General features: G+C 42.0%; 4 protein-coding genes across 7 annotated transcripts in view; all 4 read right to left on the bottom strand.

The window, feature by feature from the left end:
• Window positions 1-23,841: 23,841 nt before the first annotated feature.
• On the bottom strand, window positions 23,842-32,182 carry LOC106564167 (uncharacterized). Its single transcript, XM_014130196.3, has 3 exons — window positions 31,017-32,182; window positions 27,208-27,805; window positions 23,842-27,061 (listed from the first exon to the last, which is right to left on the bottom strand). The coding sequence occupies exons 2-3, from the start codon at window positions 27,797-27,799 to the stop codon at window positions 25,734-25,736; spliced, it is 1,920 nt and encodes a 639-aa protein (XP_013985671.1). The 5' UTR covers window positions 27,800-27,805; window positions 31,017-32,182; the 3' UTR covers window positions 23,842-25,733.
• A 2,646-nt stretch (window positions 32,183-34,828) lies between these two features.
• Window positions 34,829-47,330, bottom strand: LOC106593458 (uncharacterized). 3 transcript variants are annotated; one of them, XR_006762590.2, is made up of 5 exons: window positions 47,229-47,330; window positions 46,212-46,326; window positions 45,541-45,677; window positions 44,994-45,050; window positions 44,593-44,700 (listed from the first exon to the last, which is right to left on the bottom strand). XR_006762590.2 is itself a non-coding variant. In XM_045710281.2 (3 exons), the coding sequence occupies exons 2-3, from the start codon at window positions 40,097-40,099 to the stop codon at window positions 38,342-38,344; spliced, it is 1,596 nt and encodes a 531-aa protein (XP_045566237.2). In that variant the 5' UTR covers window positions 40,100-40,105; window positions 47,229-47,330; the 3' UTR covers window positions 34,829-38,341. The 3 variants fall into 3 exon arrangements, 1 of the variants encoding a protein (XP_045566237.2); XR_006762589.2 differs by having other exon boundaries at window positions 44,593-45,050; XM_045710281.2 differs by lacking the exons at window positions 44,593-44,700; window positions 44,994-45,050; window positions 45,541-45,677; window positions 46,212-46,326 and adding exons at window positions 34,829-39,519; window positions 39,682-40,105.
• A 2,752-nt stretch (window positions 47,331-50,082) lies between these two features.
• On the bottom strand, window positions 50,083-57,212 carry LOC106593366 (uncharacterized). Of its 2 annotated transcripts, none has more exons than XM_045710277.2 (3): window positions 56,941-57,212; window positions 54,770-55,148; window positions 50,083-53,078 (listed from the first exon to the last, which is right to left on the bottom strand). In XM_045710277.2, exons 2-3 carry the CDS (start codon window positions 55,140-55,142, stop codon window positions 51,760-51,762), a joined length of 1,692 nt encoding a protein of 563 aa, XP_045566233.1. In that variant the 5' UTR covers window positions 55,143-55,148; window positions 56,941-57,212; the 3' UTR covers window positions 50,083-51,759. The 2 variants fall into 2 exon arrangements, with proteins under 2 accessions (XP_045566233.1, XP_045566232.1); XM_045710276.2 differs by lacking the exon at window positions 56,941-57,212 and adding an exon at window positions 56,395-56,916.
• A 2,644-nt stretch (window positions 57,213-59,856) lies between these two features.
• The window catches only part of LOC106593417 (zinc finger BED domain-containing protein 4), an 18,890-nt gene continuing 6,657 nt past the window's right edge, over window positions 59,857-72,089 (bottom strand). Inside the window, exons 2-4 of the mRNA XM_045710234.2 lie at window positions 69,130-69,448; window positions 68,102-68,637; window positions 59,857-63,417 (exon numbers count right to left, since the gene is read on the bottom strand). Coding sequence (XP_045566190.1) covers window positions 61,543-63,417; window positions 68,102-68,637; window positions 69,130-69,442 — 2,724 coding nt within the window. The 5' untranslated portion in view covers window positions 69,443-69,448 and the 3' untranslated portion in view covers window positions 59,857-61,542. The remainder of the gene's footprint in view (window positions 63,418-68,101; window positions 68,638-69,129; window positions 69,449-72,089) is intronic.

Raw genomic sequence — 72,089 nt, forward strand, 5'->3', positions numbered from 1 at the left:
ACAGAAACATTTAGGCTTTCAATAACAGCTTATAAAACTGTTCAATCTAATGTGTTATTTATCTACAGTATGACATATTGAAGATTCTGGAGGCGCTTTTATTAGTCTCACATTTCAGTTGGCTAAAACGGTCCAGTAGGATTCTTCCGACTTATATTACACCATACCAGTATTTAAATCATCTTATCCACTCATATTGCTGACAGCGATATAGCTGCCTCAAACTGTTCTCACAGTCTGAAGTAAACAGCTTAGAAGCTGAGCTGGCTGATTCAAATTATATATATTAACTGTGTATATATATTCATATATATACAGTGGGGGAAAAAAGTATTTGATCCCCTGCTGATTTTGTACGTTTGCCCACTTACAAAGAAATGATCAGTCTATAATTTTAATAGTAGGTTTTTTTGAACAGTGAGAGACAGAATAACAACAACAAAAAATCCAGAAAAACGCATGTCAAAAATGTTATAAAATGATTTGCATTTTAATGAGAGAAATAAGTATTTGACCCCTCTGCAAAACATGACTTAGTACTTGGTGGCAAAACCCTTGGTGGCAATCACAGAGGTCAGACGTTTCTTGTAGTTGGCCACCAGGTTTGCACACATCTCAGGAGGGATTTTGTCCCACTCCTCTTTGCAGATCTTCTACAAGTCATTAAGGTTTCGAGGCTGACGTTTGGCAACTCGAACCTTCAGCTCCCTCCACAGATTTTCTATGTGATTAAGGTCTGGAGACTGGCTAGGCCACTCCAGGACCTTAATGTGCTTCTTCTTGAGCCACTCCTTTGTTGCCTTGGCCGTGTGTTTTGGGTCATTGTCATACTGGAATACCCATCCACGACCCATTTTCAATGCCCTGGCTGAGGGAAGGAGGTTCTCACCCAAGATTTGACGGTACATGGCCCCGTCCATCGTCCCTTTGATGCAGTGAAGTTGTCCTGTCCCCTTAGCAGAAAAACACTCCCAAAGCATAATGTTGCTTGACGGTGGAGATGGTGTTCTTGGGGTCATAGGCAGCATTCCTCCTCCTCCAAACACGGTGAGTTGAGTTGATGTCAAAGAGCTCCATTTTGGTCTCATCTGACCACAACACTTTCACCAGTTGTCCTCTGAGTCATTCAGATGTTCACTGGCAAACTTCAGACGGGCATGTATATGTATTCTTGAGCAGGGGGACCTTGCGGGCGCTGCAGGATTTCAGTCCTTCACGGCGTAGTGTGTTACCAATTGTTTTCTTGGTGACTATGGTCCCAGCTGCCTTGAGATCATTGACAAGATCCTCCCGTGTCGTTCTGGGCTGATTCCTCACCGTTCTCATGATCATTGCAACTCCACGAGGTGAGATCTTGCATGGAGCCCCAGGCCGAGGGATATTGACAGTTCTTTTGTGTTTCTTCCATTTGCGAATAATCGCACCAAATGTTGTCACCTTCTCACCAAGCTGCTTGGCGATGGTCTTGTAGCCCATTCCAGCCTTGTGTAGGTCTACAATCTTGTCCCTGACGTCCTTGGAGAGCTCTTTGGTCTTGGCCATGGTGGAGAGTTTGGAATCTGATTGATTGATTGCTTCTGTGGACAGGTGTCTTTTTTACAGGTAACAAGCTGTGGTTAGGAGCACTCCCTTTAAGAGTGTGCTCCTAATCTCATCTCGTTACCTATATAAAAGACACCTGGGAGCCAGAAATCTTTCTGATTGAGAGGGGGTCTGTTGCAGGAGATTTCTGCTTGAGTGTAAATGATTAAATAATTCTACCCTGAATTTAGGGATATGGTCTATATAGCCTGGAGAATGAGTAACTAAAGGCTTAAGCATAAGTCTCATGAGATTGAGGAAGGATAGGAGAGAAATGGCGGTCTGTGTGCTTGAGTAAACATTAAGAACTGTTAAACTGTGGTTGATCTGACCTAGCTTGAACCCTCCAGGTTTCCCTGATCTCAGAGTACTAAAAATGTCGGCAGGATCAGGAGTTACGGTGTTGAGAGTTCTGAGGATGAGGACAATTAACTCTTGATGTTAGTGTGTAATGTGTGTGCGTAAATGAGGAGCCTGGTATATAATGATGTTCTGTAAAATGGACGGCAGAACGTTCTCTGAATAAACTGTACAGATCTTTTGCAGAAAGCTGAGTCATTGACTAATTATTATTAACCCAGGGTCTTACAAACCTTGGGGATTAGTCATGGCTTATTGATTGGTAATTAATAGCATTGGGATTCGAAAATTTCAGTATCAGGGTCAAATACTTATTTCCCTCATTAAAATGCAAATCAATTTATAACATTTCTGACATGCGTTTTTCTGGATATTTTTGTTGTTATTCTGTCTGTCACTGTTCAAATAAACCTACCATTAAAATTATAGACTGATCCTTTCTTTGTCAGTGGGAAAACATACAAAATCAGCAGGGGATCAAATACTTTCCCCCCCCACTGTATACACACACACACACACACACTACCGGTCAAAAGTTTTAGAACACCTACTCATTCAAGGGTTTTTCTTTATTTTGATGATTTTCTACATTGCAGAAAATAGTAAAAAATAAAGAAAAACCCTTGAATGAGTAGGTGTTCTAAAACTTTTAACCAGTTGTATGTATGATGTTGTAACGGCTGTCTGAAGAGAGAGTAGACCAAGGTGCAGCGGAGTTAGTGTTCATCTTCAGGAATTATTTAATGACGAAAGAACACTATACAAAAAACAAGAAAACCGACAGCCAAACAGTACTGTCAGGTGCAAACACGAACGAGACAGAAAACAATCACCCACAAAACCCAAAGGAAAAATAGGCTACTTATGTGTGACTCCCAATCAGCAACAACAAACTTCAGCTGTGCCTAATTGGGAGCCACACACGGCCCAAAAAAAAGAAATACAAAAACATAGAAAAATGAACATAGAACGCCCACCCAATGTAACACCCTGGCCTAACCAAAAATAAAGAACAAAAACCCCTCTCTATGGCCAGGGCGTTACAGTACCCCCCCCCCCCCCCCAAAGGTGCGGACTCCGGCCGCAAAACCTGACTCTGAAGGGGAGGGTCCGGGTGGGCTTTCTTACGGCGGCGGCTCAGGTGCGGGACGTGGCCTCCGCTACACCCTCGGCGTCGCCCACTTAGGTAGCGCCCCTGGCCGCGCGGAGGACTGGCGGGCGACCCTGACTGCGCCCGGCTGGCGGGCGTCCCTGGCTGCGCCCGGCTGGCGGGCGGCTCTGGCGACTCTGGCCCAGGATTCACCAGGCTGGGGAGACATGAAGGAGGCCTGGCCCTGGGCGCAGGCACAGGACTCACCAAGCTGGCGGGCGGCTCTGGTGGCTCCGGGCCGGCGGGCGGTTCTGGCGGCTCTGGACAGGCGGGCGGCTCTGGCGGCTCCAGGCCGGTGGGCGGCTCTGGCGGCTCCGGACAGGCGGGCGGCTCTGGCGGCTCCGGACAGGCGGGCGGCTCTGGCGGCTCCGGACAGGCGGGCGGCTCTGGCGGCTCCGGACAGGCGGGCGGCTCTGGCGGCTCCGGACTGGCGGGTGGCTCTGACGGCTCCGGACTGGCGGGCGGCTCTGACGGCTCCGGACTGGCGAGCAGCTCTGGCCCAGGATTCACCAGGCTGGGGAGACATGAAGGAGGCCTGGCTCTGGGCGCAGGCACTGGACTCACCAGGCTGGGGAGACCCACTGGAGGCCTGGTCCTAGGAGGAGGCACAGGACGGACCAGGATGGGGAGACCCACAGGAGGCCTGGACAGAGGAGGAGGCACAGGATAAACCGGGCTGTGGGGGAGCACTGGAGTTCTGGTACTTAGGCTATTTACCCACACTCCAGGCTGAATGCCCACTTTGGCCCGGCACGGGCGGAGCGCAGGCATTGGGCGAACTGGACCCTCCCAGCGCCCTGGAGACACAGTGCGCAGAGCCGGTGCAGGATAACCTGGACCGAAAAGGCTCACTGGAGACCAGACGCGCTGAGCCGGCACAATCTGTCCTGGCTCGATGTCTGCACTCGCATGGCACTTGCGGGGGCCTGGCCTATAGCGCACCGGGCTATGCACGCGCACTGGAGACACCGTGCGCTTCACAGCATAACACGGTGCCTTACCAGTACCACGCTGCCTGCCGTAAGCACGGGGAGTTGGCCCAGAATTCCTTCCTGGTTCCGCCACACTCCCCGTGTGCCCCCCCCCCAAAAAAAAACATTGGGGGGCTGCCTCTCGTGCCTGCTCCCTCGCTTCATACTAGCGCCGCTCAGCTATCGCCGCCTCGATCTCCCACTGCGGGCGGCGATACTCCCCAGCCTGAGCCCACGGTCCACCTCCGTCAAGCAATTCCTCCCATCTCCAGGAATCCTGAACGCACCTTTCCATCTCCTCCAATGTCCATGAGTCCATATTACCCCTCTCCTGGTGCTTCTCCTTCCTCCGCTGCTTGGTACGTTTTTGGTGGGTGATTCTGTAACGGCTGTTCGAAGAGAGAGTAGACCAAGGTGCAGCGGAGTTAGTGTTCATCTTCAGGAATTATTTAATGACAAAAGAACACTATACAAAAAAACAAGAAAACCAACAGCCAAACAGTACTGTCAGGTGCAAACACGAACGAGACAGAAAACAATCACCCACAAAACCCAAAGGAAAAATAGGCTACTTATGTGTGACTCCCAATCAGCATCAACAAACTTCAGCTGTGCCTGATTGGGAGCCACACACGGCCCAAAACAAAGAAATACAAAAACATAGAAAAATGAACATAGAACGCCCACCCAAAGTAATACTCTGGCCTAACCAAAAATAAAGAACAAAAACCCCTCTCTATGGCCAGGGCGTTACAGATGTATATACAGTACCAGTCAAAAGTTTGGACACACCTACTCATTCAAGGGTTTTTCTTTATTTTTACTATTTTCTACATTGTAGAATAATAGTGAAGACATCAAAACTATGAAATAACACTTGTGGAATCATGTAGAAACCAAAAAATGGTATATTTTAGCTTCTTCGAAGTAGCAGCTTTGCACACTCTTGGCATTCTCTTCCAACATTCTTGAAGGAGTTCCCACATATGCTGAGCACTTGTTGGCTGCTTTTCCTTCACTCTGCAGTCCAACTCATCCCAAACCATCTCACTTGGGTTGAGGTCAGGTGATTGTGGAGGCCAGGTCATCTGATGCAGCAATCCATCACTCTCCTTCTTGGTAAAATAGCCCTTAGACAGCAGATGTGTGGTTGGGTCATTGTTCTGTTGAAAAACAAATGATAGTCCCACTAAGTCGAAACCAGATGGGATGGCGTATCGCTGCAGAATGCTGTGGTAGCCATGCTGGTTAAATGTGCCTTGAATTCTAAATAAATCACTGACAGTGTCACCAGCAAAGCACCCCCACACCATCACACCTCCTCCTCCATGCTTCACGGTGGGAACCGCACATGCGGAGATCATCCGTTCACCTACTCTGTGTCTCACAAACTTCTGTATGGAGGAATGGTCTAAGATCCCACCCAATGTGTTGTCCCATCTCATAAAACATTATAGTAAAAGGCTAAGTGCCCTTATCCTCGCAAGGGGAGAGTGAACAAAGTAGTGAAAACAGGGGTGCCAATTATTTTGACATGTATAATTTTGAAATAAAAAAAATATGACTTGTTAAACAAAATCTATTTCTCTTAACAATTGTATTAGTTTAAAATAACATAATTTCCCAAGTTCTTTGAGCACTGGACAGAGGAACTCTGCCTAAAAGGCCAGCATCCCGGAGTCTCGTCTTCACTGTATACAATATAGCTCAGTGTTTGTATTATTTATTATATACAGTCTTTATTGCTCAACTTTATCAAGGTTGTCAATAAAGGTGACTGTATATAGGATTTCCTTACTTCTTCTATAATAATATATAGGCACCTCCTTTCTCATTTCACACACAAAGGAAGGAAGTAGTCAGGCCACCCCATGGCATCACCAACCATGATTTATTACTCAGGTAGAAGCATACTGCTTATTTGGGAAATAAAAGGGGTGAAAAAGGCAAAGAAGGCGCCTCCCGAGTGGCGCAGCGGTCTAAGGCACTGCATCGCAGCGGTCTAAAGCACTGCATCGCAGCGGTCTAAAGCACTGCATCGCAGCAGTCTAAAGCACTGCATCGCAGCAGCCTAAAGCACTGCATCGCAGCGGTCTAAAGCACTGCATCGCAGCAGTCTAAGGCACTGCATCACAGCAGTCTAAGGCACTGCATCACAGCAGTCTAAAGCACTGCATCGGCTGTAACACAGCCGGCCGTGATTGGGAGTCCCATAGGCCGGCACACAATTGGCCCAGGGTCGTCAGGGTTAGGGGAGGGTTTGGCGGGGGAGGCTTTACCTGGCTCATCACACTCTAGCGACTCCTTGTGGTGGGCCGGGCTCCTGCAGGTTGACCTTGATCATCAGGTGAAGAGTGTTTCCTCTGACACATTGGTGCGGCTGGCTTCCGGGTTAAGCGGGCGGGTGTTAAGAAGCACGGTTTGGTGAGTCATGTTTCGGAGGACGCATGACTCGACCTTCGCCTCCCGATCCTGTTGGGGAGTTGCAGCGATGAGATAAGATCGAAACTGAGAGAGAAGAGGTGATTAGAGGGAGAGAATAGGGGCATATTCATTAGTCAAATTCAGTTGCAAAACGTTCGGTCTGTTGCAAAACGGATTTGCAACAATAACAAGAGTTTATATTGGACAAATGAAGGTAGGTCCATCCCTGTTTAATTTCTGTTTGCTTCCGTTTGGTTCCTAGAGTAAACGGTAAACAATTTCCAACTAATAAATACACCCCTGGTGTGGTGGGAAGGGGCATGGGTAGGCAACTAGATTCAGCTGTGGGACGATTTTTGTCAGAGCGTATGGTCAGGGGGCAGGCACATAATTATAATATTTTCGTACTCTACAAATTGACCATAACTAAGCCCAAAAAGAGATTGTATTTGAAAATAACAATAATTCATACCTTGATTACATTGATCATATATCTATTTTTTATTCGTGGGAATAGATTACCAAAATAAAAAATCCTGAATTCCTGGTGATTTCACTTGTTTTTTGTAGTTTTTTGTCGTTAAAAAAAAAAAAACATTACTAAAAAATTCACTAACAATTTTGGAAGGCCAAAAAACAAAACATTGCCGGAGCAATTGGGAGTCCTATAGGAGTGAGTCGACTCGATTTAAGATGGCCCGACCAAAAGTTTGGGTTTTGGAACCAAGCTGCCTCGCAAGACCTTGCTCTGGTCGACGGCAAAGTCAGCTCAAAACAAAGGTGACGTAGGTTAAGCAGGTGCAGTAATGAGTACGATTCTGTATTGTCACATGCAAAAGTGATTGCTTTTGATACAAACACTTTATCTGCCTTCCCAATAAAAACTGGTTAGAAAATTCGATCAAATGCAGTATTTTATGTTAAAGAGATATCATATGTTTCTGAACCATGCATCATGCTGCGTTGTTGACAATATGACTAAGCGCCACAAATTGCTGTTCAATTTCAGCAGGGTGAGCTTCCTCACCTGCTTCACTTGGTCACGTGACGGGCCATAGCTCGGTGCAACCAAGGCCAGAATAATCAAATCCCCTCATTGGCATGACCCTTCACAACAAGTTGATTCAGCTGAAGCCACTGTGCTAGTGCTGGGGCAGAATAAAAGCATGCACACCATGTGGATGGGCTGTCCAGATCAGGAGTTGCAGGCCCCTGATATACTGTTATTAACTGTCAAATGTCATTAAGCAGTTGAGTAAACTGTCATTATAAAACTGGTATTGTACCTATTTGAAGTATTTTAGCAGGGCTTTGGGAGGATTGGATAGTAACTCTTGATCCAATACATGTTAAGGGTGCTTTAAATGACTGTCTGTGCTCGCAAAGTAGTTTATCACCACAGACAGGAGTTTGGCTGAGACACCCCACCGCCAGTTCACATCTAAATCTGTATATGAAATGTCACAAGTTGTGGCATGGATCCAAAAAACAACCAAGCTTGGGTCAGGTAATTCCGATTTTATTTCCCAGATCACATGCCTCTCTGTAAAGCTATTACGGTGTCAGCAATGTGAGGACCTCATGGTCGACTAATAAGGTCAACATAACGTGCTGGCCTGTATCAGATCTCTCTGTGGTCTACAGTATAGGTATGAGGTCTTCACCTTTCAGCATGCAGTGTGAAGTTAATGGAGGGCTAAATGTAATATTAATCTAATACATTTACAAGGAGAAACACTTGGATCAAATGGGGAGCTGTTGTGTTTTTGAGCAAGATTTACAGATCTTTAGACAGACAAGTCTAAAAGTATTACTTCCTGTCAGTAACCTTCTCCAAACATGGCCATGATCCAAAACTGGGTGTCAGAAATACATGCAGCCTAAAGTAGTTTGGGATTGATTCATGACCCTGCGTCATAGAGATGGTATCAAACCACATCTGCTGAACTGTTCTTGAAACTAACATTTGATCCCATACAGTCGATGGCAAAGTTACAAGAAGTGTACCAAAGCAACAGATCATTTACAAGCCCAATATGGACATGTTCAGAAACAGGTGTGTCAGAAATCGCTGAACTCCCCTTCAGCTGCAGCTGTTGGATCACAAGCGTCTCTGGGGGAGCAGGGACTCGTCCTAGCCAAGCCTTCTGGAAGAGTCAGGACAAGTGACAGCCCAATCCACTAGATGACCCCACCAAAGATCACTGTTTAGAAGTTAAACCCTTCACATTCAGTCTCACAATTGGAAGACTGATTTAAATCATGGGGAAAATGGGAAGTGATCCTGTCTACCGGTGAATGAGTTGAATAGAAGGTGTTGAATAGAAGTTGTCCAGTTTAACTGCTGCTTTGGTAATAGTCTTGACCTCTATGGCAGCTGTTATATCTGATGACCTGATGATAGCAGCCTCTGCTTTATAGTCCTGCAATTTATCCCACTTAAGAGTTGGCTCAACTTTAATATCGCAATCATCTCAATAATGTTGTACGCAATTTGTTGGATCGGAACCAGTGTTGTGTTCATTAGGCACAGTGTAGCAAAACATTCCAAAACATATTACACCATACCAGTATTTCAATAATCTTATCCACTCATATTGCTGACAGCGATATAGCTACCTCAAACTTTTATTACACTCTGAAGTTAACCGCTTAGCAGATGAGCTGGCTAATAAAATTATATATATCTCGGGAGACTGCTGAGGGGAGGACGGCTCATAATAATGGCTCGAACGGAGCAAATGGAATGTCACCAAACACATGGAAACCATGTGTTTGGTGTCTTTGATAGCATTCCACAGATTCCGCCCCAGCCATTACCATGAGCAAATCCCCAATCAAGGTGCCAACCTCCTGTCATTTTATAATATATATGTATATATATACACACATATATATATATATATACACACACACACACACACACACACACACACACACACACACACACACACACATATATATACAAAGCAAAAATACGTTTTTATTGTTGCTAATTTATATAAAAATGTAAAAATACTGAAATATTATATTTACATAAGTATTCAGACCCTTTACCAAGTACTTTGTTGAAGCACCTTTGGCAGCGATTACAGCCTTGAGTCTTCTTGGGTATGATGCTACAAGCTTGGCACACCTGTATTTGGGGAGTTTCTCCCATTCTTCTCTGCAGATCCTCTCAAGCTCTGTCAAGTTGGATGGGGAGCACTGTTGCACAGCTATTTTCAGGTTTCTCCAGCGATGTTCGATCAGGTTTAAGTCCGGGCTCTGGCTGGGCCACTCAAGGACATTCAAAGACTTGTCCCAAAGCCACTCCTGCGTTGTCTTGGCAGTGTGCTTAGGGCCATTGTCCTGTTGGAAGGTGAACCTTCGCCCCAGTCTGAGGTCCTGTTCGCTCTGGAGCATGTTTTCATTAAGGATCTCTTTGTACTTTGCCTCGATCCTGACCAGTCTCCTAGTCCCTGTCGCTGAAAAACATCCCCACAGCATGGTGCTGCTATATAATTAAAATATATATATATATATTGCTCAAAAAAATAAAGGGAACACTTAAACAACACAATGTAACTCCAAGTCAATCACACTTCTGTGAAATCAAACTGTCCACTTAGGAAGCAACACTGATTGACAATACATTTCACATGCTGTTGTGCAAATGGAATAGACAACAGGTGGAAATTATAGGCAATTAGCAAGACACCCCCAATAAAGGAGTGGTTCTGCAGGTGGGGACCTATGCTTCCTGGCTGAAGTTTTGGTCACTTTTGAATGTGGCTCAGGTAGTGCAGCTCATCCAGGATGGCACATCAATGCGAGCTGTGGCAAGAAGGTTTGCTGTGTCTGTCAGCGTAGTGTCCAGAGAAAGGAGGCGCTACCAGGAGACAGGCCAGTACATCCGGAGACGTGGAGGAGGCCGTAGGAGGGCAACAACCCAGCAGCAGGACCGCTACCTCCGCCTTTGTGCAAGGAGGAGCAGGAGAAGCACTGCCAGAGCCCTGCAAAATGACCTCCAGCAGGCCACAAATGTGCATGTGTCTGCTCAAACGGTCAGAAACAGACTCCATGAGGGTGGTATGAGGGCCCGACGTCCACAGGTGGGGGTTGTGCTTACAGCCCAACACCGTGCAGGACGTTTGGCATTTGCCAGAGAACACCAAGATTGGCAAATTCGTCACTGGCGCCCTGTGCTCTTCACAGATGAAAGGAGGTTCACACTGAGCACGTGACAGATGTAACAGAGTCTGGAGATGCCATGGAGAATGTTCTGCTGCCTGCAACATCCTCCAGCATGACCGGTTTGGCGGTGGGTCAGTCATGGTGTGGGGTGGCATTTCTTTGGGGGGCCGCACAGCCCTCCATGTGCTCGCTAGAGGTAGCCTAACTGCCATTAGGTACCGAGATGAGATCCTCAGACCCCTTGTGAGACCATATGCTGGTGCGGTTGGCCCTGGGTTCCTCCTAATGCAAGACAATGCTAGACCTCATGTGGCTGGAGTGTGTCAGCAGTTCCTGCAAGAAGAAGGCATTGATGCTATGGACTGGCCCGCCCGTTCCCCAGACCTGAATCCAATTGAGCACATCTGGGACATCATGTCTCGCTCCATCCACCAATGCCACATTGCACCACAGACTGTCCAGGAGATGGCGGATGCTTTAGTCCAGGTCTGGGAGGAGATCCCTCAGGAGACCATCCGCCACCTCATCAGGAGCATGCCCAGGCATTGTAGGGAGGTCATACAGGCACGTGGAGGCCACACACACTACTGAGCCTCATTTTGACTTGTTTTAAGGACATTACATCAAAGTTGGATCAGCCTGTAGTGTGGTTTTCCACTTTCATTTTGAGTGTGACTCCAAATCCAGACCTCCATGCGTTGATAAATTGGATTTGGATTGATTATTTTTGTGGGATTTTGTTGTCAGCACATTCAACTATGTAAAGAAAAAAGTATTTAATAAGATTATTTCTTTCATTCAGATCTAGGATGTGTTGTTTAAGTGTTCCCTTTATTTTTTTGAGCAGTATATATATAGCAGCACCATGCTGTGGGGATGTTTTTCAGCGACAGGGACTAGAAGACTGGTCAGGATCGAGGCAAAGTACAGAGAGATCCTTAATGAAAACATGCTCCAGAGCCCGGACTTAAACCTGATCGAACATCGCTGGAGAAACCTGAAAATAGCTGTGCAACAGTGCTCCCCATCCAACTTGACATGTATAAATATATATATAAATATATACACTGAACAAAAATATAAACACAACAATTTCAAAGATTTTACTGAGTTACAGTTAATAGAAGGATATAAGTCAATTGAAATAAATTCATTAGGCCCTAATCTGTGGATTTCACATGACTGGGCAGAGGCGCAGCCATGGGCAGGCCTGGAAGGGCATAGGCCCCCCACTGGGGAGCCAGGCCAAGCCAATCAGAATGAGTTTTTCACCACAAAAGGGCTTTATTACAGACAGAAATACTCCTCAGCACCCCCTCACCCTCCTCAGACGATCCCGCAGGTGAAGAAGCTGGATATGAAGGTCCTGGGCTAGCTGGGTTACACCTGGTCTGCTGTGGTGAGGCCAACTTTCAAAGTCTCTAAAACAATGTTGGAGGCGGCTTATGGTAGAGAAATTAACATTTAATTCTCTGGCAGCAGCTCTGTTGGGCATTCCTGCAGTCAGCATGTCAGTTTTACGCCCCCTCAAAACTTCAGACATCTGTGGCATTGTTTGGTGTGACTTAACTGCCTATTTTAGAGTGGCCTTTTATTGTCCCCAGCACAAGGTACACCGGTGTAATGACCATGCCGTTTAATCAGCTTCTTGATATGCCACACCTGTCAGGTGGATGGATTACCTAGGCAAAGGAGAAATGCTCACTAACAGGGATTTGTTATGCACAAATTGCACAAATTTGTGCATAACATTTGAGAAATAAGCTTTTTTTTGTGCATATCTCAATATAAAACTGAACATTAATTAGATATCTAAAAACTGTAATGTAAAGGTATTTCTAAAAGACAACTAGCATCTTTTAGAGACACAGAGAAATTGGTTGACATGTTGTGAAGCAAGTTCTTCTTTCCAGTCAGGCATTTCACATTCTTCAATGTCGATCATATCTCTTCTGTTTTCAAACTTCTGCATTCAAATAGTAGTTTAAATGTTCTTTGTGTCTCATATGTTGCAGCTACTGTCTGTCAGGTAGAACAGGAAATCATGTCTCTATTCAAGACATTTCTATCAGCAATATTCAGAACATTTCACCTCATTGAATTAACCCTGTTTGTTCAGGTTCGGTGTCCTCCCAGCACGTCAGTACAAGAAGCCCCATATCTGCTGGATACACTAGTTGAGCAGGGTGACCATCTGGAAGGATCCCATCAAGGCCTTTTCATTTCTTGGACTGCGCTCTCATCTTCAGTGCAGCCAATATTTATTGTTTGGTATATCTGCCAACACAGTCAAATTCTGGCACCGATGCCACTGTTATTAGACAAGATATTTACTCGCCGTGTTTGTGGTGGGAAAGAACTTTAGCACCATGCAAGGCTAAGAGTTTGACGTTCAAGTTCTTTTAATGTGCAAAGATCTTGCAAGACATATGACCTGTGTGTTTCTTAGCTTTGCCTCAGGACTAAGGAAGGATTGTATTATGATGTTTTCTATAGAACTGACTGGTTAAGGATTTCTGCTGCCAACATGGCGCATCGGTCAAAATGCAATGAGGGGAGGGAGATTAGGAATCTAGGTTTAGGGTATTTAATACACAGTGGAACAGGAACACAGAATTCATAGGGAAGGGTTTGGAATGGATGTTGATTAAGGTTTAGGAGTTGGAGCTTGAAAGGCAGGTAGGAAGGTTAGGTTGTGGAAGGATGTGGTGGTCTGGAAGAGAAACAAGAGGGAAACATATTAGGAACACATCAACATAAAAGGTGCATGAATTACAAGGTAGTGCCAGGTGATACAGTGCCTTAGACCGCTGCGCCACTCGGGAGGCCCCCAAAGTTAACTTGGTGAAAGCAACTTTGACAGCCATAAGTTGTGAATCATTTTGAATAAGATTCCACCAACCTTACTCAACATTGGTTGATTAATTAATTAATAAATAACATTTTTCTAAACTAATCCAATCTGTTAGTATTTAGACTTATTACACCCTTTACTGAAATGGTTGTTCCAGTTTAGAGGGTTTCAGTAGACATGAAATTAGAGCTATTTGCCCACGTACACCAGTGGTGTGTTTGGCATAAAAATAAGGATGCATAAGCAGTAAAGAACATACCTACTGTCAAATATGGTGGTACATCTTGGATGTCTGCACTGATGGACTGCCCTCTTCAATTCAAGCCACAGGTTTTCAATGGAGTTCAAGTCCTGAGGAGTAAGTTTCAGAAATCCCCATCTGCTAAACAAGCAATAACAAGTCTAGACCCGTTTAGGAAAAAAAGTATTTTAATGTATTCGGTAATGTTATACTTATCCAGATTTACCAGAGGGTTCAAATTGCAATGAGTTGGAGGCAAGACCGCTTTGTCAGCATAGCGGAGGCTTCATACATAGCCAAGGCTTCACACTTTTATGAGACGGCTATAAATAGAATCCACGGTGGCAGGAAAAGGTTTGAATGAAGGCTAAACAGTCAGCCACCACAGACTAGATACATGGTGTCAGAAGGTAGTTTTTGGAGCAGTGAGCAGTTACCCACTCTGTCAGATTACTTTAGTTGCAGGTTTTGTGAAATCTGTGGTTCTGAAACACAATGGCCACCCTCCATGCTAACTACATTGGAGAAGCATGCCAGATCTCAGAACGCCTAAGTCTGCATATCAGCTAACCACATCATATGATATAGCAATTTGACGTGGCATGCAACCATTGGTTGATGCAATGCAACCAATAAGATACTCTGGGATCATAATTCTATATAAAGGTTTTGCCCCAAGGGAGTGCGAGGGCAAGTTGATCAGACACATTCATCCCACTCTGATGTCATCAGGGGTTCAAGAAGTGAAGCGGCAAGACACCTTATTGTATTTGTTGGTGTTGGTTATTTCAATGTTGTGATTTTCATAGTTTCAGATGTAGAGTTCAACATGTAAATAGGAAGAGGGAAGTGGATTATGAACAGGTTCTGAAAGAAGAAACATTAACTACTTGAGGAAAGAAGGTTAACTAGAAAGTCAGTCTGTATGCCACATTATTGTAGCTATTAGAAAGCTGTTGGGGTGATTCCTCACCAAAGTAGAACAACAAAATACAGATTTTAATTTTTTTAATGATTTATGATATATATATATATTTTTAATTTAAACCTTAGAAGGGTCCTTTGGAGGAAGCATTTTTGACATATATTGGACATTATGTTAAAGCATAATTGAGGAAAAAAATATTAAAGTTGGAACATTTGTGACATTTAACGGCCCTGTTATGAGGTTCTCTGTAATGGCCACTGAATCGAACATGACAAGAGGCACGGAGTGTGTTGTTGACCTTGATTAAAATTGATTTGCAAATTCAAGTTGATCCTAATTGTTGTCATATTGGCTTAGTTGTGATGGTTAATTAATTTAACATTTATCAATACCAACTCAGGAAGCCGGTGGCCACCACCTTTTAATGTTTTGCTACACTGTGCCTAATGAACACAACCCTGGAGGTCAAGGCTATTACCAAAGCAGCAGTTAAACTGGACAACCTTCTATTCAACTCATTCACAGGCAGACAGGAACACTTCCCATTTTTCCCATCATTTAAATCAGTCTTCTAATTGTGCGACTGGATGTGAAGGGTTTAACTTCTAAACATTGATCTTTGGTGGGGTCATCTAGTGGATTGGACTGTCACTTGTCCTGACTCTTCCAGAAGGCTTGGCTAGGACGAGTCCCTGCTCCCCCAGAGACGCTTGTGATCCAACAGCTGCAGCTGAAGGGGAGTTCAGCGATTTCTGACACACCTGTTTCTGAACATGGACATATTGGGCTTGTAAATGATCTGTTGCTTTGGTACACTTCCTGTAACTCTGCCATCGACTGTATGGGATCACAGAGATTCAAGAACAGCTCAGCAGGTTTCATACCATCTCTATGACGGAGGGTCATACAGCAATCCCAAACATCTTTAGGCTGCATGTATTTCTGACACCCAGTTTTGGATCATGGCCATGTTTGGAGAAGGTTACTGACAGAAAGTAATACTTTTAGACTTGTTTGTCCAAAGATCTGTACAGCTTGCTGAAAAACCCAACAGCTCTCCATTTGATCCAAGTGTTTCTCCTTGTAAATGTATTAGACTCATATTACATTTAGTCCTCCATTGACTTCACATTGCATGCTGAAAGGTGAAGACCTCACCTATACTGTAGACCACAGAGAGATCCAATTTTATACCTTTCTTTAAAACCTGTTAGGGGTAGGGGGCAGCATTTGCACGTCTGGATAAAAAAATTTTACCCGATTTAATCTGGTTACTAATCCTACCCAGTAACTAGAATATGCATATACTTATTATATATGGATAGAAAACACTCTAAAGTTTCTAAAACTGTTTGAATGGTGTCTGTGAGTATAACAGAACTCATTTGGCAGGCAAAACCCTGAGACATTTTCTGACAGGAAGTGGATACCTGATGTGTTGTATTACCTTTAAACCTATCCCATTGAAAAACACAGGGGCTGAGGAATATTTTGGCACTTCCTATTGCTTCCACTAGATGTCACCAGCCTTTACAAAGTGTTTTGAGTCTTCTGGAGGGAGATCTGACCGAACAAGAGCCATGGAACGATGATGTCCCATTAGACACCTGGCGCGCGAGTTCATGTTGGGTACCCTCGTTCCAATACGTTATAAAAGAGTATGCATTCGTCCACCTTGAATATTATTCATGTTCTGGTTAAAAAAGGCCCTAATGATTTATGCTATACAACGTTTGACATGTTTGAACGAACGTAAATATATTTTTTCCCCTCGTTCATGACGAGAAGTCCGGCTGGCTTAGATCATGTGCTAACAAGATGGAGATTTTTGGACATAAATGATGAGCTTTTTTGAACAAAACTACATTCGTTATGGACCTGTGATACCTGGAAGTGACATCTGATGAAGAGAATCAAAGGTAATGGATTATTTACATAGTATTTTCGATTTTAGATCTCCCCAACATGACGTCTAGTCTGTATCGCAACGCGTATTTTTCTGGGCGCAGTGCTCAGATTATTGCAAAGTGTGATTTCCCAGTAAGGTTATTTTTAAATCTGGCAAGTTGATTGCGTTCAAGAGATGTAAATCTATAATTCTTCAAATGACAATATAATATTTTACCAATGTTTTCTAATTTTAATTATTTAATTTGTGACGCTGACTTGACTGCCGGTTATTGGAGGGAAACGATTTCCTCAACATCAATGCCATAGTAAAACGCTGTTTTTGGATATAAATATGAACTTGATAGAACTAAAAATGCATGCATTGTCTAACATAATGTCCTAGGAGTGTCATCTGATGGAGATTGTAAAAGGTTAGTGCATCATTTTAGCTGGTTTTATGGTTTTGGTGACCCTGTCTTTGACTTGACAAAACATTACACACAACTCTTGTAAATGTACTGTCCTAACATACTCTAAATTTATGCTTTCGCCGTAAAACCTTTTTGAAATCGTAAAACGTGGTTAGATTAAGGAGATGTTTATCTTTCAAAGGGTGTAAAATAGTTTTATGTTTGAAAAATTTAAATTTTTACATTTATTTGGATTCAAATTTGCCGCTCTTGAAATGCACCTGCTGTTGATGGAGTGCACCACGGGTGGCACGCTAGCGTCCCACCTAGCCCATAGGCAAGTCAATTAAGAACAAATTCTAATTTACAATGACAGCCTACCGGGGAACAGTTGGTTAACTGCCTTGTTCAGGGACAGAACAACAGATTTATACCTTGTCAGCTCTGGCATTCAATCCAGCAACCTTTCAGTTACTGTCCCAACGCTCTAACCACTAGGCTACCTGCCGCCCCCGATACAGTCCAGCACATTATGTTGACCTTATTAGTCGACCATGAGGTTCTCACATTGCTGACACCGTAATAGATTTACAGAGAGACATGTGATCTGGGAAATAAAATCTGAATTACCTGACCCAAGCTTGGTTGTTTTTTGGATCCATGCCACAACTTGTGACATTTCATATCCAGATTTAGATTTGAACTGGCTGTGGGGTGTCTCAGCCAAACTCCTGTCTGTGGTGATAAACTACTTTGCGAGCACATACAGTCATTTAAAGCACCCTTAACATGTATTGGATCAAGAGTTACTATCCGATACTCCCAAGGCCCTGCTAAAATACTTCAAATATGTACAATAACAGTTTTATAATGACAGTTTACTCAACTGCTTAATGACATCTCACAGTTAAAAAGGGGGCATGCAACTCCTGTTCTGGACAGCCCATCCACATGGTTTGCAGGCTCTTGTTCCATCCCAGCACTAACACAGAGGCTTCAGCTTAATCAACTTGTTGTGAAGGGTCATGCCAATGCGGGGATTCGATCAAACTGGCCTGGGTTGCACCGAGCCATGGCCCGTCACATGACCGAGTGAAGCAAAAACCATCAAGCATTCTGCAGCAATACGCCATCCCATCTGGTTTGGGCTTAGTGGGACTATCACAATGACCCAAAACACCTCCAGGCAGTGTAAGGTCTATTTGACCAAGAAGGAGAGTGATGGAGTTCTGCATCAGATGACCTGGCTTCCACAATCCCCCGACCTCAGCCAACAAGTGCTCAGCATATGTGGGAACTCCTTCAAGACTGTTGGAATAGCATTCCAGGTGAAGCTGGTTGAGAGAATGCCAAGCGTGTGCAAAGCTGTCATTTTTTATTTATTTTATTTCACCTTTATTTAACCAGGTAGGCAAGTTGAGAACAAGTTCTCATTTACAATTGCGACCTGGCCAAGATAAAGCAAAGCAGTTCGACAACATACAAAAACACAGAGTTACACATGGAGTAAAACAACATACAATCAATGATGCAGTAGAAAAAAAATAAAAATAAAAATAAGATTATATACAATGTGAGCAAATGATGTGAGATAAGGGAGGTAAAGGCAAAAAAATGCCATGGTGGCAAAGTAAATAAAGTATAGCAAGAAAAACACTGGAATGGTAGATTTGTAGTTTGAAGAAAGTTCAGAGATAAAATATAAATAATATGGTGCAAAGGAGCAAAAATAAATAGATACAGTAGGGGAAGAGGTAGTAGTTTGGGCTAAATTATAGATGGGCTATGTACAGGTGCAGTGATCTGTGAGCTGCTCTGACAACTGGTGCTTAAAGCTAGTGAGGGAGATAAGTGTTTCCAGTTTCAGAGATTTTTGTAGTTCGTTCCAGTCATTGGCAGCAGAGAACTGGAAGGAGAGACGACCAAAGGAGGAGTTGGCTTTAGGGGTGACCAGAGAGATATACCTGCTGGAGCGCGTGCTACAGGTGGGTGCTGCTATGGTGACCAGTGAGCGGAGATAAGGGGGGACTTTACCTAGCAGGGTCTTGTAGATGACCTGGAGCCAATGTGTTTGGCGACGATTATGAAGCGAAGGCCAGCCAACGAGAGCGTACAGGTCGCAGTGGTGGGTAGTATATGGGGCTTTGGTGACAAAACGGATGGCACTGTGATAGACTGCATCCAGCTTGTTGAGTAGGGTATTGGAAGCTATTTTGTAAATGACATCGCCGAAGTCGAGGATTGGTAGGATGGTCAGTTTTACGAGGGTATGTTTGGCAGCATGAGTGAAGGATGCTTTGTTGCGAAATAGGAAGCCAATTCGAGATTTCACTTTGGATTGGAGATGATTGATGTGAGTCTGGAAGGAGAGTTTACAGTCTAACCAGACACCTAGGTATTTGTAGTTGTCCACAAATTCTAAGTTAGAACCGTCCAGAGAAGTGATGCTGGACAGGCGGGCAGGTGCAGGCAGCGATCGGTTGAAGAGCATGCATTTAGTTTTACTTGTGTTTAGGAGCAGTTGGAGACCACGGAAGGAGAGTTGAATGGCATTGAAGCTCGTCTGGAGGGTTGTTAACACAGTGTCCAAAGAAGGGCCAGAAGTGTACAGAATGGTGTCGTCTGCGTAGAGGTGGATCAGAGATTCACCAGCAGCAAGAGCGACATCATTTATGTATACAGAGAAAAGAGTTGGCCCAAGAATTGAACCCTGTGGTACCCCCATAGAGACTGCCAGAGGTCCAGACAGTAGGCCCTCCGATTTGACACACTGAACTCTGTCAGAGAAGTAGTTGGTGAACCAGGCGACGCAATCGTTTGAGAAACCAAGGCTACTGAGTCTGCCGATGAGGATGTGGTGATTAACAGAGTCAAAAGCTTTGGCCAGGTCAATGAATACGGCAGCACAGTATTGTTTCTTATCGATGGCGGTTACGATGTCGTTTAGGACCTTGAGCGTGGCTGAGGTGCACCCATGACCAGCTCTGAAACCAGATTGCATAGCGGAGAGGGTGCGGTGGGATTCGAAATGGTCGGTAATCTGTTTGTTAACTTGGCTTTCGAAGACCTTAGAAAGGCAGGGTAGGATGGATATAGGTCTGTAGCAATTTGGGTCAAGAGTGTCACCTCCTTTGAAGAGGGGGATGACAGCAGCTGCTTTCCAATCTATGGGAATCTCAGACGACACGAAAGAGAGGTTGAACAGGCTAGTAATAGGGGTTGCAATAATTTCGGCAGATAATTTTAGAAAAAAAGGGTCCAGATTGTCAAGCCCAGCTGATTTGTAGGGGTCCAGATTTTGCAGCTCTTTCAGAACATCAGCTGAATGGATTTGGGAGAAGGAGAAATGGGGGAGGCTTGGGCGAGTAGCTGTGGGGGGTGCAGTGCTGTTGAATGCAGTAGGGGTAGTTAGGTGGAAAGCATGGCCAGCCGTAGAAAAATACTTGTTGAAATTCTCAATTATAGTGGGCTTATCGGTGGTGACAGAGTTTCCTATCCTCAGTGCAGTGGGCAGTTGGGAGGAGGTGTTCTTATTCTCCATGGACTTTACAATGTCCCAAAACTTTTTAGAGTTGGAGTTGCACGAAGCGAATTTCTGTTTGAAAAAGCTAGCCTTGGCGTTTCTAACTGCCTGTGTGTATTGGTTTCTAACTTCCCTAAAAAGTTGCATATCGCGGGGGCAGTTCGATGCTAATGCAGAACGCCACAGGATATTTTTGTGTTGGTTAAGGGCAGTCAGGTCTGGGGAGAACCAAGGGCTATATCTGTTCCTGGTTCTAAATTTCTTGAAAGGGGCATGCTTATTTAAGATGGAGAGGAAGGCATTTAAAAAAAATAACCAGGCATCCTCTACTGACGGGATGAGGTCAATATCCTTCCAGGATACCAGGGCCAGGTCGATTAGAAAGGCTTGCTCGTTGAAATGTTTCAGGGAGCGTTTGACAGTGATGAGTGGTGAGCCTTGATGAGTCATCAAGGCAAAGGGTGGCTACTTTGACGAATATAAAAAATATTTTGATTTGTTTAACACTTTTTGGGTTACTACATGATTCCATGTGTTATTTCATAGTTTTGATGTCTTCACTATTATTCTATGTAGAAAATAGTAAAAATAAAGAAAAACCCTTGAATGAGTAGGTGTTTTCCAAACTGTTGACTGGTACTGTATATATTTTCAGCCAGCTCATCTGCTAAGCTGTTTACTTCAGACTGTGAGAACAGTTTGAGGCAGCTATATCGCTGTCAGCAATATGAGTGGATAAGATTATTGAAATACTTGTATGGTGTAATATAAGTCCTAAGAATCCTACTGAACCATTTTATCTAACGGAAATGTGAGACAAATAAAATTGCCTCCAGAATCTTCAATATATTCCACTGTAGATAAATAACACATTCAATTTAACAGTTTTATGAGCTGTTATTGAAAGCCTAAATGTGTGTTCTAGCTTTAAAATATTAATTTAATATGGTTCCACTAAGGTGAAACAAGTTCTACAACTGCATCATCGAGAGCATCCTGACTGGTTGCATCACCGCCTGGTATGGCAACTAAACGTAAGGTGCTACAGAGGGTAGTGCTTATGGCCCAGTACATCACCGTGGCCAAGCTTCCTGCCATCCAGGACCTATATACTAGGCGATGTCAGAGGAAGGCCCAGCATTTTTTCAAAGACTCCAGTCACCAAAGTCATAGACTGTTCTCTCTGTTTCAGCACGGCAAGTGGTACCAGTGCGCCAAGTCTAAGTCCAAAAGGCTCCTTAACAGCTTCTACCCCCAAGCCATAAAACTGCCGAACAATTAATCCAATTGGAGACGGCTACAGTGGCATATCCCATCCCTGCATTGAGGTTCGTTTTCTGACCCATCTGTCTTAATGTAACCATGATTGCGTTCTGACCCAACTGTTGTTCAATGTAACGGTAGGGTCAGTATCTTCTGCCAGCAAAAACACCAAGTAAGCTCGCTAGCTACTAACAAAGGTGGTGGTAAATGCTCGCCGACTTCCTCTGTTAGTAACAAAAAAAAGCTTGCTAGCTAACACTAGATCAGTTATTGGCCCTCAGTCAGGGGCGGAAATCGCGGGGGGGACGGGGGGGACACGACCCCCCCATCCTGGGAAAAATATGATTTGTCCCCCCCCAATATATCACTGAAACATAACTATGTAATTTAAATAATATTAATAATACGCAATGAAAGCAATTGTGCTGATTATAGACACTTAACAGCGCGTTTTTAAGTTTCAAAAGATTGCGACCCCCCCACCCTTTTCCTCACAATGGTTTGATCCACTGGCAAGGTAACAGAGGGGTCGTAGCCACTGTCTGAAAGGCACTCAATGAACGTAACTGACGTGAGGTTAATCCAGTCAATCGCGCACACACACTAGCTGAATATGCACAGCTAGCGCGCAAATATTAACTATTAAGCTAGCTAGTACCTATTCCATTTATGTGGCCTCGTCAAAGATGGAATCTTTGCTATGGTCAATTTATTCCGAGATCAGCATGCAGATGACGTAAATTAGTGCTTCAAAGTCCCTGTGATAAGGTTAGCGATAAACTGATTTAACCCAGGTAGCAAAGATTATAGCAAACACCACTGAAACTGAATTGGTGCTCGCTAGCTTTGCAAATTCAGCTATTGTTGGAAGCCAGCCAATATGAAACAAACTATTAAAATTACAAAAGGTTGCAGCATATGTTGTGTAAATGGTGAACTCATACAGCTGTCAACTCTTGTCATTTTAATCCGTTTCACATTTGCTAGCTACCTTTTAGATCGAAGCCCAAATAGAATGATAAAAGATAAGATGATAGAAGCCCATCTCCTACTGTAAATAACCTACACACTGTGTGTGTGTAGCCAGGTAGAAAAATGGCAGATATGCAGGGACAGACTGGCAGAGACAGGGAGTCTCAGGTAAGTTTGTTGAGTCTTTGTTTGGCAACATTATGAAAGGTTCTCCATTTTTTTTAACTTGTAAAATAGGAACATAATTGGAAAATGCCATGAATACCCCCACTCTCAACTTAAACTGGTGACTGAACTAAGATTTGTTAAAGGCAATGGTATTGCTGTTGTGAATAGTTGTGTAGTTTTGGGTACCGGTAGTTAGGAGTACGGCAAACACCTTATTTCTTTGGTTCCTCAATATACATTTACCATATTACAATGTAGGCTATGTGTTACAGCACTACTTTTGGTGTCCCCCTCAGGAATTGCTCTTGAGAAAATGTCATGTAATTGTCCCCCCCAAAGTTGATATCAGATTTTCGCACCTGCCCTCAGTACACGTTATTCCACCAATTTGGCTTTCACTGACGTTTGATAATGGTAGCCAGGCTTTATTCACAATCATAAATAGTTCAACAGATCATAAACCCACCTTTTAAAATAGTCTTTGTCGTCAGTTGTTTAGCTGAGCGATTAATTGGCTGATGTGCTACAGAAACACTTATAATCAGACAATAGTGCTAGCTGCCTGCACACTTGAAATAATGGGTAACTACTCTCAAAAATCTAAATGTTAGATTATTCCCAGACCTCAAAAGTGGTCCGCTGATGTGGGTTAAGCATTGTTATGGATTTAGAAGCTACAACTATGTAATCTTTCTGAGAAAAAAAAATGTGACTTGGAGAACGAAAACCTGAAAAGAAATTGGGGGAAAATTTGAAACCTGTGAATTTCTAACTCAGTCTATCGGTTTCAATAGTAGGCCTACTGCACAGTACAGCTTGGTTGGCCTGACTGTGAAATACCAATATGGGATTTATCATTTTAGATCGGGCCGTTTGGAAAAATTTGGGCAAAATTAGAGTATACCCGCTACACCACTGACGGAAAGCAACTTTTTACTCAAGCTGTTTTTTATTAAGGGTCGATAGTTCCATCTTGTGGTTGAATGGAGCTACTACACCTATTGCAATCTCTTCAGTTGGGTTAGGTAGTGATAATACAATCAGGTATCCTGAACGATGCCCACATTTAGCACTAAGCAGCATGAAAACAGTACGGTAATATTCAGTTTTACATCATGGTAGTTTGTTGGTTGTCATCATGGTGTCTCAGAACGCTGACATTGAATCACAAATAAACACAAACATAATGACAGAGAAAAAGATTACACAAAGCTGCATGTGATATGTAAACCTATTTAAAGACAAACCTGACTCATTTGAAGGGTTTGGAAGTTTAGCTAAAATAATTAAAATGGGTTTGTTTTAATAAGAAAAATACAAGATGTTTATCAGTTTCTTCAGGTCTACAATGGGGTCTAGTTGAAGTTAGTTTCTGGACCAGACCAACACTAGAGAAATGACATACATTTTCACAAATCAAACATTCCCAATAGAGGAGTGGCTGTCAGTGTTGAAAATCAAACATTCCCAATAGAGGAGTGGCTGTCAGTGTTGTAATCAAACATTCCCAATAGAGGAGTGGCTGTCAGTGTTGTAATCAAACATTCCCAATAGAGGAGTGGGTGTCAGTGTTGTAATCAAACATTCCTAATAGAGGAGTGGCTGTCAGTGTTGTAGTACTTGAGTCCAGTACTCAGACTTGACTCGTTATCAATTCACAATTTTCATGACTTGTGACTCGACTCGGACTCGATCAGTGGTGTCTTAAGTTGTCAGAAATCTTGCTCTTTTGGATAATTCAACATATTACAATACAACAACAAATGTTACATCTATTTAGCCGTAACCAATGTGCAACACTAGCTAGGTTTCCATCCAATTGGCGACAGATTTTCATGCAAATATTCTAAAATCAGCATAAAGATAATATGCACATTTTCCCACCAGTTGTGTGTTTGCACCAAACTGACTTGTTGCAGATATAAATTCAGTGCATGATGACGTAGTGCACACAAAATGTCATTTTTTGCTTATGTTTTCATGTACCGAATAAAAACCTAAAGTTCAATGTGTTTCCATCATACTTTCAACTCAACTGATGGTTTTGTTATAAAAATTGTTGTGTTAAATAGCAAATGTGTCACTCTGATCTTGGCACGTGCGCTCTAACCAACAGCTCACAGATACAGTGTGGGTATAGCCTACATGATGACATTATTATGGACAAAAGAGACAGATTATTTTTAGTTGTCACATGTCAGCCAATCATCGATGTAGATGATCATGTCCCCAGAAAAATATATTTATTGGAAAAGAGCATCAAGCTCATCACCTTGCACTTTCTCCACCCTGTGAAGTTCCTCATCATTTATTTAATCTGTAGCCTAACAAACTGCATGCTTTCCCAACGAGTCGTAGTGGGAGGACCACACAACATGTCTTTGCGTGACTCCACGTTTACTTCAATATTTATTTATTTATTTAACCTTTATTTAACTAGGCAAGTCAGTTAAGAACAAATTCTTATTCACAATGACGGCTTAGGAACAGTGGGTTAACTGTCTTGTTCAGGGGCAGAACAACAGATTTTTACCTTGTCAGCTCGGGGATTCGATCTAGCAACCTTTCGGTTACTAGTCCAACGCTCTAACCACTAGGCTACCTGCCGCCCCATATGATGATTGCTGATAAGATGATATGATGATTACTGTGTCAATATTAGCACATAAAAGCATTTCCACCAACATTTCTCACATAATACATTTTACCGACACAAAAAGATCCCACCTTGTCAAGCATATTTTGTTTTGTCGACATTTGACAAGCTTACAGCCAAGTTTACTCGCATAAAATGTTAGATGGAAACCTGGTTAGTGTCAATATTAATTAGATGTAGATGCCCAGCTTGGCAACACAATTATAAGGCCATGGTCTGGCACTGCACTGTGCTTTGCCTTCTGATGTTCCTTCAGGCTTTGTTTCCATTTAAAACAATTCCCACACTGATCACAGCTGTACGGTTTCTCTCCAGAGTGTTTTCTCTGGTGTTGCTTTAGATTTCCTTTCTCATTGAAGCTCTTCCCACATTGGGAGCAGTGGAAAGACTTCTCCTCTTTGTGTACTCTCTGATGTTTCTTTAGGTCTATTACCCAACTGAAGCTTTTTCCACATTGGGAGCAGTGGAAAGGCTTCTCTCCTGAGTGTTTTCTCTGGTGTTGCTTTAGATTTCCTTTCTCATTAAAGCTCTTCCCACATTGGGAGCAGTGGAAAGGCTTCTCCCCTGTGTGTATTCTCTGATGTTTCTTTAGGTCAGCTTTCTTACTGAAGCTCTTCCCACAGTGGGAGCAGTGGTGTGACTTTATTCCTGTGTGGTGTGACTTTAATCCTGTGTGAGTTAGCTGATGTCTCTTCAGATATGATGACAAACTGAAACACTTCCCACACTCTGAGCAGTGGTAAGTCTTCTCTCCACTGTGTATTCTCTGATGACGCTTAAGGATTCCTTCCAATTTAAAACTCTTCCCACAATGATCACAGCTATATGGTTTCTCTTCTGTGTGCATTACCTGGTGCTTCTTCAGATATGATGACAGACTGAAACCCTTCCCACACTGAGAGCAGTTAAAAGGCTTCTCACTAGTGTGAGTTAGCTGGTGTGGTTTTAAATGTGATAACTGATTGAAACTTTTCCCGCACTCAGAGCAATGGTAAGTCTTCTCTCCTGTGTGTATTCTCTGGTGTTTATTTCGATTTCCTATATCACTGAAGCTCTTCCAACAGTGAGAACAGTGAAAAGGCTTCTCTCCTGTGTGTATTCTCTGGTGAGCCTTTAAGGCGTCTACACGACAGAACCTCTTCCCACACTGAAAGCAGTGGTACGACTTCTTTCCCGTGTGATTAAGCTGGTGTGTCTTCAAGCTGCTTGGCGTCTGAAAACTCTTCTCACAATGAGCACACGGGTAGGTTTTCTTTATTTTGAGAGTTTGTTGGTGTGATTTGATGTGAATTGGACAAATAAAACTGCCTCTGCAATCTGAACAGGGGTGGGGTCTACAAGTGTGTCTTCTCAACTCCTGTGGCTCATAGAAACTGGTCAAGCAGTCCATGCAGTGGTGATGTTTCTGTCTTGAGTTCCTCTGTCTGTGTTGTTTATGGTTTCCTGATGCTGTGGAACTGGGATCGCTGTCTGAGCCTGGATGGGAGGTCTCTCCTGTGAGAATATGTTAGAATCAGTAAGGGAACATTGAAAGGGGCTTTAAAATACTTTTGATACAAGCAGAAGCACTACAATAGTTTGGGAATCCCCTGTGGCCACCAAGGCACCAACCTCTCTCCGTACTCCACACCTGAACTTACCTGGGTCAGTGATACTATCTACTTCTTCCTCCTCTTCCTCTAGATCTGGAGCAGACACATTCCTGTTCTCATCTTCTTCTTTGACTTCGCTCTCCTCCTCCTCTTCTTTTTTAACTGCTCGCTCCGCCTGCTCTTCTTTGACTGTTCTCTCCTCCTGCTCTTCTTTGACTGCTCTCTCCCCCTGCTCTTCTTCTTTGACTGTTCGCTCCTCCTCCTCTTCAGTGACTGCTCGCTCTTCCTCCACTTCTTCTTTGACTGCTTGCTGCTCCTCCTCCTCCTCTTCTTCGACTGTTCTCTCATGCTCTTCTTTGACTGCCATCTCTACTTCCTCTTTGACTGTTCTCTCCTCCTGCTCTTCTTTGACTGCCATCTCTACTTCCTCTTTGACTGTTCTCTGATCCACCTCTTTTACTTGTATCTCCTCCTTGATTCCTCTTTCCTCCCATTCCTCTTTGACAATCACATTGAGTTCCAGTGTTTGACTGCAGTCTTCCAGCTTCACTGAGACCATCTCTGGACCCTGCTGTGCGCTGCTCTGGGCTGGAACACCACAGCCAGAACCTGGGGACTCTGTGGACTTGGGTACAGACATTGAAGGCTAGAGATGGATCCAAAAGAGGAAGCACATGTGAAAGGTGAGTTTCACAAAATACTGGAACAGCTTAGCTAATAAAGGGATAGACCATGCTAAATATTCCATGCACTAGGAATGCCTGCTAATAAAATGTAACTAGCTAGCTCACGTTGCTATGGCGATGGTAATGACAGCTAACGTCAGCAATGTGGAGCTACTATTGGTTTAGCTTTAGCTTACTGACCAGCCCTTTTGGTCATGATTCAGTTCCAGTACATTACACAGAAGAGTCAATGGACGAAGGTATCTTCTGTAAGAGAGAGATTAAGAGCTCCAATGCTCGGTCTGAACATTAACACACATCGCTTGTGGTATGGTTTTGGAGTATACAGACCTTATATTTCATATCGGGGAGAAATAATAATAATTACAATTTTGATTTGTATTTATTTCGATTTTTCAGGGAGTGATGCAACACTCTCAGCACCCCTACTTCCCATGGCTATGCCTGTATAAGGTCATTGGACTTTTGGCTAGGGGGCAGTATTTTCACGGCTGGATAAAAAACATCCCCGATTTAATCTGGTTACTAATCCTACCCAGTAACTAGAATATGCATATACTTATTATATATGGATAGAAAACACCCTAAAGTTTCTAAAACTGTTTGAATGGTGTCTGTGAGTATAACAGAACTCAAATGGCAGGTCAAAACCTGAGAGATTCCTTTACAGGAAGTGGCCTGTCTGACCATTTCTGGAACTTCTTTGCCATCTCTATCTTTTACTAAGGATCTCTGCTCTAACGTGACACTTCCTACGTCGTCCATAGGCGCTCAGAGCCCGGGAAAAACCTGAATGTCGTCATCCCAGCCCCAGGCTGAAACACATTATCGCCTTTCTCAAGTGGCCGATCAAGGGACTGTGGGCTTAGGCGCGTGACCTGGCCGCCCCCCGTCTTTGTGATTTTTTTTCCTCTGTTTGCCGAAAAGGAGATTCCCGGTTGGAATATTATCGCTTTTCTACAAGAAAAATGGCATAAAAATTGATTTTAAACAGCGGTTGACATGCTTCGAAGTACGGTAATGGAATATTAAAAAAAATTTGTCACGAATTGCGCCATGCGCGCGACCCTTCTTTACCATTTCGGATAGTGTCTGGAACGCACGAACAAAACGCCGCTATTCGGATATAACGATGGATTATTTTGGACCAAACCAACATTTGTTATTGAAGTAGCAGTCCTGGGAGTGCATTCTGACGAAGACAACAAAGGTAATGAAACTTTTGTAATAGTAAATCGGAGTTTGATCAGGGCTAAACTTGGTCGGTGTCTAAATGGCTAGCGGTGATGGCTGGGCTATCTACTGAGAATATTTCAAAATGTGCTTTCGCCGAAAAGCTATTTTAAAATCGGACATATCGAGTGCATAGAGGAGTTCTGTATCTATAATTCTTAAAATAATTGTTATGTTTTTTGTGAACGTTTATCATGAGTAATTTAGTAAATTCACCGGATGTTTGCGGGGGGTATGCTAGTTCTGAACGTCACATGCCAATGTAAAAAGCTGGTTTTTGATATAAATATGAACTTGATTGAACAAAACATGCATGCATTGTATAACATAATGTCCTAGGGTTGTCATCTGATGAAGATCATCAAAGGTTAGTGCTGCATTTAGCTGTGGTTTTGTTTTTTGTGACATTATATGCTAGCTTGAAAAATGGGTGTCTGATTATTTCTGGCTTGGTACTCTGCTGACATAATCTAATGTTTTGCTTTCGCTGTAAAGCCTTTTTGAAATCGGACAGTGTGGTTAGATAAAGGAGAGTCTTGTCTTTAAAATGCTGTGAAATAGTAATATGTTTGAAAAATTGAAGTTTTTGTATTTTTGAGGAATTTGTAATTCGCGCCACGCCTATCATTGGATATTGGAGCAGGTGTTCCGCTAGCGGAACGTCTAGATGTAAGAGGTTTTAAGGAGTACTGTGGTCAAGTGAGCTGACACTTGCAAAACACAGTAAAGCCATCGCACTTCAGTGTCCTCCTGATTTTTTTTGTGCGTCAATACTCTACACTTTACGGTATCGCGTGTTTTCTGGTAGGGAAAGAGGATACCTAGAGCAGCTGCACAACAAAGCATTCAACCGAAAGGTGTCTTCCGCATTTAACCCAACCCCTCTGAATCAGGGAAGTTTCAAATACATTGTCCTAGAGAGATTTACACGGTTATCAAAACGTCACGCCTGTGTAAGCCTACACGAATTAGCCCTTAGTTTCAAAAAAATCCCCTATGGGAAAAAAAAAAGTATGATGGACAAACGACAGGGACCATTTCCCCTCATACTGTGGTACTCTACAGGGGGAGAAGAAAGCATGAAAGAGGAGGATGGCAAAGCAAATCAGCACGAGGTATGCGTTGTTATGGTGATTTCAGTAAACAAACTGCAAATCAACATCCGGTTGAAGAAAACGCTACTGCAGAAGGCAAAAGTTTAAATATTTTAACTCTGGCGGTAAATTGCGTCTACGGTGCCGGCATTTACCATCGTGCTCTCATTGAAAACAATGGCATCCGGTGGCCGTGAGTTGTATAATTTGTATTGTGTAATATTGAATACGTGTGTTTCAAACTGTCTGCTTGGAATGATTTGTAGCTGTAGTCTCAGTGCATCCAATTCAGTTTCCCTACTAGAAAACATACCGTAAAGTGTTGTGTATTCACGCACCAAATTCAGGAGGCGAATGAAGCGCGGATGCTTTGACTGCGTTTTGCGAGTGTCGGCTCACTTGACTGCTAGATAAATTACGCGCAATATAGTTTAAAGTAAACGAGTTATAAAATAGACATTTGATTTGTAATCACTAAATGACAAATGATTATTGAAAACTACCCATCTATCGGCCTAGTTAGCCATGCTAACTTACTGGCCAGTGATCCGAGTAGCCAATGGATTTATGTCATCTTAAAAATGAACGATTCACACTTCATATTTTTTTTTACATTGTCTTAACAAATAATATGGTGATTCACAACACAGCGTAATGATGATAAGCAAACTTGCTTGATATGGCAGCTAGTTAGATATATAGCTCGTTAGCTAGCTAGCTAGCTAGCTAGATCATTGAATAGGCTAATTGTTGACACGTTGATCGGAGGCACGTGGACAAAAAATCCGACTGCTTTCTGTATTTGGAAACGTTCTAGAATATGTTAGAAAGCTTGATTTTTTACCTTGACACTTGGTTTTGAAAGTTAACAGGTATTGTTGTTGTAGCCCTCTTTTACCAGAACGAGATGTGCTCTACCGCGAGAATACAGATCTGCATTCTCAAGACAGTCATGGCTGCGCTAGATACTCACATTGCCAACGCCATTAAATATATACTGTTTGTCTATTGTTGTGACTTAGATGAAGATCAAATTTTATGACCAATTTATGCAGAAATCCAGGTTATTCCAAAGGGTTCACATACGCTATCATGTGTATAATGTATCTATACATTCATAGTCTAAGTTAGATATTAGAGAAGTTACATTTCAACTTCTGTAGGTCCTTCTACTACATAAACAAACCAAAGGAGGCTGATGGGAGGAGCTATAGGAGAACGGGCGTATTGTAATGTCTGGAATGGGATAAATAGAACGGTATCAAACATATGGAAGATACATGTTTGACTCAGTTCCATTTAATCCATTTTAGCCATTATAATTGGTCTAAAGGGGGAGGTGGCACCCATTTCTGGGCTGGGGGGGGGCACCCATTTCTGGTCTGGAGCGGGGTGCACCCATTTTAAGTTGTATGCTTTATTTCAGCAATAAGGCACGAGAGGGTGTGGTATATGGCCAATATACCACGGCTAAGGGCTGTTCTTAGATGCAATGCGGAGTGCCTGGACACAGCCTGTAGTGGTATATTGGCCATATACCACAAACCCCCAAGGTGCCTGCCTTATTGCTATTATAAACTGGTTACCAACGTAATTAGAGTAGTAAAAATAAATGTTTTGTCATACCCATGGTATATGGTCTGATATACCACGCTGTCAGCCAATCAGCATTCAGGGCTCGAACCACCCAGAGGGATGTGGTATATGGCCAATATACCATGGCTAAGGGCTGTTCTTAGACGCAATGCTGAGTGCCTGGACACAGCCCTTAGCTGTGGTATATTGGCCATATATCACAAACCCCAGAGGTGCTTTATTGCCATTTTAAACTGGTTACCAACATAATTAGAGCAGTAAAAATAAATGTTTTTTGTCATACCCGCAGTATACGGTCTGTCAGCCAATCCGCACTCAGGACTGGAACCACACAGTTCATAATTGAGTTTATACAATGGGTGGGTCTAATCCTGAGTTCTGATGTTAAAACCGTATTCCAGCCGGTGTCTATTCTACAAATTACTACTGGCTCAATCTATGACGCTAAAATGCCTCTTTACTCTTTTCCATCTGACTCCGCAATCCACTGTCTCATCAGCCCAGCCAGACACGTTATAAAATTAATCTCCACTATAAAAAGCATCTAGACATTATCTCACATGTCGTTCAGACTAACCTTTTTAGTTTTCAACAGCTGAGATTTGTATAAACGTAGCTGTCTGTCTCTCCGACATTTTGACGTGTCTAAATGTATTAACAACCGTGCCATTATATCCTCCAAACACTGGCTTCTCTGGCATTGTCACTTAATTAACCTGTAGTTGTCTCTTTTCAGAAGCAAAATATCGTATTCCTGCTTAAATTTAGAATCTTTACCTTGTAGAGATTTTGCATGGGCTTTTTCTAAGACAGTGATTTACTTTTGTTTAATATCTAAATCAGATGTAACTTTTTCCGAGGATGAGATTATCATTTGCCTAATGTACACTTAAAAGACAACACAAATGATATCGGGGCTCAGCTGTTCTCCGTCCTCTTGTCTACATTTGTAAAATTCGGGTCCAGAAGATGCGCTCTGTTCATTCTCCAAATTAATAAATGTATTTTCTATTGATGTAATTAAGCATGTTACCATAGAATGATCCGATATCACTATCAGATTCAGTGTTTAATTGTCACATGTACAGGGTTGCAAGTGTGATTGCAGGGTACAGTGAAAATCTTAGGCTTCGAGCTCCAACATACAGGACTAAGTAAAATAGAATAATGAAAATGACCATTAAAAAAACAACAATATAAATGGGGGGGGGGGGAGCAGGTAGTTGACTAGTGGTGGCTATTCAGCAGCTTGATGGTCTGAGGGTAGGAAACTATTGGCCCGTCTTTGATGCTCCTGTACTGCCCGCGTGATCTTCTTGACCTGGTGTTGTAGGTGCCCTGTAGGGCAGGCAGTGGGCACCCAATGGTGCGTTTGGCTCCATGTATCACCCTCTGAATAGCCTTGCGGTCCGCGGCAGTGGAGTGGCTTTACCAGGCCGTGATGCAACCTGACAGTAGGCTCCATATTTCTTCAGCATCCTGAGGTTGAAGAGTCCCTGTCGTGCCTTCTTCATCACGATGTATGTGTGGTTTCAGCTTATCTGAGATGTGTACGCCGAAGAATTTGAAGTTAATGACGTCTCCATGGCAGCCCCATTGATGAGGACGGGGGCGTGTCCAGCCTGGTTCCTCCCGAAGTCCACAATCAGCTCCTTTGTTTTGCTTACGTTGAGGGAGAGGTTATTTACCTGGCACCACGCTGTCAGAGTGCCTACCTCCTCTCTGTAGGCGGTATTGTCGTTGTTGGTGATCAGGCTTACTACTGTCATGTTGTCAGAACTTGATGATGGAGTTGGAACTGAGGCCACGCAGTCATAGGTATACATGGAATACAGGAGGGGAATGAGGATGCACCCTTGTGGGGCCCCTGTGTTGAGGATCAGTGTCGAGGAGATAATGTTGCCTACCTTCACCACCTGGGGGTGGACTGTCAGGAAGTCCAGGACCCAGTTGCATAGGGAGGAGTTCAGTCCCAGGGCAGTGAGAGTTTATAGGGCACTATGGTATTGAAGGCTGAGCTGTAGTCGAGATGAACAGCATCCTTACATATGCATTCCTTTTTGCCAGGTGGGTGAGGGCAGTGTACAGTGCAATGACGATTGCGTCGTCCGTGGATCTGTCAGGGCGGTAGGCAAATTGGAGAGGGTGGAGTGTGTCGGGGAGGGAGGAGGTGATGTGGTCTTTGACTAGGCCTCTCAAAGCACTTCATGATGACGGAAGGGAGTAGGTCGGTAGTCATTCAGTTCAGTTACTTTCCCTTTCTTGTGGACATCTGGAAGCAGGTGGGTATAGAGGCCTGAGCTAGGGAGAGATTGAACATTTCAGAGAGTACATTTTCAAAGAACACATATCATACTTTTTTGAATCCAGTTTATTGTTGAGTGCATTTTGGGAAATAAAAATGTAGCCAATTCTTGAAAAGCTTTTCTGACTTTGAGGGAAAAAAGGAGTCGTCTTCTGTAGTTGGTAACAATAATCTCCAGGTGTCCTTAATTATTTCTAAAGATACATTTTTTCACACCTGGTCTTGCCTGGCCCACAGGTCTACATGTTATAAATCAGGGGTTATCACCCTCGTCATATACTCCTTTACACCCCAGTATCTCTACTTGCACATTCATCTTCTGCACATCTACCATTCCAGTGTTTAATTGCTATATTGTAATTACTTCACCACCATGGCCTATTTATTGCCTTATCTTACCTAATTTGCACTCACTGTATATAGACTTTTTGTTTTCTTTTGTTCTACTGTATGTTTTGTTTATTCCATGTGTAACTCTGTGTTGTTGTATCTGTCGAATTGCTATGCTTTATCTTGGCCAGGTCGCAGTTGCAAATGAGAACTTGTTCTCAACTAGCCTACCTGGTTAAATAAAGGTGAAATAAAATAAAATATACAGTGCATTCGGAAAGCATTCAGACCTCTTCACTTTTTCCACATTTTGTTACACAATACAGCCGTATTCTAAAATTAATGAAATTGTAGTTTTTTTCTCATCAATTTGTGTAGATTGATGAGGAAAAATGGATTGATCACAATACCCCATAAAAAAACAGAAATATCACATTTACATAAATATTCAGACCCTTTACTCAGTACTTTGTTGAAGCACCTTTGGCAGCGATTACAGCCTCTAGTCTTCTTGGGTATGACGCTACAAGCTTGGTACATCTGTATTTGGGGAGTTTCTCCCATTATTCTCTGTAGATCCTCTCAAGCTCTGTCAGGTTTGATGGGGAACGTCGCTGCACATCTATTTTCAGGTCTCTCCAGAGATGTTTGATAGGGTTCAAATACGGGCTCTGGCTGGGCCACTCAAGGACATTCAGAGACTTGTCCCGAAGCCACTCCTGATTTGTCCTGTTGGAAAGTGAACCTTCACCCCAGTCTGTGGTCCTGAGTGCTCTGGAGCAGGTTTTCACAAATGATCTCTCTGTACTTTGCACCGCTCATCTTTCCCTCGATCCTGACTAGTCTCCCAGTCCCTGCCGCTGAAAAACATCCCCACAGCATGATGCTGCCACCACCATGCTTCACCGTAGGGATGGTACCAGGTTTCCTCCAGAAGTGACGCTTGGCATTCTGGCCAAAGAGTTGATTCTTGGTTTCATCAGACCAGAGAATCTTGTTTCTGATGATCTGAGTCTTTAGGTGCTTTTTGACAAAGTCCAAGCTGACTGTCATGTGACTTTTACTGAGGAGTGGCTTCGGTCTGGTCACGCTACCATAAAGGCCTGATTGGTGGAGTGCTGCAGAGATCGTTGTCCTTCTGGAAGGTTCTCCAATCTCCACAGAGGAACTCTGGAGCTTTGTCAGCGTGACCATCGGGTTCTTGGTCACCTCCCTGACCAAGGCCCTTCTCCCCCGATTGCACAGTTTGACCCAGGCGACCAGCTCTAGGAAGAGTCTTGGTGGGAAGAGTCTTGGTGGTTCCAAATGTCTTCCATTTAAGAATGATGGAGGCCACTGTGTTCTTGGGGACCTTCAGTGCTGCATAAATGTTTTGGTGCTCTTCTCCAGATCGGTGCCTCGACACAATCCTGTCTCGGAGCTCTACGGACAATTCCTTCGACCTCATGGCTTGATTTTTGCTCTGACATGCACTGTCAACTGTGGGACCTTATGTTGACAGGTGTGTGCCTTTCCAAATCATGTCCAAACTATTGAATTTACTACAAGTGGACTCCTCCAATCCAGTTGTAGAAACATCTCAAGAATGATCAATGAAAACAGGATGCACCTGAGCTCAATTGAGTCTCATAGCAAAGGGTTTGAATACTTATGTAAATAAGGTATCTGTTTACTATTTTGAATACATTTGCAAAAATTTCAAAAAAAACTGTTTTTCGCTTTGTCATTATGGAGTATTGTATGTAGATTTGAGTATTTTATTTTATCCATTTTAGAATAAGGCTGTAACGTAACAAAATGTGGAAAAAGTAAAGCGGTCTGAATACTTCCCGAATGCACTGTACAGTGATAAGGTCAATGTCAGACACAGTTCCCATTCAGACTCATGCCAAAGCAGTCCCACACAATGATAAACCAGTTAATTAACCTTCTTATGATGGTATAAATGGTCAGCCCATTTTGGTCAACCATGGTTTACCAGTGCTGTGATAAGATATAGTGTAAAACAATGAATTTGACGATCTGCACTGTTTGTTAGCTAGCTAGCCAGACAGTTTTAGAGGAAGGATTCCATAAATGTTTCTAAATAACTACCAATATGCCAACATTCCATTCAAACAATACAGTCAATCCACAGCCATACACTGACTGAAATCTGTTGATGATAGGACTTAGACAAGTTGGAAATGAAACAAGTACTGATATTGTATCATATAATTGCACTCACAGCTTTCCAAGAAAACACAAATTGAGACATTTATGGTCTGTTTACATTTATTTTAGAGGCTATAATTCTTTTTATAAAACCCATATGAACTGTTTATATAATTATATGAAAATATTTTAGGTTGACAATTCTATTACACAATTTCTGATATCACATGCCTTAATTGTATTTTCCTGTATAAGTAAAAGCAGGAAATGCATCACCTATGCCTCTACTGCCATTCATACCAATAATTACATTTTTATTTAACCTTTATTTGACTATGCAAGTCAGTTAAGAACAATTTATTATTTACAATGATGGCCAAACCTTAACCTGGACGATGCTGGGCCAATTGTGCGCCGCCCTATGCGACTCCCAATCACGGCCGGTTGTGATACAGCCTGGAATCGAACCAAGGTCTGTAGTGATGCCTCTAGCATTGAGATGCAGTGCCTTAGACCGCTGTGCCACTCGGGAGCCCTAATTAGACTGGGTTGGATTCTCCCTGACCAAAAAGGCTACCATTCTGGAATTTTGTAGGGTTTATGACTTAGCCCCTCAATTCATTTAATAGGATCTCTATGCTTGGAACTGCTATTAGTTAATTTAATTAAACATTTATTTAAAAAATCTGTGGATGTATTACATTTTAAGGGGGCATACTGCACTGTACAGCCTTACCTATGGATTGTGGATCAATGAAACGGGTTATCAGCCTACTCAGTGACACCCACAGATTACAATTCTAAAGAGTGTACACAAATATTAGCATCATAGCTCTTATTGCGGGACTTTGACTGTGGGAATTCACCTCACTATTCAGCCTATAATGTGTATTGAACATTTGTATTGCACTGTACAGCCTTACCTATGGAGTGTGCACACATGAAAATAGGGTATCAGCCTATTCAGTGACACCCACAGAACAACTCTGTAGACTGTTCATGGCTCTTAGTGCGGGACTACATGCACGCATTAAGCAAATTCACATAATCCTTCTTTATGAATCGTATTTATCTTATATCTTCATACCATTTTGTTTGGAAGCAATGGTGATGTGTTGCTCAAATAATATGTGAAGTGGTTTGACCGTTTTAGCAGTTGATCACGGTTCCACTGGACGGAAGAAAGCAACTTTTTACTCGAGCTGTTTTTATTAAGGGTTGATAGTTTCATCTTGTGGTTGAACGGAGCTACTTCACCCACTGCATTCATCAACTTCACTGACCTCTCTTCAATCAAGTTAGTTAGGTGGTGGCAATACAACCAGGTATCCTGAATGATGCCCAAACTTAGCACTAACAAGAAAGAAAAGTAACGTAATGGAATCAATTTGCACAAATAAAACATTCCCAAAATGAGAGTAGCTGTCAGTGTTGTAGTACTCGAGACCAGGACTCACGATTTTCATGACTCGTGACTCGACTCGGACATGGACTCCACCTGTTGTGACTTAGTTGTCAGAAGTCTCTCTCTTTTGCATAATTGAACATATTGTTACATCTATTTAGCCTAACAAATGTGCAACACGAGCTAGGTTTCCATCCAATTGAAGACAGATTTTCATGTGAATATTCTAAAATCCACATCAATAAAATGTTTCCCACCAGTGGTGTTTCCACCAAACAGACAGATTAAAAACAGTGCATGTTGACAGAGAGTACATAAAAGCTACTTTTCCATTTAAGTTTTGATAAAAATCTAAACTTTTTTTACTTACTTTACTCGCCTAAAAAGGTTCGATGGAAATCTGGTTAGTGTCAATATTAATTAGATATGTAGATGCCCAGCTTGGCAACACAATTATAAGGCCATGGTCTGGCACTGCACTGTGCTTTGCCTTCTGATGTTCCTTCAGGCTTTGTTTCCATTTAAAACAATTCCCACACTGATCACAGCTGTACGGTTTCTCTCCAGAGTGTTTTCTCTGGTGTTGCTTTAGATTTCCTTTCTCATTGAAGCGCTTCCCACATTGGGAGCAGTGGAAAGGCTTCTCCTCTTTGTGTACTCTCTGATGTTTCTTTAGGTCTCTTACCCAGCTGAAGCTCTTCCCACATTGGGAGCAGTGGTGGGGCTTCTCTCCACTGTGTATTCTCTGATGACTCTGAAGGCTTCCTTCCAATTCAAAACTCTTTCCACAATGAGAGCAGTGGTGAGGCTTCTTTCCTGTGTGCGTTAGCTGGTGTCCCTTCAGAAGTGATGACTGACTGAAACCCTCCCCACACTGGGAGCAGTTGAAAGGTTTTTCACCTGTGTGAGTTAGGTGGTGTCTCTTTAGGACTCCTGTTTGACTGAAACTCTTCCCACACTGATCACAGCTGTATGGCTTCTCCCCTGTGTGTATTTTCTGATGTTCCTTTAGATTTCCTCCCTTACTGAAGCTCTTTCCACACTCAGAGCAGTGGAAAGTCTTATCTCTTGTGTGTATTCTTTGGTGTTTATTTCGACTTTCTTCATCACTGAAGCTCTTCCCACAATGGGAGCAGTGGAAAGGCTTCTCCCCTGTGTGTATTTTCTGGTGTCGCTTCAAATTGAATGACGAACCAAAGGTCTTCCCACACTGGGAGCAGTGGTACGACTTCTTTCCTGTGTGAGTAAGCTGGTACGTCTTCAAGCTGCAAGGTGTCTGAAATCTCTTCCCACATTGACCACTCAGGTTCATTTTCTTTCTTTTGAGAGTCTGTTGGTATGGAATGAGGTGAATTGGACAAATAAAACTGTCTCTGCAATCTGAACAGGGCTGGGGTCTACAAGTGTGTCTTCTCAACTCCTCTGGCTCATAGAAACTAGTGAAGCAGTCCATGCAGTGGTGATGTTTCTGTCTTGAGTTCCTCCGTCTGTGTTGTTTATGGTTTCCTGATGCTGTGGAACTGGGCTCACTGTCTGAACCTGGGTTGTAGCTCTCTCCTTTGGGAATATGGACAGATATATGGGGTTAGACTTAGAAAGGGAACATTGAAAGGGGCTTAAAAAAAACTTTTGATGCAAGCAGAAGCCCTACAATAGTTTGGGAATCCCCTGTGGCCACCAAGGCACAAACCTCTCTCCGTACTCCACACCTGAACTTACCTGGGTCACTGATACTATCTACTGCTGCCTCCTCTTCCCTTAGATCTGGAGCAGCCACTTCACTGTTCTCCTCTTCTTCTTTGACTGCCATCTCTACTTCCTCTTTGACTGCTCTCTCCCCCACCTCTTCTTTGACTTCTCTCTTCTCCACTTCCCCTTTGACTGTTCTCTCCTCCTGCTCTTCTTTGACTGCCATCTCTACTTCCTCGTTGACTGCTCTCTGATCCACCTCTTTTACTTCTATCTCCTCCTTGAACCCTCTCTCCTCCCATTCCTCTTTGACAATCACATTGAGTTCCAATGTTTGACTGCAGCCCTCCAGCTTCACTGACACCATCTCTGGACCCCACTGTGAGCTTCTCTGGGCTGGAACACCACAGCCAGAACCCGGGGACTCTGTGGACTTCTGTTCAGACATGGAAGTCTAGAGATGGATCCAAAAGAGGAAGCACATCACGTGAAAGGTGAGTTTCACTAAATACTGGAGCATAGTTAGATCATGCAAAATATTCCATGCACTAGGAATCTCTGCTAATAAATTAAACTTGCTAGCTCACGTTGCTGTGGCGATGGCAACGATACGGTGTCAAGTCTGATTGAAAAGTCGAACACGCACGAGATGGCTTGCATGAGCAAACACTGAGTGGATGGATGGGATCAGAGATAGATGGGAGGGGTTGATGGTAGCTGAAGTATGGTATTAAAAACAAACAAAGATAACTACTGTAAAATACATTGTGTCCATAAAATGTATATAGCATGTATAAGCTGGAAGTAGAAGCCTAAGTGTTGTTGTCCATTAGTTTACTCCAATTAGGGGAGGGGTGGTAGGGTTGAGGGAAAATAACAAAGCTAAATATATATACAGTACCAGTCTAAAGTTTGGACACACCAACTTATTCCAGAATTGTTCTTTATTTTTACTATTATCTACATTGTAGAATAATAGTGAAGACAAACTATGAAATCACACATATGGAATCATGGAGTAACAAAAAAAAGTGTTAAACAACACAAAATATATTTTAGATTCTTCAAAGTAGCCACCCTTTGCCTTGATGAAAGCTTTGCACACTCTTGGCAATCTCTCAACCAGCTTCACCTGAAACAGTCTTGAAGGAATTCCCACATATGCTGAGCACTTGTTGGCTGTTTTTCCTTCACTCTACGGTCCAACTCATCCCAAACCATCTCAATTGGGTTGAAGTCGGGGGATTGTGGAGGCCAGGTCATCTGATTCAGCACTCATCACTTTCCTTCTTGGTCAAATAGCCCTTACATAGCCTGGAGGTGTGTTGGGTCATTATCCTGTTGAAAAACAAGTTATAGTCCCACTAAGCGCAAACCAGATGGGATGGCGTATCGCCGCAGACTGCTCTGGTAGCCGTGCTGGTTAAATGTGGCTTCTAAATAAATCACGGACAGTGTCACCAGCAAATCACCCCCACACCATCACACCTCGTCCTCCAGGCTTCACGGTGGGAACCACACATGCAGAGATCATCCGTTAACCTACTCTGTGTCTCACAAAGACACAGCGGTTGGAAACAAAAATCTCAAATATGGACTCATCAGACCAAAGAACAGATTTCCACCGGTCTAATGTCCATTGCTCGTGTTTCTTGACCCAAGCAAGTCTCTTCTTCTTATTGGTGTCCTTTAGTAGTGGTTTCTTTGCAGCAATTCGACCATGAAGACCTGATTCGCGCAGTCTCCAGACGTTTCTGTTACTTGAACTCTGAAGCATTTATTTGGGCTGCAATTTCTGAGGCTGGTAACTCTAATGAACTTATCCTCTGCAGCAGAGGTAACTCTGGGTCTTCCTTTCCTGTGGCGGTCCTCATGAGAGCCAGTTTCATTATTGTGCTTGATAGTTTTTGCAACTGCACTTGAAGAAACTTTCAAAGTTCTTGACATTTTCCAGATTGACTGACCTTCATATCTTAAAGTAATGATAGGCTATCGTTTCTCTTTGCTAATTTTAGCTGTTCTTGCCATAATATGGACTTGGTATTTTACCAAATAGGGATATCTTCTGTATACCACTACCCCTACCTTGTCACAACATAACTGATTGGCTCAAACGCATTAACAAGGAGAAAAAAAGTGTGCAAAGCTGTCATCAAGGCAAAGGGTGGCTACTTTGAAGAATCTCAAATATATTTTGATTTGGTTAACATTTGTTTGGTTGATTCCATATGTGTTATTTCAGTTTTGATGTATTCCCTATTATTCTACAATGTAGAAAATAGTACAAATAAAGAAAAACCCTTGAATGAGTAGGTGTCCAAACTTTAGACTGGTACTGCATTTATTTTTAAATATATTTTCCTTTATTATTTTCCCCTAACCCTACCACCCCTCCCCTAATTTGAGTAAACTAATGGACAACAACACTTAGGCTTCTACTTCCAGCTTATACATACTATATACATTTTATGGACATAGTATATTTCACAAAAGTTACCTTGTTGTTTTTAGTCCCATCCTTCAGCTCCACTCAACCCCTCCCATCTATCACCATCCAGCTTTGATTTCTATTTGCCAACTGTGCTGTGAGTATTATTGTTCAATTGACTATGACTTTTTAAATCACCCAGCAGTGCTATTTGCAGAGGGTGACAACTTGTCTGGGGGTCCCCCCATTTTTGGGGGCATCTAAAGCACATTTCCTGCATTTCTACACAATCTAATATGACCCATGGCCTTTCTAGCCATTTCTATTTAGAATAACAGAAAGTAAGCAAAAATGCCCACAGTCATCAAGCTAGCTAAGAGATTATTAAAATATGTTTAAGTGATTGATAAGACTGAACTAGATCCATGATAATTACTGAATCAATATTGTGTTGCACCTTTAACCAATAACCTTTCAAATGAACAACTCTTACAACTAAAGTACAAAAACAACTTTCGATTTTCTTTAAGACATCCTCTATATCTATATCTATATCAGAAATCGGTCCCGCGCAGACCTCTACTGTGCACCATGACAGTGATGCCTGTAACATTAGAGCTGTTTATTACTGTGTCAGTGTGAAAAGTAGGGAATTAGCTTGGGAAACTGACAGACCAATAATGTTACATTGACATACTGACTAATACAACTCACATTGCACTGAAAAAACATCAGAATATCAATCTTTGGCCAAACGATTGATGGTTTCATCATTTGATTCAGGTCTAGTTTGATTGAGGCTAATGTTGGCCAACTTTGGCCAGCGCTCTCTCTCTTTTTAACGGTACATCAACTGGCAAACGTTTGCTAAGTTCATTCACTTCTGAAACGTGACAAAACAAAGGCTACAAAACATGTCCACACAAACAACTGCTGTTAGATAGTAACAATAGCCACCTCATATCGCTATCAGACAGATGACTAGAGGCTAGAGCTGACTTGGCTATGGTAGCTACTCACTAGCGTAGCTTATTCATTCACCTCAGTCGAGAGGGGATGAAACATTCACTAACATCACATGTCAGGTATAATACTAGCTAAGCACTGTGAATAAGCACTAGTTTAGTTATTTTTCTGTTAAGTTAAACAGCAGTTATATCAGTCAATGAAGAGCAGCTAGTTTCTGTTCCTTTTACAACATGGTGAAAGAGTACAACGCGTACACTGAACTATGCTCAACTCCCCCGTGCTGGTCGTGCCAGCCTTCCAGAAGCTTTGCCTTCACACAGCCTGTCTCCGCGTGGTCGTAAATCCAGTCGGATAAACACTCCAAACAGCCTACCCGACCGATCGGAAGCATCCACATGGTCCTAAAGCACACCATTGCCTTGTATCACATTCTAATGATAAAACTGGGGGAGGGGGGGGGGGGGGGGGGGGGACAAAAATGCAATTTCAGAATGTCCCACCCATCTACATTGAAAGTTACACCCCTACTCTCAAGTCTTGGCACCTTTGGGTTTGGATTTCAGGTTGATGTGGGGTGGGCATAAAGGCGGTTGCGTGTCTTAGAATGGCCACTTTCATTGGAGTGATGGACAAATTCCTGCCATTGGCCAGTCCAGTGTTGTGATTGGCTATTACGAGCCTTCTGTTTAGCTAGCTGTCCGTCTTAAAACAGCAAACCCCGAACGACTTGGGGAAACCCAGCAGCTTGATAACCAAATGAAATACATTCTAATAGCTATACTACACCTTGAGTTGAGTGGAATCTACTTGCTAAAACTAGCTAGGTAATTACTTGTTAGCCAGCAACGTTTGACTGTAAAAACGAAAAGCAGACAGCTCTAGCAAACACCATAAAACGAGTGCACTAATTGCAGGCAGGAGCCAATATTTAGGGTATTAAGCCCAAGAACTCACACAGCACATTATATGAAGACACAAAGGAGAGAATCTGCTTCAGTTCATCCAGTACATAACCAGTCCCAAATAATATCATGCAGATGGACATATGATAAACCAGCTACTCAGGTTAAAACATGTCAGAATCAGCATTTTTTGAGAAATACATTTGCATGTACATGAATTTGACAGTGAAATGGTGCTGCCAAAACAGAATATACAGACAGACGATAAACAGATTATACAGGCAAAAAAAATATATATAGATGCAGAATTTCTACTATGCACACTAAGATGCATAAAAAATGATGCATGTAAGAGATGTGCAGAGAATGCGAAGGACAATATGGAGTTCTGGGATGATAGTGCAAGGTGTTTAGTCTGTGGATGTTTGCGCAGAGTGCCAAGTCCATGGATGAGAGGATTATCGTGGCCGGTTGGTGAGGGCCATATCACAGGGTAAGAAACTATTCAGTACACACAGCATTCAAAAGGAGGACAAGACAACACCATGCATTCACCAAACACTGCACTGAGGAAAACAGATTAGTTTTACAGTAATTGTCCGATTGAGAACTAACATTATTTATCAATGACAGAAGCTCACATTATTTCAATTTGACATTGGAAGCTTTATTGAATACAGTTAGTAATACAGGAATCAAATCGCATTGGGAGGAGTCTCATCAGATCAGATGTTATCAAGCCAGAGCCATCTGTGGAAAGAGCACAAGTTGAACAAAGATATCAGTGCAAACAGAATAAATGTATCATTCAACATCAGTTTCCACCTAAAACAATGACATGAGCTCTGTCCCAATTAATCTCTGCTCAACTCCTCACATCCTTCTCTAAACCCATTGGAGGAGGTCTGTGGCGAGGAACCTTGGGTCGTCTCCTCCAATGGGGTTTTAGAAGGAGGCGCGATGGTCAGTCCTTGCATCCATAGCTCTGTCTATGAATTTGAGTGATTACAAGGTGTCCCAGGCACTGCTTGTGGCCACGTCACCTCCCTCAGATCCAGTGATGATTTCCAGGTTCTTACAGTGGGGCATCAGCATCATCTCTAGAGGTTAGAATACAAGAGATGGAATTAGATTTAGTATGAAGTCCAAGTCCCAACTTAAAATCATTGTACAATCCATAGACATTGGTAAAAAGGTCAAAAGTATGGCACTGGAGTTTGAGGAAAGTGGAGCGATACACATGTGCTGAGTTGTGTAAGGCATAAGAGGAGTTGTTGACTCACTGGTCCAAACTTGGTGTCCTCTGCAGCCTGCTGTCCTTTCATGCCCAACCCACCTCGTGGAGAGCCATCCTCCTATTGGCTTTCACTTCATCCCTTACCTACACTACTCATATTGTTTACCAATGACTATCACATACATTCAGTATAGAACCATCTTTCTAACCAATAGACAGCAGCTGGTCATCATCCTCTCTACGTGACAAATGTCCTATGCACAATGCTTCCATACAGCATCAAAGAAATTAGAGGAACTCTCAGTACCACCAATGATTAAGTTAAGGGGGTGATTGGTGAATGTCATGGTTACCGGCAGGAAGGCTCCAGAGTGATGGGCATACAGGGGATCCAAGGTAACCTACTTGGAACAGAATGGACTCCTGTATCTCCTGTCTCTGTCAGCTGAGCAGAGAACAACTTCACCATCACATATTAGTGACAGTGGACCTGCATGGAAAGAGGGATGGAGAGAGAAATGGTTTAAAGTCATCCTCATTTATTGTAACTGCACAAAAATTGACAGAGTAAAAAGTTTCAATCAGATTGTATCTCAAAGTATGTAGTTAGCGGTTTACAATATTGTCTATTATTTGATTCAGAGCCTGACCTCTCTTGGCTCCCCCTCCTCAATCACTGACCTCTTCCCCAGTGAGGGTCTGCCTGTCTGTTCTCCCCTTGCTTCGCCCCCTCTTCTGCCACCCAGTCATGCTGGTCTTCCAAGTCCCCCTCCTCTACTAAACCCCCTCCTCAACTTAGGTACAATGCTCTTAGTTAAACCAGAGACTGTACAGAAAATGAAATCACCTTGGCTTTTGTTAAACTACATGGTTAATTAGCTTCCTAGCATGCTGACAAACTAGCTTGCCTCATCATTAGCCTGTTTAGTAAGAGAAGACCAAATAAATAATTACTTCAATTTCAACATTGAAATCATTGTCGATTAGCTAGCTGGTTTCTCTACTGAAAAACAATCGTACTTACCTCATTATCGTCACTTTCACCTTCCCATTTCATCTCTATTGTAAAAAATCTGGTTGGAGAGCAGTCAAGCCGTAATTCGTCCAAAAACCATGACCAATTGTGTTCCAGTAAACTGCTATTGGAAGAGCAAATTGGACAACAGTTAAATTTAAATAAAACGTTTGGTGTGAGGGAGAAAGGACGTCCATGTGAGGAGGTGGGTTATTTGTGAGAGTGCAGTAATTTGAGTCTTCTTTTGGTACGTATTTCTTCAGATGAACACATCTCTGCTCTGGAATGAATTTACTGCCTGCAGAAACAAAGTTCTGCTCGCTCGAAGTCACACTGGCAAGATCTCAAATTGGATTTGTGCTTGCAGAACCCCTCAGTTTACACCGTTATTCTCTGTTGACTCATGAAATTGTGTTTCATCTTTCAACGCCTGATCGACTTTTGAAACGGATTTGACGCCATACAACTATAGTCATGTGGAGCTATTATTGGGTTAGCTTTAGCTTACTGACCAGCCCTTGATCATGACTCTTCAGTTCCAGTACATTACACAGAAGAGTTATAGCTTTAGCTTACTGACGCATTTTACTGTCACCTTTCCCACGAGCATGGGACGATATCTAGTTAGATAGCTAAATTACGAGGAATATAGTTTACAGTAAACGAGATCTAAAACGGACATTTTCTTTGTAATCAGTAAATGACTAATGAATTGATTATTACTGAAATGAAGTTAGCTAGCTAGCCATGCTAAATTACTAGCCAGTGATCCGGGTTGCCAATGGATTTGTCATCTTAAAGATGAACAATTAATATTTGACATTATTGTCTTGATAACTAATAGGGTAATTCACAACACACACAGCGTCTTGAAGATAAACAAACGTGCTTGCTATGTTAGCTAGTTGGCGTCTAATGGCTAGTTAGCAAGCTAATTGTTGACACAATGTTAATTGGGTGGACAAATAATCCGACTAAGTGAGGCTTTCTGTATTTGGAAACATTCTATAATATGTTAGATTTTACCTTGACACTTGATTTTGAAAGTTGACAGCTCTTGTTGGTGTCGCTTAGCTAGCTAGAGAACACCCTTTTACGGCAATGTGAACCTAGCGACATTAACATCACGCGATCATACGGGCTGCATTTAAAAATAAAAGTCCTCCTAAAAAAATCTTACATTACTATTACAGGACTTTTCTCTGATTTTTAAAATCACAAGGATTATAGTTTAAAGTGACTTAAACATACATTGAAAACTCACAATATATGATTAAAATCAATTAAAATATTGATTTACTGTCGATTTTTTTCCCACAATACCAGCACTGTTGCCAGAAGTATGAATGGTTTTAAACTGCTTTCAACTCTTTACAGAACAGGATTTAAATATGTTTTGAAGAGAACATTTTCACTTTTTACAGGGCCATATTTTCCCCAAACCCCCTTGAAAAATACTAAGGTCAGATCCGGGAGGACCAGTGGCACTGCGGTCTAAGGTACTGCATCTCACTGCTGTCTAAGGTACTGCATCTCACTGCTGTCTAAGGTACTGCATCTCACTGCGGTCTAAGGTACTGCATCTCACTGGGGTCTAAGGTACTGCATCTCACTGGGGTCTAAGGTACTGCATCTCACTGCGGTCTAAGGTACTGCATCTCACTGCGGTCTAAGGTACTGCATCTCACTGCGGTCTAAGGTACTGCATCTCACTGCGGTCTAAGGTACTGCATCTCACTGCGGTCTAAGGTACTGCATCTCACTGCTGTCCCTGGTTCGAATCCAGGCTGCATCACATCCGGCTGTGATTGGGAGTCCCATAGGGCGGCGCACAATTGGCCCAGTGTCATCCGGGGTAGGCCATCATTGTAAATTAGAATTTGTTCTTATTTGACTTGCCTAGTGTTGGGATATATTTGATTAAACTAGATGTGGTGCATAGCTTATGAATACATTAATGTTAAACATAACAGGTTTGTATTGTATTAACATAGATTGAGAAACATATAATAGACGTGACTAATTGGAGGGTTGCTGTGCAGCAGGGGTGTAGGCTGAGGAGACTCGTGACACACACACACACACACACACACACACACACTGCCTGATTGTGAAGCCGCTCAAGGACATGTGTACGTGAGGAATAGATAGAGTGGAGAATAACTGTAGCATAAAAACAGGCACTGTCCTTGGGGTTGCTGACTTTTGGGTGAAAAACACGAAGATAAGCTGGAAGACAACTACGCCTGGCAACAGTGATGCTTCCAAGAGGCTGGGACCAGCCTGTGCGCCTGCGATAGGCTGAGCAAGTCTAAACCACGCTCAGCCTCTACTCTGACAGGCCCGCTCTGAGCGGGAACTATCTCTGTCAGAGTATTAAAAAAGAACTTTGTGTGTGAACAGTTAGTTCTCTGTTTGCCCTGTGAGGTGTTACAGTGAACCCGTATATACGAAGATTGCATTTACCATTTATTCGCTTGACTAATTATATTGAATAAAAAAGCTGAGAATATATTCAGTGACTTAGTGTTAAATTCTGTTCTGATACCAGATTCGATTGACGCAACCTAACACTAGATTAACTAGATTAACCTAACACTATAAAGGTTAAATTAAAAAAAAACATGTAGAACAGGGAAATATGGTTCAGCCGCCACAGGTCTGTTCAGCAAGAACAAGTCCAAATGTCTTTAGAACAGGTTTATTTCCCAATGTATTGGTTCCTTAATGGATAACTGTGGATAGTATGTGTGTGGTTTGGTATTTGTACGCACACACAACAAGTCAAGCTGTAGGAAAACTAATCAGCTGTACTCCTTCTCACTAGGAGATCTCACTCACTCTGAGGAGAAAGGGAGGGGCTGTGAGATGTGGGAATAACTAAGCCGTGATTGGCTGAGAAAGTGGTGTGACTTGTAGGTACCATATAAGGAGTGTTGGGCAAGTACAACAAACTACTAGAAAAGGGATGCTGAATCTGCTAAATCAGAGCCGTCTTTTAACAGCCCGTCTCAGTCCCCAGTATCTATGCTGCAATAGCATATGTGCCGGGGAGTAGAGTCAGTCTGTCCTATCTCCGTGTACAGTGTGATCTTAGGCATGCTCTCTACATTCCTAAAGAAAATAATGTACTTTTTACTCCATACATTTTCCCTGACACCCAAAAGTACTCGATTCAGTTTGACAGGAAAATTGTCCAACTCACACTTTATTTGTAAATTATGTCTGTGTTGGAGTTTGTAAATGATGTCTGTGTTGGAGTTTGTAAATTATGTCTGTGTTGGAGTGTGCCCCTGGCTATCTGTAAATAAAATAAAGGAAATTGTGCCATATGGTTTGCTTAATATAATGAATTTGAAATTATTTATTGTAGCAATTCCATTTATACCTTTGATACTTAAGTATATTAAAAACCAAATACTTTGACTTTTACTCAAGTTACCGTACTGTTGGAACTATACAAGTTGTTTCCAATAAAGGTGATTTGGAATTCCCAGACTCTCTGCTAATAGGATCCAGCATGATACCATCAGTCTGTGTTTTTTACTTCTGCAGATCGCTACGGCCTTGTTGAAAAGACATTCCTGTGAAAAAGCATGTGGTAAAAAAACTACATGACACATTAGAGACAGTGTTGACTGACAAACAGGCTTGCTTGGCTGAACACCAACTTTTGAATTGTGAAATAATTGACATGTATATATCATTATTAAAGGACTAGCTGGTGTTCTAGCTGTCCCTGCTACTTTTGTTAGTCAGGAAACCAACAGTATATATTGGCGAAATTTCTAAAGTGATTGAAAAATAAATAGACATTGGTGGAAATACTGTAATTGTTGTGAATTATAACAATTGTGCAATGATCATTCTAAATTTGAAAAACACGGAACAATTTTGTTTTAATAATTGTGGAAGCAATACTTATGCAACATAGTGTATGAGAGACATCTTGAACAAATTAACAGGAATTCAAATGTATTTAATTGCACAATGCTATGCATTCAAAGGAGTGGTTAGTCAAAAATCTGTTGTTCCATGTAGTGAATCTGTTGTTCAATGTGTTTGTATGGACTAACAGCAGTATGGACTATCTGTTATTCAATGTGTTTGTATGGACTATCTGTTATTCAATGTGTTTGTATGGACTAACAGCAGTATGGACTATCTGTTATTCAATGTGTTTGTATGGACTATCTGTTATTCAATGTGTTTGTATGGACTAACAGCAGTATGGACTATCTGTTATTCAATGTGTTTTTATGGACTATCTGTTATTCAATGTGTTTGTATGGACTAACAGCAGTATGGACTATCTGTTATTCAATGTGTTTGTATGGACTAACAGCAGTAAGGACTATCTGTTATTCAATGTGTTTTTATGGACTATCTGTTATTCAATGTGTTTGTATGGACTAATAGCAGTAAGGACTATCTGTTATTCAATGTGTTTGTATGGACTAATAGCAGTAAGGACTATCTGTTATTCAATGTGTTTGTATGGACTAACAGCAGTAAGGCCAAAAATACTTTATCATCAAATAATTGTTTGATACATCAAGCGTTCTTAGAATTCTAAGTCAAATAGCTAAATAATCCTGAGTAGAACACCCCCTCCCCTCCCTTACACAGGCCTTAGACTCTGATGGGTTAAGGAGATCTAAAATGGTTTGTTTGTAATGGTACTCTACAGCGTAGGTGGGTGGGGGTGGGGGTCATCCCGTGCCAACAGTCAATTGATGGTGGATGACCTTATGAATCTGTGCATGACATATAATTGACATGGATGGATGTGCATAGCAACAAGCTGATGGAACCCATTGTCTGCATGGTGAATAAAACCAAAATAAACGTGCTTATCTTGTCATTATTTTTACTTTACATTATACCCTGCATTATAGTAGATCACTGGTTAATACAGACAACAGCCTTCCCTTATGTCTGTCCTCTACTTTTTAATCAGGTCATTATTATTAGTGATGTATTTACCTTTAATTTACCTGGGAAGACATAGAGACCTAGGTCTCTTTTCTAAATGTGCCCTGTATAATACAATATAAATATACACATTCAAATAGAAAAACACAGTCACGGGAAGCACAAGTAAAACATCACAAATCACCCAGAGAAACTGTTACATTAAGCAGATACATGTGCAGTCTGGTGAAATGACATCAATGTGCACATAAAATGTTCCCGAGAGGTGTGTGTCTTGCAGGTGGAATTGATATAATGGAAGTTTAGTTCAGAAAGTATTGACTTATGCAGATAGAAACTGAATGGATTTCTGGAGGATATGATCCACATGCCATAACTCTTTAGTACATTTCCATATGAGAATATTAAAAATGAACTTCAAGTGTCACAGAATAATAACCTGTTGTATAGCTTTAACACTCCCAGCCAGTTGCATGTACTCTCCTCCCCACTGGAGACCGGTTTTCAATTCCTGTGTCCACCCTACCAATTTCCTGTCGCCACCTGTGTTTTTGGCTGTCTAAATAAGTGTTAAAAGGTCAAATATATATTTAAAAAAGTTTGAGAATAATTACAAAAATAGTCAGTCAATATTAGTTAGATATGTAGATGCCCAGCTTGGCAACTCCATTATAAGGTCAGTGCTGGGCACTGCACTGTGCTTTGCCTCCTGATGTTCCTTCAGGCTTTGTTTCCATTTAAAACAAATCCCACACTGATCACAGCTGTACGGTTTCTCTCCCGAGTGTCTTCTCTGGTGTTGCTTTAGATTTCCTTTCTCACTGAAGGTCTTCCCACATTGTGAGCAGTGGAAAGGCTTCTCCCCTGTGTGTCTTCTCTGGTGTCGCTTCAAAAATAATGACCGATCGAAAGTCTTCCCACACTGAGAGCAGTGGAAAGACTTCTCCCCTGTGTGTATTCTCTGATGTTTCTTTAGGTCTACTGCCTGACTGAAAGCCTTCCCACATTGGGAGCAGTGGTGGGGCTTCTCTCCATTGTGTATTCTCTGATGACTCTGAAGGCTTCCTTCCAATTTAAAACTTTTTCCACAATGAGAGCAGTGGTGAGGCTTCTTTCCTGTGTGAGTTAACTGGTGTCTCTTCAAAAGTGATGACTGACTGAAATCCTTCCCACACTGGGAGCATTTGAAAGGCTTTTCTCCTGTGTGAGTTAGCTGGTGTCTCTTTAGGACTCCTGTTTGACTGAAACTCTTCCCACACTGATCACAGCTGTATGGCTTTTCCCCTGTGTGTATTCTCTGATGTTTCTTTTGTTCTCTTAACCGACTGAAGCTTTTTCCACATTGGGAGCAGTGGAAAGGCTTCTCTCCTGTATGTATTTTCTGGTGCTCCTTTAGATTTGCTTCTATACTGAAGCTCGTCCCGCACTCAGAGCAGTGGTACGGCTTCTCTCCTGTGTGTATTCTCTGATGTTTCTTTAGGTCTCCTGTCTGACTGAAGCTCTTTCCACACTGGGAGCAGTGGAAAGGTTTCTCCCCTGTGTGTATTTTCTGGTGTCTCTTCAAATTGAATGACCAACCGAAAGTCTTCCTACACTGAAAGCAGTGGTACGACTTCTTTCCTGTGTGAGTAAGCTGGTGCATCTTCAAGTTGCTTGGTGTCTGAAATCTCTTCCCACATTGACCACACGGGTACATCTTCTTTATTTTGAGACTTTGTTGGTGTGATTTGAGGTGAATTGGACAAATAAAACTGCCTTGGCAATCTGAACAGGGTCGGGGCTTACAAGTGTGCCTTCTCAACTCCTCTGGCTCATAGAAACTAGTGAAGCAGTCCATGCAGCGATGATGTTTCTGTCTTGAGTTCCTCCGTCTGTGTTGATTATGGTTTCCTGATGCTGTGGAACTGGGCTCACTGTCTGAACCTGGGTTGGAGATCTCTCCTGTGGGAATATGAACAGATATGGGGTTAGAATCAAGAACAGAGCATTAAAAAAGGTATAACAATATTTTGAAGATAAATACACAACGCAGGGACAGAGGACGAGAGGTCAATACAGTACTAAAGGTTAAGAGGACAAAGTCAATAGAGCATTAACGATCAATAGGGACTTATCAATGGAAATAGTTGGTTTTCAGTTCAACATCTGTTAGGAATGTCAGTCCTGAACTCATAGCTACACGTGGCACATTCTCATTGGTCCAACCTGAAATAGGATACTTGTTATTTGCCCATTGGCTAAATTGGTCAACCACAGGCTAGGGCTGGGTTATAAAGTACATCCTGTCCCTTTGTTCTGTGGAGAGAATCACTGAGGACAGGGGAGAATGAACATCTACCTTCCCGCACGGTTTGTCCTCTTCGAATAAGAATAAACCTATTGCCCTCCCCCTGATTTGCTTTGGGGTTTGTGTTATTGAAGAGTAACATCAACTGCTAACAGGGGGCTTTAACCTGTTAGGGCTAGGGGGCAGTATTTGCACGGCTGGATAAAAAAATGTACCCGATTTAATCTGGTTACTAATCCTACCCAGTAACTAGAATATGCATATACTTATTATATATGGATAGAAAACACTCTAAAGTTTCTAAAACTGTTTGAATGGTGTCTGTGAGTATAACAGAACTCATTTGGCAGGCAAAACCCTGAGACATTTTCTGACAGGAAGTGGATACCTGATGTGTTGTATTACCTTTAAACCTATGCCATTGAAAAACACAGGGGCTGAGGAATATTTTGGCACTTCCTATTGCTTCCACTAGATGTCACCAGCCTTTACAAAGTGTTTTGAGTCTTCTGGAGGGAGATCTGACCGAACAAGAGCCATGGAACGATGATGGCCCATTAGATCTCCCCAACATGATGGCTAGTCTGTATCGCAACGCGTATTTTTCTGGGCGCAGTGCTCAGATTATTGCAAAGTGTGATTTCCCAGTAAGGTTATTTTTAAATCTGGCAAGTTGATTGCGTTCAAGAGATTCAAATCTATAATTCTTTAAATGACAATATAATATTTTACCAATGTTTTCTAATTTTAATTATTTAATTTGTGGTGCTGACTTGACTGCCGGTTATTGGAGGGAAACGATTTCCTCAACATCAATGCCATAGTAAAACGCTGTTTTTGGATATAAATATGAACTTGATAGAACTAAAAATGCATGCATTGTCTAACATAATGTCCTAGGAGTGTCATCTGATGGAGATTGTAAAAGGTTAGTGCATCATTTTAGCTGGTTTTATGGTTTTGGTGACCCTGTCTTTGAATTGACAAAACATTACACACAACTCTTGTAAATGTACTGTCCTAACATACTCAAAATTTATGCTTTCGCCGTAAAACCTTTTTGAAATCGTAAAACGTGGTTAGATTAAGGAGATGTTTATCTTTCAAAGGGTGTAAAATAGTTGTATGTTTGAAAAATTTGAATTTTGACATTTATTTGGATTCAAATTTGCCGCTCTTGAAATGCACCTGCTGTTGATGGAGTGCACCACGGGTGGGACGCTTGCGTCCCACCTAGCCCATAGAGGTTAAAAGACTTGATGCAAGCAAAAGTACAATAATAGTTTTGGAATCCCTGGGGCCACCAAGGCACCACCCTCTCTCCGTACTCCACACCTGAACTTGCCTGGGTCAGTGATACTATCTACTTCTTTAGTTCCTAGACGTTGAGCAGCTCCTTCCTTGTTCTCTTCTTCTTTCACTGCTCTTTCCTCCACCTCTTCTTTGATGCTTATATTCTCCTCTTCTTTTTCTTCTTCTATGACTGTTCTCTCCTCATGCTCTTCTTTGACTGCCATCTCCACTTCCTCTTTGACAGCTCTCTGATCAACCTCTTTCACTTCTCTCTCCTCCTCCTCTTTGACAATCACATTGAGTTCCAGTGTTTGACTGCAGTCTTCCAGCTTCAATGACACCATCTCTGGACCCCGCTGTGAGCTTCTCTGGGCTGGAACACCACAGCCAGAACCCGGGGACTCTGTGGACTTGGGTTCGGACATGGAAGGCTAGAGATGGATCCAAAAGAGGAAGCACAACACGTGAAAGGTGAGTTTCACAAAATCCATAATAAAGGGATAAACCATGCAAAATATTCCATGTACTTGGAATCTCTGCTTTAAAATGTATCTAGCAAGCTAATGTTGCCATGGCGAAGGCAATGATAGCTTTATAGCTACTTGTGTGTCATGAACAACAGAGTGAGCAACAATAGTGGAATCAGTGTTTCACCTTCAAATTAAAAGTCCCCCAAAGGAACTGATGCAAACATGCAAATAGTGGAATCATGCCATTGGACAAAATAATGCTAAACAAGTTTGGAATGTTGTTACATAAATTCAACAAGACAATCATTTGTTAATTTGACCCCCCCAGAAAATCAGTTAAAATCACACTGTGAACGTATAGACTTCAACATTGCATTGGGGGCATAGCCTACTTTTGTTGCAATGTACAGCCTTACCTATGGATCTTGGGTCCATGAAATGGGGTGACACCCACAGATTACAGTTATTAAGAAATTACACAACGCCCCTGGTACAGTGAAAAGCTGAGGGGTGGGGCTGGAGAAATGTAACCACTTTCAAATTCATAGCCCGAACTATGGATGGAAGGACTGACCATCCATTATATCAAAATTATAGTTTTAACCATGTTGAGGCTATACAGCATATTTTTCAAACGTTGCCGTATAACAAGCTTGTATTTTGAGTTCTGATGGGATGCAACAGACATTTCAAGTTATATTATTCAAGAACCAATGGGTGTGTGTGTCTATATATCATTAATTTATAAGTCCAAGAATGGATGTAGCAACTGCTGATAGCCCCCTTTAAAGCAAAGGAGAACTAAAACCGACATTTAGTTTGTAATCGCCAAAAAATTAACGATGGTTTCTGAAATGAAGTTAGCCACCTCGTCTGCCTAGCTAGCCATGCTAACTTACTAGCTGATCAGGGTTGCCAATGGATTTGTCATCTTAAAGATGAACGATTCACACTTCATATATTTGAGAATGTATGATAACAAATAATATGGTGATTCACAACACAGCGTCTTGAAAATCAACCAACTTGCTATGATAGCTAGTTAGCTTCTAATGGCTAGTTAGCAAGCTAACGACGTAGCTAGCTAGATCAATAAGCTAATTGTTGAGACAACGTTGAACCGGTGGACGTGGACAAATAATCCGACAACTAAATTAAGTTGTGTATTTGGAAACATTATAGAATATGTTAGAAAGCTTGATCTTACCTTGACACTTGATTTTGAAAGTTGACAGCTCTTGTTTTTGATGTAGCTAGCTAGCTAGAGAACACCCTATATGAGAACGCGATATGCGTTGTCGCCGCGAGAATAGACATTGGGAGTTCTCAAGACCGCCATGGCTGCGCTAGATGCGTACATTGCGCAACTTAATTAAGTCTCTTTATGAATAGGATATTATATTTTACCCATTGGTTTGTAAGTAATAATGATTTTCATATCAAATATGATCTACTCATGGAATTTGTTGGCTAAGATATTGATTATCAATGTCCAACGGGATGCCAGAGATAACATATTTTACCGGAGACCTGCTCTGAAAATCAAAGCTGTTCAATTCATGCGTCGATAATTCCGCGAGCCACAATGTACACTCCTTTAGCTCTTTAGATACACACGATATCAACACAATACCACTCCTGGTTACTATGACTACACGATATCAACACCATACCGCTCCTGGTTACTATGACTACACGGTATCAACACCATACCGCTCCTGGTTACTATGACTACATGATATCAACACCATACCACTCCTGGTTACTTTGACTGCATCCACTTTTCCCAAAACCTTCTTCACCATCTTCGTGACTTCAAAAGAGTTTCCCAAATATTATCATCATTATCCAAAAAACGTACTCCAACAAGAAACGATTCATCAGACTCATTTTCCACAACAATTTTAGCTTTTTTTCCTCCATTCTTTGACTCCACTGTTGTCCACTCACTAACTGTACTCAATGTGCTTTCAACTTCAAACGACACTTCTGCTTCCGCCATCTTCCTCAACCTCCTGGCCCATCCATTTTAAGAAAGCAACTTCTTCTTCTTCTATGGTATCATGGCGGTCCGCAAACAATCGTTGAAGTGCATGCTGCCACCTACTGTGCTGGAATGTACATCACTCATGACTGCCCAATTTTGTAATACCATGAAGAAAAAAAATCTAAACCAAACTTCTACCACACCCTCCCCCAACCCTATTAATCTGTATCTATATTATGGGGTGGCAGGTAGCCTAGTGGTTAGAGTGCTGGACTAGTAACCAAAAGGTTGCAATATTGAATCCCCGAGCTGACAAGGTACAAATCTGTCGTTCTGCCCCTGAACAAGGCAGTTAACCCACTGTTCCTAGGCCATCATTGAAAATAAGAATTTGTTCTTAACTGACTTGCCTAGTTAAATAATGTTTAATGTACTGTTGTATTTTATATTTGCCTTAATTTCTTTGGACCCCCAGGAAGAGTACCTGCTGCCTTGGCTAATGGGTATCCTTAATAAATACAAATAGTATGGCTAATGGGGATCCTTAATAAATACAAATAGCATGGCTAATGGGGGATCTTTAATAAATACCGATAGCATGGCTAATGGGGATCCTTAATAAATACCGATAGCATGGCTAATGGGGATCCTTAATAAATACCAATAGCATGGCTAATGGGGATCCTTAATAAATACAGATAGCAGCATGTCTCCTATTCATTAGATTTTTATTATTACATTTACATTTACATTTAAGTCATTTAGCAGACGCTCTTATCCAGAGCGACTTACAAATTGGTGCATTCACCTTATGATATCCAGTGGAACAACCACTTTACAATAGTGCATCTAAATCTTTTAAGGGGGGGGGGGGGGGGTTAGAAGGATTACTTTATCCTATCCTTAAAGAGGTGGGGTTTCAGGTGTCTCCGGAAGGTGGTGATTGACTCCGCTGTCCTGGCATCGTGAGGGAGCTTGTTCCACCATTGGGGTGCCAGAGCAGCGAACAGTTTTGACTGGGCTGAGCAGGAACTGTGCTTCCTCAGAGGTAGGGGGGCCAGCAGGCCAGAGGTGGATGAACGCAGTGCCCTTGTTTGGGTGTAGGGCCTGATCAGAGCCTGAAGGTATGGAGGTGCCGTTCCCTTCACAGCTCCGTAGGCAATCACCATGGTCTTGTAGCGGAATTTTATTATATAGGACTATCATAATCATATTGCAGGCCATGTCTCTCTCTCCTTTTCTGACATGACTGGTTTATTCCCGCTACACTAACTAATATTAGGCTACCATTTATCCATCGCTCATTCAATAGCCAACCATGTTACCACCATTTATCCATCACTCAAATCAATAGCCAACCATACTACCATTTATCCATCGCTCATTCAATTGCTGAGACGAAGAAGTCTGTCACTGGCCGTGGGCAGCGTTTGGTACACTAACACAGACACTCATCGCTCCTCCCTGCTCCGTTAACACACAAGTTAACTTCCCTATCTTAATACATACAGTAAACACTTTATTCTTACCTCCCGTCAGTAAGTTTATGGTATAAAGAATATACAGACAAGTGTTCATGTTTAATTTAAGCAACGTTTATTGTACTTATCAATGTTATGGATGAGCATGTTGTTTGTTTGGTTCTGTTTCTCTCTCTCCGTCTCTGTAGTTTCGGGGTATGCTGGGATAAGGACCAGAATAACGGTAATCGGGCTGGTTTTGTAGTTCCTGTCCCGAATAGCTGGTTCACGTGAATGGGCATATTGGAAGACTCCATGTCAGTAGGGATGGGATTTTATAAATGTGTTATATTGGTATATTGTATCATGAGAAATGTGTTGCAGTGTATATCATTTATGTTTAGTTGAGTGGAAAACGTAGGCTTTGATGATGGTAATTGCTTAATTAATTAGTGTTTGGTATGTTCTGATGGGAGTGGCTTCCCCTACAAAAAGAGCCTCTCAGTTCAAAGGAGGGACCATTTTGGATTGAGCTGTTGATGGGGCAGCATTGTTTTTAAGCTGTCCCATAATGTATACTTTTGATGGCAGTACTGTTGTTTTTCTTCTGGATTCACTATGTAAATAAACACCCTTGCACAGAAGTACTTTTGCGGCTCCGCCATTTTTTTTTATTTGATAGTGGTTAGGTTTTTCAGTTTAGCCTTCTGGCCTACTCCACGTGACAATAGCCAACCATACTACCGTTTATCCATCGCTCATTCATTAGCCAACCATGCTACCATTTATCCAGTGATCATTCATTAGCCAACCATGCTACCATTTATCATTCATTAGCCAACCATGCTCCAAAGTAAATGGGTCGGTAGACTAATATTTGACAGTAGACCTATATGAGTAGGCAACAGTATTGCTGAGCGATAGGAGCGCGACATCCTAGTCTAATCTCAGAGCCTATACCAAGGCAGGCGATGGAAACACAATCATGTATCGATAAACTAAATATTGAACAGCAATTTGTCTTTTGCATACAAGTGTTGGCTGCAGGCAGCATTTAGGCTACTTTTCAATTGTTCAATAGACAACCAATCTTGCAGAATTTTCAGTTTGAAAAAGTCACTGCAAAAGATTGAAACATTCTGCCCACAACTCTACAGAAATGTGCTCAAATTAGCAATTGAGCTTTATTATTTCAGAAACTGTCAGCGGGGGAGGGAGAAGATCACGTTTTTAATAGTATGTTTTAATTGTTCTGTCGCTGACATATATACTGAACAAAAATATAAACGCAACAGGAAACAATTTCACTGAGTTACAGTTCATATAAGGAAATCAGTCAATTGAAATAAATTCATTAGGCCCTAATCTATGGATTTCACACGACTGGGCAGGGCAGCCATGGATGGGCATAAACTCCCCAGTGGGTGGGCCAGACCCAGCCAATAAGAATTTGTTTTCCCCCCACAAAGAGTATATTACAGACAGAAATGATGATGCTGGGCCAATTGTGTGCCGCCCTAATGGACTCCTGGTCACGCCGGTTGTGACGCAGCCTGGGATTGAACCCGGGTCTGTAGTGACGCCTCAATCACTACGATGTCACACCTTAGACCACAGCGCCCCTCTGTAGGCAATTCTCCTAATTTCTATTAGAAAACAACATATTTTTACAAATACATTTATTTGTTTCAAATAGCACAATCAACAGTTAAAGAAATAAAATGATTGATTTTAGAAAATCACATTGAACAATGTTTTTAGTAGTTCCATATTGTTACGGTTGCTGCACAGTGTTGCCATATGGCAACATATACACATTTGAAAATGTATTTTTTACTTTTGTCTGTTTGGGGCCATTTTAAGTGAGAAAAACAAATCCAAAAGTTTTTGTTGCATGGTCCTATTTTAATGCGTGCAGTAGAGCGTTAAAAGTGTAAAGACGTATTTTACTAATTAGGCCCATCAACAACATAAAAATGTACATAGGAGGTCTGTACCGCCAAGTAATAAAATCGACTTTCACACCTGGGTTTGAAGTTGATGTGGCAGAACATTGCCAAGAGGCAGGGATATAATGGGTCGTTACACCAATTTGGTCCCTTTTGCGAAGTGTAAAATTGGTTAAAACATTTTAAAAAAACTTGATTTCCCATAATTTTTACATTATGTCATAAAGAGCACATGTTCAACTTCATAAAAACATGTGTTCCCATCTCAAGAGGTTAAATAAAACAATGGCTGTAGTAAGTGGCGATTAAGTGCAGGGTTGGTGATTTCTTCTTAAATCAGCCATCAATCTCCTTATGACAGGGGGAATGAAAGCTTGTTGTGTCCATCAGGCAATTGAATGCAAGCTTCACAAAAATAGTTGAAACATTTCTAGCCTGGCTAACAGGGGATCCCACTCAGTTTTCACAACCAAACACCAGGAAATGGCCAAAAAGAAGCAGCTCATCTGCTTTTACTCTGAGTTCACTACTACACGTTCAATGTTTCCACATGAAATAAAAACAATCTTCAGAAATGACTGTCAAAGCAACAACTAGGGGTTTACAACGCTTTACAACGGTGGTGAAGCTTGGAGACATTTTGGGATTAAGTGGGTTAAAATCTTCCTAGAAGTGACACAGAGGGGCATTTCAAAATGCTGAATTGTTGGCAATTTAGCAAGTCTATTTATTAGAGGTCGACCGATTATGATTTTTTTCAACGCTGATACCGATTATTGGAGGACCAAAAAAAGCCGATATCGATTAATCGGACATTTAAAAAAAAAATACATACATACATACATATATTTGTAATAATGACAATTACAACAATACTGAATGAACACTTTAATTTTCACTTAATACATAAAATAACATGAGAACACATGTTAAAAGGAACCAGCAGCTTTCATGGGTCTTCAATATTCCCAGTTAAGAAGTTTTAGGTTGTGATGCAGAAAGCAGAGCTTGTCTACCTGGTCCCCTGTCAGTCTGCTCCTACACTTATCATAAATTATCCCCACCTCACTGAACACTCTCTCGCTTGGGACCGAAGAAGGTGGGGGACAGAGAAACTTCTTTGCCAGTGGAGCGAGGGATTGAAATCTGTCCTCATTCTGCTTCCACCACTCCAAAGGCAAGCCGCTCTTTCTGTCAATGACAGGCTCTGTGAGGTAGCACTCCAACTCAGTTTCAAAACTGCACTGGACTTCAGCCCTGCCCTCTTGGCTTCCAAGGATTCTAGCGTAGAGGCTGTCCACCAGACTGGGTGGCTGATCTACCTGGACTCTTTGCCTCTTTGCACCTGGATCTGGGTCCTCATCTTCACTCGTCCCTTCTGCTGTGGCTCTGGGATTTGGTTTCCTTAGTAGGTCAGACTCCTCCTTCAGCCACTCTTTTGCTTTCTCTAGTGCTGTCCCTGAGGGGAAGGCGTAGCTCTTGTAACGTGGATCCAGGACAGTTGCCAGAACCAGGCACTTTGTCTCCTCGGCCTTGGAGAACCTCCTTGTCAGACTGTCCAACATGGTCTTCCGTAAAGTTTTGATGCCTTGAGTAGAAGAACCCTCCTGCTGCAGCATCAGCTTCAGCACCGACACACTGGGGATGATGCATGCTGCTGTAGAGTTGGAGTGGCTCATCTCCAGTGTCACCTCTTCCATAGGTGCCAGAATCTCAATTAGGTTAGAGACAATGTCCCACTGTGCAGCAGACAAACCGCGGATGTGTCCGTATTCACCTGCATACACATTCAGTGCACGCCTCTGTTCAAACATCCTCTGCAGCATGTGTAGTGTTGAGTTCCAGCGAGTTTGAACTGCTTGCATGATGCTGTGTTTGGGAAGGCCGAGCTCTTCCTGAATGGCCCTCAGCCTCTGTTTGGCCAGTACAGAATGGTCAAAGTGAGTTGCACAGCTCTTCAACATGCCAATAATGTTTAGCACAGCTCTCTGACTGGATAGGCCATCATTGATTACAAGCTGTAGGGTGTGTGCACTGCAGCTGAAGTCTGGAAGCTCTGCCAGTCTCATACCTTTCACCATGTTTGCCCCACTGTCCCTGAGGACCAACAATACACGTTCTGTGTGGATTTCCCAGTATTCCAACATGGTCAAAAACATCTCTCTGATGTAGTTTCCTGTGTGTGATCCAGTCATAGTCTTGACATTCAGCACAACCTGCTTTCTTGTCCAGAAATTGTCAATGAAATGTCCAGTAAGGCTCATCAGGGACTCTGTAGTGCCTGACCAGCAGTCAGTTGTGAATGCCATGTGTGGAGCGTTCACTGGTGCCACCAGATTCTTCACTTTCATCACAACTCTTTCATGTGTTTTATCTAGCATTTCTGTGCGAAAGAAGTTTTCATCTTTGATCCTGTACCGGGGTTCAGCAAGACTAATCAGCCGCTGAAAACCAACGTCAGACACCACTGTAAATGGCTGGTTGTCAGTGGCAATCATCTCAATAATTGCTTCATCCATCTTCTTGGCCCTCGGGTCTTTGTCCTGCCATTTTGCTTGTTTATTAAAAAGTTGCAAGAGTGTAGCCTGCGATGTCTGTGATGTGTCTGTATCACATTTTCCTTGTGAAGAATTTGCCTTTGCTTTTTTCATCATTGCTTCCTTATGGGCTTTTGGATGGGTGTTCTTAAGGTGATTCCACAGATTGGTGGTATTTTTGGATTTAGCCATTGCTGACCCCATGCTTATATCTTTATCACAAATAAGACACCTTGCTTTCCCTGGTGCCAATTCGATGTAATAGTCCCACACTGGTGCTCTGCTTTTCTCTGCCATCTGTAAAATTAATACACACACACACACACCTCTGAAGTGACAAGGATACTGAAGAGTCTGCTTAGGAGACAAATACTCTCAACTGTTTGAATAATACAAATTTAGTTTAAGTTACATGTGATGAATGTTGAAAACAAAAACTGTAATTTCTATATGTAGGAAATCCTATTTTAATAATGGGCATGGTAAGAACCGACGACCAAAGTGTGAGTCATAATCCCCATGACACCTTCCAGCAAAATCTGAAAAGCGGTTCCTTCATTCCATAGGATATTTTTAGATTGACTTCAAATAAGGTCCGTGTTTCGTGTAGGCTTACACCACCTCGCCAATTTGATAACTGTGTAGATATCCATAGGACAAGGTAACTGATCAATACTGACTAAATATAAGCAAAGATAAATATTTTTGTAGAGTGGATTTATGAAAATAAGTTCACAAATGTTACCTTATCCTAGTGAGATTTACATGGGTATCAAAACGCCAAGGCATTGAAGTAGATCAAGACATTCTCTATGGAAGACATGAACGGTAAAATAACGAAGGAACTCCTTCCAAGTTCAGCCGTAAGTTATTATAGGAATTATGACACGTCAACTTTTTCTCTCTATACCATTTGTATTTCATATACCTTTGACGTTCTTATAGGCACTATAGTATTGCCAGCCTAATCTCGGGAGTTGATTGGCTTGAAATCATAAACAGCGCTGTGCTTCAAGCATTGCGAAGAGCTGCTGGCAAACACAGGAAAGTGCTGTTTCAATGAATGCTTACGAGCCTGCTGCTGCCTGCCACCACTCAGTCAGACCGCTCTATCAAATCATAGACTTAATTATAATATAATAAACACACAGAAATACGAGCCTTAGGTCATTAATATAGTTAACCTGTTATGGATAGGGGGCAGTATTTTCACAGCCGGATAAAAAAAACGTACCCGATTTAATCTGTTTATTACTCCTGCCCAGAAACTACAATATGCATATAATTGTTTGATTTGGATAGAAAACACCCTAAAGTTTATAAAACTGTTTGAATGGTGTCTGTGAGTATAACAGAACTCATATGGCAGGCCAAAACCTGAGAAGATTCCAAACAGGAAGTGCCCTCTCTGACCATTTCTTGGCCTTTTTTAGCCTCTTTATTTGAAAACAGAGGATCTCTGCTGTAACGTGACACTTTCTAAGGCTCCCATAGGCTCTCAGAAGGCGCCAGAACATTGAATGATGACTTTGCAGCTCCTGGCTGAAAAACAGTAGCGCATTTGGATAGTGGTCGATCTGAGAACAATGAGACGGGCGCACGTGAAGAGTCCATTTTACATTTTCAGTCTTTGAACGAAAACGACGTCTCCCGGTCGGAATATTATCGCTATTTTACGAGAAAAATCGCATAAAAATTGATTTTAAACAGCGTTTGACATGCTTCGAAGTACGGTAATGGAATATTTGGAATTTTTTTGTCACGATACGCACCGGCGCGTCACCCTTCGTTACCCTTCGGATAGTGTCTTGAACGCACAAACAAAACGCCGCCATTTGGATATAACTATGGATTATTTGGAACCAAACCAACATTTGTTGTTTAAGTAGAAGTCCTGAGAGTGCATTCTGACGAAGAACAGCAAAGGTAATCCAATTTTTCTTATAGTAAATCTGAGTTTGGTGAGTACCAAACTTGGTGGGTGTCAAAATAGCTAGCCTGTGATGGCCGGGCTATCTACTCAGAATATTGCAAAATGTGCTTTCACCGAAAAGCTATTTTAAAATTGGACACCGCGATTGCATAAAGGCGTTCTGTATCTATAATTCTTAAAATAATTATGTTTTTTGTGAACGTTTATCGTGAGTAATTTAGTAAATTCACCGGAAGTGTTCGGTGGGAATGCTAGTTCTGAACGTCACATGCTTATGTAAAAAGCTGGTTTTTGATATAAATATGAACTTGATTGAACAAAACATGCATGTATTGTATAACATAATGTCCTAGGAGTGTCATCTGATGAAGATCAAAGGTTAGTGCTGCATTTAGCTGTGGTTTTGGTGACATATGCTAGCTTGAAAAATGGGTGTCTGATTATTTCTGGCTGGATACTCTCCTGACATAATCTAATGTTTTGCTTTCGTTGTAAAGCCTTTTTGAAATCGGACAGTGTGGTTAGATTAACGAGAGTCTTGTCTTTAAAATGGTGTAAAATAGTCATATGTTTGAAAAATGGACGTTTTTGGATTTTCGAGGAATTTGTAATTCGCGCCACGCCCTATCATTGGATATTGGAGCGGTGTTCCGCTAGCGGAACGTCTAGATGTAAGAGGTTAAATCCGGAAACTATCATTTCGAAAGCAAAACGTATATTCATACAGTTCCGTATTTTATCGAAATGGTGGCAACCCTAAGTCTAAATATTGCTGTTACATTGCACAACCTTCAATGTTATGTCATAATTATGTAAAATTCGGGCAAATTAGTTCGCAACGAGCCAGGCGGCCCAAACTGTTGCATATATCCTGACTCTGCGTGCAATGAACGCAAGAGAAGTGACACAATTTCCCTAGTTAATATTGCCTGCTAACATGAATCTTTTAACTAAATATGCAGTTTAAAAAAATATATACTTTGTATTGATTTTAAGAAAGGCATTGATGTTTATGGTTAGGTACATTCGTGCAACGATTGTGCTATTGGTAAATCATCACCCGTTTGGCGAAGCAGGCTGTGATTCGATGATAAATTAACAGGCACCGCATTGATTATATGCAATGCAGGACAAGCTTGTTAACCTAGTAATATCATCAACCATGTGTAGTTAACTAGTGATTATGTGAAGATTGATTGTTTTTTATAAGATAAGTTTAACTTCTTTGGGATCTGGGGGCAGTATTAAGCAGCTTGGATGAATAAGGTGCCCAGAGTAAACTGCCTGCTACTCAGTCCCAGAAGCTAGGATATGCATATTATTAGTAGATTTGGATAGAAGACACTCTGAAGTCTGTCTATAACAGAACTCATATGGCAGGCAAAAACATGAGAAAACTCCAACCAGGAAGTGGGAAATCTGAGGTTTGTAGTTTTTCAAGTGATTGCCTATCCAATATACAGTGTCTGTGCGGTCATATTGCACTTCCTAAGGCTTCCACTAGATGTCAACAGTCTTTAGAAACTTGTTTCATGCTTCTACTGTGAAACTCAGCCGTGAAAGCGAGCGGAGTTCCTTTACATTTCTAAAGACAAAGGAATTGTCCGGTTGGAATATTAGTGAAGATTTATGATAAAAACATCCTAAAGATTGATTCTATACATCGTTTGACATGTTTCTACAAACTGTAATGCAACTTTTTAGACTTTTCGTCTGGACTGTGAACTGAACACGCGAACAAAAGGGATGTATTTGGACATAAATGTGGACTTTATCGAAACAAAACAAACATTTATTGTGAAACTGGGATTCCTGGGAGTGCATTCCGATGAAGATCAAAGGTAAGTGAATATTTATAATGCTATTTCTGACTTTTGTTGACTCCAACATGGCGGGTATCTCTATGGCTTGTTTTGGTGTCTGAGCGCTGTACTCAGATTATCGCATGGTGTGCTTTTGCCGTAAAGCTTTTTTTAAATCTGACACAGCGGTTGCATTAAGGAGAAGTGTATCTTTAATTCTATGTAAAACACTTGTATCTTATATCAACGTTTATGATGAGTATTTCTGTAAATTGATGTGGCTCCCTGCAAAATCACTGGATGTTTTGGAGGCAAAATATTACTGAACATAACGCGCCAATGTAAACATATTTTTGGATATAAATATGAACTTTATCGAACAAAACATACATGTATTGTGTAACATGAAGTCCTATGAGTGCCATCTGATGAAGATCATCAAAGGTTAGTGATTAATTTTCATCTCTAGTTCTGCTTTTTGTGACTCTTCTCTTTGGCTGTATGTTTTTTTGTGACTCAATGCTGACCTAACACAATCATATGGTATGCTTTCGCCGTAAAGCCTTTTTGAAATCAGACACTGTGGCTGGATTAACAAGAAGTTAAGCTTTAAAATGGTGTATAATACTTGTATGTTTGAGGAATTTTAATTATGAGATTTCTGTTTTGAATTTGGCGCCCTGCAATTTCACTGGATGTTGTTGAGGTGGGACGCTAGCCACATATCCCAGAGAGGTTTTAATGCTAGCTAGCAAATTACCTTGGCTCCTTGCTGCACTCGCATAACAGGTGGTCAGCCTGCCACGCAGTTTCCTCGTGGAATGCAATCGGCCATAATCGGTGTCCAAAAATGCCGATGACTGATTGTTATGAAAACCTGAAATCGGCCCTAATTAAATCGGCCATGCCGATTAAATCGGTCGACCTCTACTATTTATATTAAAAACCTGATTTATTGATTTCACAATGTGGTCTATATTAAAGGGCATCTCATTGAACATGTATTTTAATATTGGCTAATAATAGTAATAGTGGAACGACCCTGACATTTTAACTGGTGATATTTTAGGGACGATAACCAAGTGAAACTCATCCCACATGGAGAGCAGTGGTAAGGCTTCTCGCCTGTGTGTATTCTCTGATGGTTATTTAGGTATCCTTCCCAATGGAAACTCTTCCCACACTGTTCACAGCTGTATGGTTTCTTCCCTGTGTGTATTCTTTGGTGGTTATTTAGGTGTCCTACCTGATGGAAACTCTTCCCACACTGATCACAGTGGTATGGCTTCTCTCCTGTGTGATATTTCTGGTGTTCATTTAGCCGTCCTGCCTGACTAAAGCTCTTCCCACATTGGGAGCAGTGGTAGGGCTTCTCGCCACTGTGTATTCTCTGATGACTCTGAAGGCTTCCTTCCAACTTAAAACTCTTCCTACAATGAGAGCAGTGGAAAGGCTTCTTTCCTGTGTGAGTAAGTTGGTGCGTCTTCAAGATGCTTGGGGTCTGAAATCTCTTGCCACATTGACCACACGTGTAAGGCTTCTTTGTTTTGAGAGTCTGTTGGTGTGGAATGAGGTGAGTTGGACAAATAAAACTGCCTCTGCAATCTGAACAGGGGTGGGGCCTACAAGTGTGCTTTCTCAACTCCTGTGGCTCATAGAAACTAGTGAAACAGTCCATGCAGTGGTGATGTTTCTGTCTTGAGTTCCTCTGTCTGTGTTGTTTATGATTTCCTGATGCTGTGGAATTGGGCTCACTGTCTGAACCTGGCCTGGAGCTCTCTCCTGTGGGAATATGAACATATATGGGGTTAGAATCAGAAAGGAAACATTGAAAGGGGCTTTAAAATACTTTCGATGCAAGCAGAAGCAATACAATAGGCACCAAATCAAATCAAATTTATTTATATAGCCCTTCTTACATCAGCTGATATCACAAATTGCTGTACAGAAACCCAGCCTAAAACCCCAAACAGCAAGCAATGCAGGTGTAGAAGCACGGTGGCTAGGAAAAACTCCCTAGGAAGGCCAAAACCTAGGAAGAAACCTAGAGGAACCAGGCTATGAGGGGTGGCCAGTCCTCTTCTGGCTGTGCCGGGTGGAGATTATAACAGCACATGGCCTAGATGTTCAAATGTTCATAAATTACCAGCATTGTCAAATAATAATAATCATAGTAGTTGTCGAGGGTGCAACAAGTCAGTAACACAAGAGTAAGTGTCAGTTGGCTTTTTCAAAGCCGATCAACCTCTCTCCTTACTCCACACCTTAACTTACCTGGGTCACTGATACTATCTACTGCTGCCTCCTCTTCCCTTAGGTTTGGAGCAGACACTTTCCTGTTCTCCTCTTCTTCTTTGACTCCTCTCTCCTCCTCTTTGACTTCTCGCTCTTCCACCTCCTCTTTGACTCCTCTCTCCTCCTCGATTTCTCTCTCCTCCCATTCCTCTTTGACAATCACATTAAGTTCCAGTGTTTGACTGCAGTCCTCCAGCTTCAATGACACCATCTCTGGACCCTGCTTTGAGGTTCTCTGGGCTGGAACATCACAGCCAGAACCCAGGGACTCTGTGGACTTGGGTACAGACATGGAAGGCTAGAGATGGATCCAAAAGAGGAAGCACAACAAGTGAAAGGTGAGTTTCAGTAAATAATAAAAGGGATATAATGTGCTAAATATTCCATGCACTAGGAATCCCTGCTAATAAAATGGAACTAGCTAGCTCACATTGCTATGGCAACAACAGCTAACGTCAGCAATGTGGAGCTATTATTGGGTTAGCTTTAGCTTACTGACCAGCCCTTGGTCATGACTCTCAGTTCCAGTACATTACACAGAAGAGACAATGACCCCATGGAGGGTTTTGAAGATAATCTTCTCCTCGGGGTCAAGCAGTGACAAGGGTCTGTAGAATTTAGCTCCGACACCATCGATTTCTTAAAAATGCAACTTGGTAAATGCTTACCTTGTACCTCTGTTTGTCAATCAATCAAATCAAATTTATTTTTATATAGCCCTTCGTACATCAGCTGATATCTCAAAGTGCTGTACAGAAACCCAGCCTAAAACCCCAAACAGCAAGCAAAGCATGTGAAAGAAGCACAGTGGCTAGGAAAAACTCCCTAGGAAAAACTCCCTAGAAAGGCCAAAAACCTAGGAAGAAACCTAGAGAGGAACCAGGCTATGAGGGGTGGCCAGTCCTCTTCTGGCTGTGCAGGGTGGATATTTGTCCTGTGTAGTTGCCTGCCTGCCTTTGCTGAAATCCATTATTTTTACTACACAAGACATAGATACAAGGTAAGTGTTTCATAAATCTAATTTGTTTTATTTATTTATTTAAGTATTGACTTTGGGCGAATCGATATAGTTGGAGCTGAATTCCACAGAGCCTGATCCCTGCTCAACTCTGTTGGTGGAGTTCCTCAGAAACTTCCTTCACCAGGGAACTGTACTTTTGTTCACCCCACGTGTAACTCTGTTGTTTTTTGTCGCACTGCTTTGCTTTATCTTGGCCAGGTCGCAGTTGTAAATGAGAACTTGTTCTCAACTTGCCTACCTGGTTAAATAAAGGTGAAATTAAAAAATAATAATAAAGTTTAGCTAGCTTTAGCCCATTCATAGACGCTGACTATCTTTAGCGCCTTTTGTCGATGGCATCTTCTGGCCGGGGGGAGTTTTGTTAAGAGCCCTGATGCTTGATCTAAAACGTTAACACGCATCACTTGCGGTATGGTTTTGGAAACATAACCATCTTTCACATCAGTGCGAAATCATTTTCAGAAAAATCTAAAAAAGCTTAAAATACTACACACCTTGAGTTCCCACACGGCCATATTTCCATGTTACAGCGCTTGTTGACAGAAAACAGACTACTATCTACGCTAATTAGCTCTCTGCATCTCCCAACACCTGGGTGCTAACGGAAGACAACATTGTCCCTGAAAAACACTGTCGGCTGCAACCGTCTTAAAACAGTGTACAGTAAGTCTATATTTTGCATTTGTGAAAATATTTTGATGTGATATGAAAGTAGAGGGCTTTATGTTTCTAGTTATTGATTACTGTTCTCCTAGCAGCAGGATATCATGCTGGCAGCACAGTCCTAGTTGTTTTCTCCTCAAAATAAGAGCCCCCTGCAACGACATGCTGAACTTAGGGAATGTCGATTTGTTTTGTTTTTTGCACTCGGGTGCAGTACAACTGTTTTTCACAGCTTTGCAACCACCTTTCAAAATAAAGAGGATATTTTGATATTGTATTATGTATCCCAGCATTACACAAATACTTGTATGTTGAAAGCTATTGTGTAGGCTACATTTAAAGAAACACACTTAATAAAATACAAACACGTTATTAGAGTTACTCAATAGTCTGCAAAACTTTAAATGGTCTCGTGCTGGGCAACGGGTTTAATACAGAGTGGTGACTCCTTTCTCTATAGCCCCCTATGCAATACGCTGCTATAGACTGTACAGAGTGGTGACTCCTTTCTCTATAGCCCCCTATGCAATACGCTGCTATAGACTGTACAGAGTGGTGACTCCTTTCTCCATAGCCCCCTATGCAATACGCTGCTATAGACTGTACACAGTGGTGACCCCTTTCTCCATAGCCCCCTATGCAATACGCTGCTATAGACTGTACACAGTGCTGGTGACCCCTTTCTCTATAGCCCCCTATGCAGTACGCTGCTATAGACTGTACAGAGTGGTGACTCCTTTCTCTATAGCCCCCTATGCAGTACGCTGTTGGCTTCTCAACTAATCAACTGCTAATAAAAATCAGTACTTGGCACCTCTATCAGGGCAAGGCAAGAATGCATGGAAGTCTAGTATAGAATGGCATTTTATTTCACACTGGAAGAAAACAGCGTAAGCAACAACAAAACGTTTGCGGTGTTTTGTCTTTCCAACACAACAACAGTACATGAATGTATTGTTTTGAAATGAATACAACGGTAATATGTCTATAACACAGTCCCCCTCCAAAATTACACATATTTGGTTAGTAGAGACCAGAGCTCTCCAACCCTGTTCCTGGAGAGCTACCCTAATCTAGTGCACCCGATTCTAATATTTAGCTCATTGATCAAATTAATCAGGTTAGTTATAACTGGGATTGGTGCGAAAACCTACAGGAGGGTATCTCTCCAGGAACAGGGTTGGAGTGAAAACCTACAGGAGGGTATCTCTCCAGGAACAGGGTTGGAGTGAAAACCTACAGGAGGGTATCTCTC

The sequence above is a fragment of the Salmo salar genome, chromosome 02, assembly GCF_965601325.2.
Source record: "Salmo salar chromosome 02, fSalSal1, whole genome shotgun sequence".
In the NCBI taxonomy this organism is placed as follows: Eukaryota; Metazoa; Chordata; class Actinopteri; order Salmoniformes; family Salmonidae; genus Salmo; species Salmo salar.

Coding starts and splice junctions, on each gene's coding strand:
- LOC106564167 (XM_014130196.3), bottom strand. CDS start 27,799: ATGTCTGTACCCAAGTCCACAGAGTCCCCAGGTTCTGGCTGTGGTGTT. Junction 27,062..27,207: donor AGATAGTATCACTGACCCAG/GTAAGTTCAGGT, acceptor ATATTCTCACAG/GAGAGACCTCCCATCCAGGC.
- LOC106593458 (XM_045710281.2), bottom strand. CDS start 40,099: ATGTCTGAACAGAAGTCCACAGAGTCCCCGGGTTCTGGCTGTGGTGTT. Junction 39,520..39,681: donor AGATAGTATCAGTGACCCAG/GTAAGTTCAGGT, acceptor ATATTCCCAAAG/GAGAGAGCTACAACCCAGGT.
- LOC106593366 (XM_045710277.2), bottom strand. CDS start 55,142: ATGTCCGAACCCAAGTCCACAGAGTCCCCGGGTTCTGGCTGTGGTGTT. Junction 53,079..54,769: donor AGATAGTATCACTGACCCAG/GCAAGTTCAGGT, acceptor ATATTCCCACAG/GAGAGATCTCCAACCCAGGT.